The 72089-nt window shown below is 39.9% G+C and overlaps 1 protein-coding gene across 1 annotated transcript; it reads left to right on the forward strand.

Moving 5' to 3' along the window:
- The first annotated feature begins 2872 nt into the window (after window positions 1–2872).
- On the forward strand, window positions 2873–51758 carry SEC23IP (SEC23 interacting protein). Its single transcript, XM_008064255.2, has 19 exons — window positions 2873–3245; window positions 8725–9257; window positions 13077–13287; window positions 14114–14307; window positions 19362–19451; window positions 22722–22842; window positions 25122–25211; window positions 26085–26226; window positions 27441–27649; window positions 28263–28381; window positions 28793–28945; window positions 30377–30472; window positions 35053–35244; window positions 39207–39362; window positions 39758–39860; window positions 41127–41312; window positions 41985–42147; window positions 42650–42751; window positions 50666–51758. Exons 1-18 carry the CDS (start codon window positions 3092–3094, stop codon window positions 42729–42731), a joined length of 2994 nt encoding a protein of 997 aa, XP_008062446.1. The 5' UTR covers window positions 2873–3091; the 3' UTR covers window positions 42732–42751; window positions 50666–51758.
- Window positions 51759–72089: the final 20331 nt, after the last annotated feature.

A 72089-nucleotide genomic window follows, 5' to 3' on the forward strand; every position in this document is an offset into this window, starting at 1 on the left:
CTGGGGTTGGGGGAGAGATTGTCTTATTATTCAGTATGTACATATTTGCTTAATCTTTAGCTTTACCTTCTGCAGAGGAGGAAAAGAACAGTCTTTTTCTTTGAAGGGGGGTGGCTAGTAGTCCTGTTACTCAGAGTGTGGGAGGAGACTTAACTCCTTCAACAGTTTCAACCAATTTATTTCATTACGGGACCGCTCTGTCTTTTCACTGCCACTTCCAGAGGTGTCTGAGGCCATTAAGTCACAAACTTTTGGTGATTCTGTGATGTCAATATATGACTTTGGTTATTCCCTGCTACTGGTTTGCCAAATCAGACTGCTTGTCTTTTTTTCTGCTTCTAAAATCTTGTTGCTGTCAAATCCTCTACACATCCTTACGAGTTTATTCTTAAAAATAAAGACAACTAGCCGGGGTTGGTGGCTCAGCCTGTAATCCCGCGCCTTTGGGAGGCTGAGGTGAGTGGATTGCCTGAGCCCGCGGGTTCGAGACCCGCCTGGGCAGCGAGACCTCATCTCTACAATAAATAAAAAAAAATCAGCTGGGTGTGGTAGCGCATGCCTGTAATTCCGGCTACTCGGAAGGCTGAGGCGGAAGGATCACCGGAGCCCAGCAGGTCGAGGCTGTGGTGGCCGGGAGCAGCCACTGCACTCCAGTCTGGGCGACAGAGTGAGACTCCAACTCAAAAAATAAATAAATAAAAATAAAAAAATAAAGACAACTTGTGCTTTCAACAAAGTTTCTGGAGGAAGCAAATGAAGATGCTTCAGCTTGATATCTCCCTCCAGAAATTCCTGCCATTTCTGTGCATTGCTACCACAATCACCATAATCAGAGCCACCTTCTTTGCTCACCTGGTATACTGTAGTAGCCTGCCAACTACTCTTCCTACCTCTAGGCTTTGACGCCAAAGTCAGAATGAACTTTCCACAGAGCAAATGTTATGATTTATCTACCCTCTTTTAAATCTTTCTTTGCTCTTAGTCTGTAAGACCTTCCACCAACTGGCCTCTTTTTGTTTTTCCTCCTTATCTCCCAAATTTCTCCCAGTTGCTTCCTGGGCTCCAGCGGTACAGTAAACTTTGTTTCTCTAGACACTTCAGTGTGGCACCTCAGGGTTTCCAACATACTGTTCCTTTATGTGAAATTGTTTCTTACTGCTTCTTCCCATCCCAACCTTCCCCAGCCTTTTCCAGTTAACTCATTGTCTTTCAGGTCTCAACTTTAATTTTTATTCTTTAGGGAAGGAAGTCTTTCATGTCACTCCAGACAGGTAGGTCCTTTGTTGATGGTCTGAAGGTTTGAAATATTTGCTCTCTCTCCCTATGTAAGGTTTATACCTCCCTTCCCTGATGCTCCATGTAACACACTTTGGGAGATTTTACACTGTAACATTAATCACATTTCTGTTTATTGTTGTTCATATTTTGTTTATTCCTGAGCAGGTATATTGTCATTATGCGTTTAGTTGTCTGTCTTCCTGACCAGACTTTAAGTGATAAGAGGAAAAGGTCCCATGTCTATCTTATATACTTCTCGTGTTTAGTACACTGCTCTGTCCTCCCATAATAATGATAAAGACTCTCTTCTTGACCAAACTCTAGCATGGCAGCTAGCAGCTTAAGGCCATGTATCTAGAGTGATCCCAGCCCCCCCTTTAAAATGCCTGCCTGAGTAAGCTCAACACTACCAAGAGAATTTAGTTTGTTCCAGCCAAAACCTGGTGATAGACCCCCGAAATCCTTCTTAGAGCAGTTACTTTAGAAAGCTTCCAATTGTAAATCCTTCCTCTGTCTCTTTGAGATGTAAGGGAAATTTCTGCCCACTGAGAACTGTCTTCTCAAGGATAGGAGAGATGTCTCATTGAGATGCAAACACTCAAAGAGATAGTTGTCGTTTACTCTGAGTCCCGTGGTTCCCTTGCTCTAACTTACACCAACCACTGTCTGTCATGAAGATGGGAGAATTATGTGTCTCCTCCAGATAAGCACCAGTTAACAAAACTAGACGGCCCAGAGGACTAACCTCTCTTTACATTCCTCGATGCCTTTCCTTAGCACATTACAGTCTTGAAAAAACCTCCAAACTTTTATTTAAGCAAACTTCAATTCATGCTGGGCCCTTTTCCCTATTGCAATAGTTACTATATAAAATCTATCTTACTGTTTAACAAGTGTCAGGCTTTATAAAAATCTTTTACAGTAAGCACATTAGATAGTTATACAATTAACTAGTAAACTTAGGCTCTATATATGTGTAAAAAGCAGGAAGTAAGTTTCATTATTTCGAGGCTTATTTTGGAGTCTCATCTCCCTCTCCCATCCCCCAAGACGCTCAAAGATTGCCCGTGTTATTTTTTTCTTTTATAATCTCTATGAAAGATGACAATTATGTCCAAGGTATCCACAGGGCATTCTGAGTTGAACTAGTCAGATTACTGAGGGGGAACTATAGAAAGCTATTTAAAAAGTCACGTCCCTACATTTCAATCCTCTGGTAAGCAACTTTTTTTCTCCCGATGGCTTAAAACGGAAAGAGTGTTACCATTTCTATTTCTGGGCCAAGGAGAAGAGTTCAGTTCAGTCCAGAAAGACTCGTGGGTGGCAGAGCGGGTGAGTTTGGCTGCGGACTGCCCACACAACCTCCTCCCTCACTCCCTCCTTCTGGCAGGGTCCATTTCCTGCTCCTGTGGGCTTCCGCCATTCCGCCAAAATCTTTGCGGGTAAAACTACCCTGTCTGTACTTTTAAGAAGTCCAGAACTCCTCTCACAAACACTGACTTTCGGCTCAATCGGTACACAGATCTAGAGCCAGCAGGGCCACACCCCCACCGGGTCTCCGCCCTCAGCCTCCGGCTGTGCCTGCGCAGCTGCGGAGGGTGTCACGTGCTAGGCTCGGGCGTGAAACCTGCGTGGCCATGTTGATTTTTGGCGGCGCTGACTAGGGGAAGGGAGACGGCCCTAGACTAGCTGCTTGGAGTTCCGGCTTCTAGGCGCAAGTGCGGAAGTGCGCTGGCCCCGAGAGTGACTGGTTTCCGGCCAGTGGTGCGGCGCCGGCTGTCCGGAGACGTGTAACGGACAGTGAGCTGCAGTCATGGCCGAAAGGAAGTCTAACGGCGGCACCTCCACCTCCTCGTCTAGCACTAACTTACTTTTCTCCTCCTCGGCCACGGAGTTCAGCTTCAACGTGCCCTTCATCCCAGTCACCCAAGCGGCCGCTTCCCCGGCCTCCCTGCTCTTGCCCGGAGGTAGTAAGGGGAGGGCGGTCCCGTGTGCGACGAGGCGGGCGGGGGTCAGAAGGTGACGAGGGTTAGGGGAGAGTCTTTCCTTCTGCCTCAATTAAATCTCTGGGTGACTTGGCAGGACATTCAGAGACTTAAGTGGGCCAGGGGCTTTGAGATTTGGGGGGGTTGGGGGGAGAGCCGATAATGAGGCTTGCTCTTCGTCACAGGAACCTCTTTTCCGAGTTGTCCAGAGTGCTGGACACTAGTGCACTAGCATTCCGCGAATCTTTGTTGAACACCTATTGGTGTCCGCTGGCAGTGAATGCGGATAAATTAGACAGTGGCCCTCCTAGAATACAGTAGACTGTGTCCTGCTAGGAGACTCCTAGGTTACAATATAGCTTATCTCCTAGATTACAGCAAGCTATTTCCTAAGATGAACGAACAGTGGTGGTCCTCTCCTAGGATACACTAGGCTGTCTCCTACTAGGATGCTGCTGGAATACAGTAGAATATCTCCTAGGATATCTCCTAGAATAGACAGTGTTCCTCTTCTAGGATAGATACAATATTTGTGAAGTAGAGGTATAGAATGCATTTCTCATTTTAAAAGACAGTCCATCACTTCTTCTAAGAAGCTTCTTTCTTGTTCTCTTAGGCCCCCATTCCTATGTGCACCCTAACTTTTTTCCTATTTGTATTATTGTCTAGGGAGATTGCTTTTTCATGACTACGTGATACAGCATGGTGTTTAGGTGCACTGACTGACTGTGCTTCAGTCCTGGCCCTGCAAGTAACTTACTGTGGGACCATAGGCATGTTACTTACCTCTCTGTGCTTCAGCTTCTTCTCTATATGTAGAGCCTTGTAGAATGCAATAAGGGCATTCATTTTTGTAAAGCACTAATTATAGTGCTTTACTGGCACATAGTGTGATATAGTGTTTGTGAAACAAATATGTCTACTTCTCTATTTGGACTGTGGGCTTCTTGAAGTTTGTAGCTGCAACTTAATTATCTATTTATTTCCAGGATCTTGTTTGGTGCCTAGTACATAGATCCTCATTAGATGCTGAATTTTTTTTTCCGGGGAGTAACTTATTGTTGCTTGGAGGACTAAGGAAAGCTCATGGACAGGTGAAGAGAGGCATATTCGAAGCAGCTGTACAGGAATGTTCTTCTTCCCTTGTTATGTTTCTTCTTGGTGCTTTATTACTGCCTGACGTGTACACATATTTGCTTATTCTGCCCCACAAGCATTAGGCTCATGAAAGCAAGAACCTAGTTTTATTCACTGTTATATCCCCACTGCCTAGTACTGTGCCTGATATGAAGTAGACCAATTATTCAGTAGATACGTGTTGAATGAATGAAAGAACAGGTATCTGGAACACATATGTCTCATTTTGACAATGCAGTTTAGGCATTGCTGTCTTTGGTTAAGAACCAGCGTGGCTGGAACAGAACACTGTGGAAGGATGCAGGAATAAATAAGGTCATACTGGGGCTTTCATATCATTCCCTGCTTCATTAATGTTGTTTGGTTCATGTTCATTTTCCTTGTTATATAGTATTTGGTTTGTGTGTGTCACTATCAATTAATGCTAAACATTTTCATTGATAAGTACAGGATTACTATACCTTCTTTAGAACTTTTGTTTCTTGGACAGAGAGCTTACCTTTTTGTGAGAATAGTAATAGTTTTTAGAGCTAAAATTGTTTAGCAAGTATTTTTTCACCTCTCTAAAATATTTAGTAGTTTGAGACCCATTCAGAGAATTTCTAGAGACAAAAGAACCCATCTTCTGGAAGCAACAGTCAATCATATCAGTGAAAGAGACACATAGGAAGCAATTTCATACATTCAGCAAAAATGGATTGAGCAGCTTCTGTTTGTGAGGCCTGTTCCAGATGTTAGGAAGACACAGAAGAGCAGATAGCTCTGCCCTCAATGACCGTACGTTGTTTATATGTATATGAGTACCCATCTGTGTAAACAATCAGGATACAGGTTTAGAACAGTTAGAAAGAGGGATTGGCTGCTGTGAACTCTTTGGGTCTCAGCTGGCTGAGTGCGAAGCGGATGTTCCTTAGGCCTTCTGGGCCTCATAGAGGACTTACTCATTGAGATGAGAGTTGAAGGGTACATGGAAATGAGGGAGTCTGGAGAGATAGGCATATGTATAAGGTCTGGAGGTGTGAGAAAATTAGCAGATTTGGCACGAGTTGGTGGTGGGTGGAATGGGACAAGGATGAACCTCTCCCTTCTCCCTGGTCCCTTCTTTTCCTTTTCTCCTCGCTCCTCACTCCCCGCCCCAGTAGATCTCTGTGACTAGAGTCTGCCCAGGGGAGTGGCTCCTGTGGTCTGTGGACCTCATACACCATACTCAAGAGTTTGTAGTTTGTCCTGTGGGGTATGAGGGAGCCTCTGAAGGATTTTAAACAAGGCAGCAAAATTAGAGGTGTGTTTCATAAAGACTGGAGTTTCCTCTTGTTGCACTGGGTAAAGACTGACTGCAGCAAGAGTGGTTATCCTGGAGGCCATGGTAAGAGGCAGGCAGGAGCAGAGGGCAGTCTAGTCCAGGTCAGCCACATTGAGTATGAAGAGCAGGAGCAAATGCAACAGATTTTTAGACTGTACAGTTGTATGGACTTAGAGACTCCACAGAAGGCCAGACCATCAGCTCTGCAGCACAGAGGTCCATTCTTGTGCAGTTTTAGCTCCAAGACTGAGCTCTGTGCCTGGCACATAGTGGATCCTGTATAAGTATATCCTGAATTAATATTTGAATGATTAAGAGTATCAGAGGGAGAAAAGAGTCTGAGAGACTTGAGATTTCTGGTTTGAATGTCTGGTTGCGTGCTGGCAAACATCTATTGAGATAGTAAGATATATACAAAGGAGCACGGGGTACTTAAGATAATAAATTCAGTTTTAGGCTTATTGAGTTTGAGGTATATATATGGTTGAGTTTGCCAAAAGTATTGAGGAAGTAACTGGAAAATAGATTCCAGAACAGTTGAGAACAGTCTGGGTTTGAGACAGAGTTGGGAGTGTCACAAGTATACAAGTACCCATTAAAGTTATGGCTCTAGATGTTGTATGTATCCATAGGAAATTATAAAGTGGTCTTGAGGTGAGGGTGGCAGTATGTGGACATCAGCATTTCATTTATAATTGATGCTAATCAGAAAAAAGTTTCTTGGACCAGGTCGATTTCAAGTTTTCTTTTTTTCTTTCTTTTTGAGTCAGAATCTAATTCTGTCACCCAGGCTGGAGTGCAGTGGCTTGCTCATGGCCACTGCAGCCTCTACCTACTGGGCTCAGGTGATCCTTCTGCCTCTGCCTTCCAAGTAGCTGGAATTACAGGCGCACACCACCACGCCCATCTAATTTTTTGATTTATTGTAGAGAGGAGGTCTTGCCAAATCGCCCAGGCTGGTCTCGAACCAGTGGGCTGAGGCAATCCTTTTGCCTCAGCCTCCCAAAGTGCTGGGATTATAGACTTGAGCCACTGCGCCTAGCCTTCAGATTTTCTTAAAAGATGAAAGATACCATTGAGGTTTGTTTTTGTTTTTTTTTTTCTCCTTTTCATGCTTTTAATCATTGAGAATTGAACTAAGAAATAAAGATCTGTCCAGGTGAGGATCAGGGACCTGAAAAGAGGGGTGGGAACTGGAGATATAGCAGAGAACTGGAATGATCCAAGCAGACAAAGGGCCTTGTGTAGGAAGTGATATTTCATTTTTAGTTACAAAGACACAAGTGAGAGGAGTATTTTGAACTGTGGAGCATCTTAAATTGATGGGTGTGAATTGTAGTGGGAGCAACCTAGAAGCTCAAGCCAGAATCTCTGTGAGCCCCATGGCTTCCTTCAGCAGAGATCAAGAAGGAGCCCAGAGTTTGGAACTCTTTGGCAGGTCTCCAAGGCCAGGACCAAAGTGTGCCTGTGTACTAAGAGTGGCTCCACCCCTCTCCTTGCAAGAAGATAAGAGGGAATGAGACAGGAACAGGAAAGATGAGGAGCAGGAAGATGAAGAAAAGCTTACACGTTAAGGACTCATAAAAGTTTAGTAAACAGGAATGAGATGGACTTTTGAGGTGATGTAGAGGAAAAGTACTTTTCTTTTTTATGTTTATTTATTTATTTATTTTTTTGAGTTGTTCTCACTCTGTCACTCAGGCTGGAGTGCAGTGGCATAATCACAGCTCAAGGCAGCCTCAAACTCCTGGGCTTAAGCGATCCTCCAGCCTCCTGAGTATCTGGGGCTACACGTGTGTGCCACTGTGCCTGGCTAATATTTTTATTTTTATTTTTTATATACATGAATTCTCATTATGTTGCCTAGGCTGGTCTCGAACTCCTGGGCTTAAGCAATCCTTCTGTCTCGGCCTCTCAAAGTAGTGGGATTACAGACATGACCATTGCATCTGGACTGAAAGTGCTTTTATTTTACAGCTTGGTAGTAGAAGAGAAAATTTAAAAAAAAATTTTTATTTTAAAGATGTGGGGTTCAGTTCAGGGTTAGGTATACAAATGTTCATTATGCAGGTAACCTTGTTGATGAGGTGTGCCCTCCCTCCCCTGGCAGATTCCCACCACTGCCAATCCCTTTCTTATAGTATTATGATAGTTGTTCAAGGTCCGCTTATGAGTGAGAACATGTGGTACTGAGTTCTTTGTTTCTGTGATAGATCACTCAGTATTATAGCCTCTAAGTCCATCTAAGTTGCTGTGACAGAAGAGAAATTATTTGGAGTTATTAACATACATAGTGAAGATCAAGTTTGACAAAGAGAAGTGAAGAGAACTTCCCTTGGTTAGAAAGTTACTTTTCTAGCATTTTGATGTTCTGTAATGATATGAGACCATGATACTGCGTGATGTTAGGGATAGCAATTCATGGTTGACCTACTTTGCCTTGGAACTACAAATACCACGTGTTCATTTGTACAATAAGTGCTTTGTAGGTAAGAGCACTGACACACCCCTTCTTGTCAACAGAGTTAATAGCTGCACTTTAGTTTTTTGTCATCACTGTAGAAATAAAATGATATGTATTTGGGTAGTGGAATAACATTTGAATTATTTCTTACCAAAAAAATTACAAATAATATATACAGATAGTATAGATTTTTTCCAAATATAAGTGTATGTTTATGAAATAAATAATAAATAAGTCTTATACTAATTTAAAGAGTATGGAAGGGTAAATACCAAAGTGTTAAGAATGTGAACAGTGATAGTCTCTGGGAGGTGGGCTTATGAATGAATTATAATTTTTCCCTCCTTTGTTTTTTCTTACTCGTATTTTCTAGTTTTTCATTTCAAAGAAACTAAGTTTTCAAAGAAAAAAAGAAAAAAGTTTTTTTTTTCTGTACTATAGAAAAAAATGTTTGAGTAGCAAATTAAGAGTTCCAATTTCTACCTCTTTCTTATAGAATAATATCTACAGAATGATAGAATGCCCTTTAAAACATTTGCCCTCTGGTTCTGTTTCAGAGGATTCCACCGATGTTGGTGAGGAGGACAGCTTCCTTGGTCAGACTTCTATTCACACTTCTACCCCACAGACATTTAGTTACTTCTCTCAGGTATCAAACAGTAGTGATCCTTTTGGGAATATTGGACAGTCACCATTAACAACTGCAGCAACGTCGGTTGGACAGTCAGCATTCTCCAAGCCCACAACTGCTCTCCCTTTTACAACTGGATCCCAAGATGTGTCGAATCCATTTTCATCATCCATTTCAATGGCTCAGCACGGTGCTCCACCTTCCTCAATGATGGGAATAAATACTTACCTACCTTCTCAGCCTAGTAGTCTCCCTCCTTTAAATTTTGGGAGTCCACCTCAAGCAGCCCCTCAACCAGGGTATAATCCGTATCGCCATACCCCTGGCAGCAGCAGAGCTAATCCTTACATTGCACCACCCCAGCTGCAGCAGTGCCAGATACCAGGACCTCCTGCTCACCCTCTACCTCCTGGACCCCCTGTTAAAATGTACCAGATTCCTCCAGGATCTTTGCCTCCGGTATGGTTTTTATGTCCTACTTATTCACTCTAATTTTTTTTCTCTCGTTCTCACTTTAGCCTGTGTTTTAAAAGCATTGCATGGGGCAACCCCTTTGGGTCCCCTCCCACTGAGGGAGCTTCTCTGTTCTCTCAATAAATAAATAAAAAACAAAAATAAAAAAACATTGCACATTTTATAATTGATATGACGACAAGTTATTTTCAGAGGGTATCCTTTGTAAGCTACATGAGTAAACATTCTTTTAAAGGTAGCTCAATGGATGACTCATATTTTACAATATATTACTGATTTTTTGAAGTGGTAATTGATTTTAATGAGTTAGCTACATACCAGTACTTTCAGATTTTAGTGTATGAAACCAGTAATAAGTATCATCTAGAGACATGAGAATTGACACAATTATTGTCTTAACAGAGTGCCAGTTTATCATCTTTTAATTACACTGATCATCCAAAACACTCCGGGGACTAAAATGGATTACTCTGGTAATTTTTTTATTTTTATGGAGTTTGAATCTATATAGTCAAATTCTATCTTAAGGGGAGATAATGGAATAACATTTGCACGATGTAAATTTTATGAAATACCCTTATGTTTTTCCCCAACTAATTGTTCAATTGTCTTCCAAAGAGAAATCAACTGAATAAAAAAAGCTGGGGGAACTGGGCAGGGCACGGTGGCTCACATCTATAATCCCAGCCCTTTGGGAGGCTGAAGCAAGAGGACTGCTTGAGCCCAAGAGTTTGAGACCAGCCTGGGCAACAGAGTGAGACCTCTTGTCAGCAAAAAATAAAAAAGCCAGACTTGGTGGCATGTGCTTCTAGTCCCAGCTACTTAGGAGGCTGAGGTGCAAGGATCACCTGAGCCCAGGAGATTGAGTCTGCAGTGAGCCGTGATTGTGCCCCCTGCACTCCATCCAGGGCAACAGAGCGAGATGTCTCAAAATTAAACAAATTTTTTTTTAAATAGGGAAATGAGCTGGGTGTGGTGGCATGTGTCTGTAGTTCCAGCTGCTTGGAAAACTGAGGTGGAAGGATTGCCTAAGCCCAGTAGGTCGAGGCTGCAGTAGCCGTGGGCGTGCTACTACACTCCAGTTTTGGTGACAAGAGTGAGACTCTAACTCAGAAATAAATAAAAATAGGGAATCTCTCATTGTGTCAGAGATAGCAATGTTGTGATCAGAGTGTAACCTAACTTCCCTCTTGGAGATAGAGAATGGACTCTGTTTTGTCATTTAATTTAAACCATACCTATATACAAACTTTTGACAATGTTAGATTTCAGCATATTAGAAAGTAACCAGAGTGACCTGCCTGGGCAGCGAGACCTCATCTCTGCAATAAATAAAAAAATCAGCCGGACGTAGTAGCGTGCGCCTGTAATTCCGGCTACTTGGAAGGCTGGGGGGTAAGGATCGCCGGAGCCCAGCAGGACGAGGCTGCGGTGGCCGGGAGTGGCCATTGCACTCCAGTCTGGGCGACAGTGTGAGACTCCAACTCAAAAAAAAAAAAAAAGAAAGTAACCAGATTCATAATATGTATAATAGGTTAGTATTTTTGCTAACTGTAGAAAACTAATTCTAGTTTGCTGATCAAAATTTTTTTTTGAATCAGCGTCTTACTTTGTCGCCCAGGCTGGAGTGCAGTGGCATGCTCATGGCCACCGCAGCCTCGAGCTGCTGGGCTCAGGCAATCCTTCTGCCTCAACCTTCCAAGTAGCTGGAACTACAGGTGTTTACCACCACACCCGACTATTTTTTTTTTTTAATTTTAAATTACAAATTTTAAGAAATGAATCGGGCACAGTGGTTTACATCTGTAATCCCAGAACTTTGGGAGACTGAGGCAGGAGGATATCTTGAGACCAGGAGTTTGAGATAAGCCTGGGCAATATAGAGAGACCCTGTCTCTACAAAAAATTTAAAAATACTGGACATGGTAGTGTGTCTGCAGTACTAGTGACTTGGGAGGTTGAGGTGGGAAGATCCCTTGAGCTTAGAAGTTTGAAGTTATAGTGAGTTAAGATTGTCCCACTGCACTCCAGTTTGGATAACAGCAGGACCCTATCTCCAAACAAACAAACAAAAAAACAAAAATAAAAATTTCAAATTTAAAGAAAAGTTGCAAAAATAAAAATAGCTCAAAGAACACTCCTGTATCTTTTACCCAGGTTTACCTGTCATTAACATTTTTTCCCATTTGTTTTTTAATTTGTGCATGTGCACATGCTCGTATGTTTGAGCCCTCCTCTCTCCCTTCCTTTCCTCTTCTCCCCTCCCCCTCTCCTCCATCCCACTCTCTTCCTCTTCTACTGTCTCCTCTTCTTTCCTTCTTGTCTCTATGTATGCAGTTTTGGGGAAATATTTGAAGATCAGTTAAATACTTTGTGTGATTCTTTACTCTTGAATACTTTAGTGTGTATTTCCTAAGGAAAAAAATATTGTTTTACAGAGCCACAATATATCTGTCAACTTCAGTAAATCCCATGTTGATATAACACTTTAAAGTGACTTAACTAAAATATTTTAAAATAATTGTATTCTAATTTAATTTTTTTGAGTCAGGGTCTAACTCACTCACTGCATCCTTGACCTCCTGGGCTCTGGGATCCTTATGCTCCAGCCTCCCCAGTAGCTGGGACTATAGGTATACACCACCACACTTGGCTAATTTTTTTGATTTTTTTTTTTTTGTATAGATAGAATCTTGCTATGCTGCCTAGGCTGGTCTCAAACTTCTAGGCCCAAGCAATTCTTCTGCCTTGGCCTTCCAAAGTACTGGGTTTACAGGCATGAAATGCTGTGCTGGCGTGATATTAAAAGAATTTTTACTGTAGAAAACTTGAGAAGTGCAGAGTTACCAAATTAATAAAAATTTTCTGTAGATAACTACTATTTTCAATTTGTTGTATGTCTTCATTATCTTTTTTCTAGGCAAGCATCATATAGTACATGTGGTTTTTATAATCTGTCTTGTGAACATATTTTAGATGTTGATTTTTTTCTAAAACATTTTAATGGTTTTAGAGAATCTAGCACTTGAATGAAATATAATTTATTTAGTCAGGATTCTTTTAGGTATTAAGATTATTTCTAGTGGTTTTCTATTATAAATAACCCTTTGGGCCAAGTGCAGTGGTTCATGCCTGTAGTCCCAGTACTTTGGGAGACTGAGATGGGAGGATTGCTTCAGCCCAGGAGTTCAAGACAAGCCTGGGCAACATAGAGAGACTTTGTCTCTACAAAAAAGATAAAAATTAGCTGGACATGGTAGTGCATGCCCGTAGTCCCAGCTACTTGTGAGGCTGAAGTGGAAGGATCACCTGAGCCCAGGAGATCAAGGCTGTGGTGAGCCTGGTCGTGCCACTGTACTCTGTCTACCCTGGGTGACAGAGTGAGACTACAACTTCAAAAAATAAAAATAAAATAAATAACTTTTTGGTGTACATCTTTGTGGTTTTTACTTGCTTTTGTAATTACATCTTTAGGATAAATTCTTAGAGATAGGATGGTGAGTCAAGGAATATGCACATTTTGAAGATTACATAAATCATGGGAGATTTATTGCTAGACTGATTTTTGTAAAGGTGTTAGTTTACTTTCCCATTGGTGTGAGAAAGTTTAGTTTACTTTGCAGCTGATTTTGGGTTTTATTAGATTAAGACATTTTTTAACTGCTTTGGGGCCTAGTTATTACACTAAATAATTGTCCAGAAATGTGTGTAGGATGATTATCACTAATCAGTTTGGGTCTGAAGCATATACAAAGTTGTTCTTCTAGACAAGTATGATAGTCTTAACTTTGCTGTCTCTTTCAGAATCCTCCTTCAATGCAGCCACCAACACATCAGCAGGTACTTGCTAGACCTGGGGTTCCACCTGTGCAGGTGCCACCTCCTTTTTTACTTCAAAACCAATATGAACCTGTTCAGCCCCACTGGTTTTACTGCAAAGAGGTAGAATATAAACAACTATGGATGCCTTTCAGTGTGTTTGATTCTTTGAATCTTGAAGAAATCTATAATTCAGGTAAGTACTGGTCATACATCATTCATACCTGATTTTAGGATGAGAAGAAATTGAGTATTTGTCCATGGTCTCCTTTTTTGTGAATGTCAAATTTCTTAATCCTTTTAGACCCCACCAGACTCTGTACCTTAGGGTGGTAATAGTAATATAGGTCCTGAGTTACTGAGCAAGGTATTAGAAGAAATGTTTTAATAATTTCCTTCTTTGTTTATAGATGTTTTAAATTAGAGAAGTTGAGTAGTTTATATAATCCAGGTTTCAATTTTTCTATTTCCCTTATTCATCTGTAGTTATGGGGACATTTTCTGGAGATACTCTGTAGTTATAAAGCATTTACTGGAGATGCTCTGAAAAAAGGGTTCTATGGTCCAATGAGTTTTGGAAATGATGCTTACTACCTCTGCCTCTTGGGAAAGATGGTGCACAGGACTGTTATAAGGCTCTGAGAGGTTCAGCAGTGTAGAAATGTTTCTTTGTTTATCTCGATGTTATATGATCTTGGGACTTAAAGAACACCTATTAATGTCCTTTAGAAACATGCTCCATGGAGTAGTGCTGCACATAGACATTATTGCTTTGATTTAGAAAAATGTACCTGTTATTTGCATTATTTTATGTTCATGTTTTTACAGTTGCCTTGGCTATTTCTTATGACTTAAGAAGAGTCATAATTTTGAGTATCAGCGATTAATCCTAAAGTTCTATTTTTAAGTAAAAATGAGCTTAGTTATTTGTCTGTAAGAATTGACTGATCACCATATTTATTATTCATTATTTTAAAATATGTCTTGTTACAGTTGGGTAAAGTGTTGATTTTGTTCTCTAGTCCAGCCAGACCCTGAAAGTGTGGTTCTAGGCACAGACGGGGGGCGCTATGATGTTTATCTTTATGACCGAATGAGGAAAGCCGTGTATTGGGAGGAGGAGCCAGCTGAAGTGAGACGCTGTACTTGGTTTTACAAGGGGGACACAGATAGCAGATTTATTCCCTATACAGAGGAGTTCAGTGAAAAACTAGAGGTATGAGTGCTTTATTTCTTTATGCTTTTCTTTAAAAACTGTAGGCCCTGTAAACATTGGAGCCTCATGTAACACCACTCACAGCAGAACTGACTTTATTTACAAGATGTCTTGATGTTGTTTGCAAAAAAGATTGCTTTTTAAGTGGTGCCATCATTCATGAGGTACTAATCATGTCATTCGTATCTAAAGATAGAATATGTTTTTCAGAGGCACATCACATATCTAATAAGGTGCTTGTATTAAACCTTCGGTAAAACTTAGGCTGCTGGGATTTGTTGTTGACATGCTGAGCAGCATATGGACATTTTCAAATTGATAGTAAAAGGCAAGCCTTTAATTCATGAAACTAACCTCTAATTTGTGAAAATAAACAGAATTGGAAGAAGTGTCATGAAACTTATTAACTGGCTTCAAGAAATTATAGATTTCTTCAAGAAATTAGGTGGTTAATGTTGTTTTATATAATTGTGTTAATTTGTTGTGATAATTTTACTCAAGAGTTGAGTGTTAGGTATTTGAAATACATTAAATGAATTGTTACATATATGGGAAATGAGATTTAGAACACCTCAGTTAACTTTTCAAATGCTAGTGTTGTTTAATCAACACTAACATTAATATAAAAAGGGTCTCTAAAATGTAATTCATCCCTAGATTCTTTTTCTTTTCTTTTTTTGTTTTTAGTCAGGATCTTACTCAGTCACCCAGGCTGGATTGTTGTGGCATGATCACAGGTCATAGCAGCCTCAACCTCATGGGCTTAAGTGATCCTTTAGCACAAGTAGCTGGGACTGACTACACATGCACACCATCATGCCTAGCTATTTTAAAACATCTTTTTATAGAGATGAGGTCTTGCTATGTTGCCTAGCTTGGTCTTGAACTACTGGGCTTAAGCAATCCTTATGCCTTGGTCTCCCAAAGTGCTGGCATTACAGGCATGAGCCTCCATGCCCGACCCTAGATTCATGTTGTGAATAACTTCAATAAGAACTATATGTTTTGTTCTTAGGAACTGACAATTCAAGTGTAACTATTATTAAATTTTTTTTCTTGAGGAACATATCATTAATAGAAGTAAAAATTTAATCATGATCTTTTCTTTCAAATCAAACTCTACACTAATTATAAGAGAAGACATCAAATTAATTTTGTCTTTGGAAATACCAAATATCAGGAGGCACAAATCTCTTTTTAAAAATTTTTTAATTTTAAAGATGTGGGGTACAATTCAGGATTAGGTATACAAGTGGTCATCGTATAAGTAAAGTTTGGGCCTCCCTTTGGTCCCCACTTTGCCTGACCAACCTCTTAAAAGATAATTTTAGTTATTTGAATAAGGACTAAAATGTGTAAAAGAATGTGATATCTATAGCTTAATTTTAAACCTAAATAAATAATAAACAAAGATATACTATGATTTGGGGTACCTTTGGCCTCAAAGCCATAATGTCCCAAGGTTAAATGGTTAGTCTTATTATTTTGAAACTGAAATATACATTTTCAAGTCTAAGCAGTATCCGAAAATATACCCTTTACCTTAACTGTATTTGATTATATATGGGTGACATAGACTTTGAGGGTAGAAGAGCTATCTATGTACTGACCTTCTGAACAGCACATGACTGTCTTAACCTAGGGACACCTTAGCTTTTTTTCAGACTCTTCCAGGAAACACACCAGATCAGAGAGGAGACAGAGGAGGTTAGGAAGTGAGAAAGCCAATGACAGAGAACCAGATGGTACATATTGCTTAGCATTGTATAGGTGGGCCTGTCCTGTCAGAGCACTAAGACAAAACAACAGAAGTATTGGAAACAAAACACTTTTAATATGATGAAGGTGTGATTGTGTATATGGACAATCAATAAACCCCTAGAACTAACATAAGCACTACTACAAGAGTTTAGCAAGTCTGTGGATTTAAAATCAACATATATGAGTTAGTCATATTCCCATATAATAGAAATAATTGATTAGAAACTATAGTAGAAAAAGGAGATAGAGATACTATTTATAGCACTGACAAAACTGTAGGCTATATAGGCAAAAAGCGTAAGAAAAGGTACATATGGAGAAAACCACAAAACAAAATTGAAGAACATAAAAGATGACTTCAAGAAATGGAACTAAATATTATGTTCATGCATATAGAACCTCAATGTCATAAAGATGTCAGTTATCCCAAATTATTTGATAAATTTTAGGTAATCCCAATCAAAATCTCATCAACATTTTTTTTTAGGTAAAATTTGCAAACTGCTCCAAAATTGTATATGGAAGATAAAAATGTGAAGGATAACCAAGACCATTTTGACAGATGACATATGAAATCCTTACCAAATCAGACTTATTATAAGGATAAAGATTGGCAGGGCTTGGTGGCTCAGCCTGTAATCCCAGCACTTTGGGAGGCCGAGGCAAGAGGATTGCCTGAGCCCGCGGGTTCGAGACCTGCCCGGAGACCTTGGCGAGACCCCGTCTCTAAAATAATAAAAAATTAGCTGGGCGTGGTAGTGCGTGCCTGTAGTTCCAGCTGCTTGGAAGGCTGAGGAGGGAGGATCTCCGGAGCCCAGCAGGTCGAGGCTGCGGTGGCCGGGAGTGTGCCACTGCCCTCCAGCCTGGGTGACAGAGTGAACTCCAACTCAAAAAAAAAAAAAAAAAGAAGGATAAAGATTGAAAAGGAATATTAAAAAGTGAAAATTCTGAAGATGGTGAAGCTTTATCTTTAACTATTTTTGTTTGTGGCCTAACTTTAGAAATGATAAACAAATATGTTTAAATTTTTTATTTTTTATTTTTATTTTTTGAGTTGGAGTCTCACTCTGTCACCCAGACTGGAGTGCAGTGGCCGTTCCCGACCACCGCAGCCTCGACCTGCTGGGCTCTGGAGATCCTTCTGCCTCAGCCTTCCGAGTAGCCGGAATTACAGGCGCGCGCTACCACGCCCAGCTGATTTTTTAATTTATTGTAGAGATGAGGTCTCGCCAAATTGCCCAGGCGGGTCTCGAACCCGCAGGCTCAGGCAATCCACTTACCTCAGCCTCCCAAGGTGCGGGATTACAGGCTGAGCCACCGAGCCCGGCTAAATTTTTTATTTTTTAAAGTAAAGAAGAGGCTCAAAAGTAAAGAAGGGCTGATGAAGATTTTGTTTTTGAGTCAGGGCCTCATTCTGTTGCCCAGGCTGGAGTGCAGTGGCACGCTCATAGCTCATTGTAACCTCAATCTCCTAGGCTTAGGTGATCCTTCCATCTCAACCTCCTGAGTAGCTGGGACTATAGACATGTGCCACCATGCCCTTCTAATTTTTTTTTTTTTTTTAAAGTCAAAGTCTCTATGTCCCAGCCTAGAGTGCAGTGGCACAATCATAGCCTCAAACTCCTAGTCTCAGGTGGTCCTTCTGTCTCAGGCTCCCAAGTGGCATGTGCTACCATACCCAGCTAAGTTTTTTCTAGATTTTTTTGTACAGACAAGGCCTTTCTTTGTTGCCCAGGCTGGTCTCAAACTCCTGACCTCAAAAGAGCCTCTCATCTTGGCCTCCCAAAGTGTTGGGATTACAGGTGGGAGCCACTGCACCAGCGTTTTTTTTTTTTGTAGAGACCAAGTCTTGCTATGTTGCCTAGGCTGGTCTGGAACTCTTGAGCTCAAGTAGTCCTCCCACCTCAGCCTCCTACAGTGCTGGGATTACAGGTGTGAGCCATCACATCCAGCCCAAGACTTCTATTTCAACATGATTGTCAAATAATTGCTGTATTATTGATTAAAAAAAGACTTTTTAACAGTGTTTACTTGTCAATTAAAAAATAAATGAGGAAAAAAATGCTTTGCACAATGGGTGTGCCAGTGGCTCCCTCTTACCTTGTGCTGAATTTCTCCCCAAAAGGCCATTTACTTTGTAGACATTTACTTTGTAGAAACCAGAAGAGTACAGTCAGCCCTCTGTATTCACAGGTTCTGCATCTACAGACTCAAGTGAACATTCTGAAAAAAATAACAATACAACAATAAATAGTACAAATAAAAATATTGCATAACAAATATTCACATAGTACTTATATTAGGTATTATGAGTAAGCTAGAGATAATTTAATGTATACAGGGAATGTATTAGGTTTTATGCAAAAACCGTGCTATTTTATATAAGGGACTTGAATGTCTGGGTATTTTTGTATTTGTGAAGAGTCCTGGAACCAATCCCCTGTGGATACCAATGAAAGACTATCTGGAGAAAGAGTAAGAAGATATTGAACAATTAAGATTTTGGAGTCAAAAAATGCTAGTTGGGAGTGAACCACGGCTATGCCATTGCTACTCCTCAGTAGTGTAATTTGTGCAACTGTGTACAGTACTTGAAAAATCTATTATGGATTGTATTGTCCCCCTCAATCCCCCAAATATGTCGAAGTACTAATCCCCAGTACCTCAGAATGCAACTTTGGAAATAGGGTCATTGCAGGTGTAATTAGTTAAAATGAAGTCATACTAGAAAGGGGGGGGCAAAGCCATTATGATTGGTGTCCTTATAAGAAGATAGCCGTATGAGGACAAACACACAGAGACAATATCATGTGACAATTGAAGGCAGCAGTTGGAGTTATGCTGCAAGCCAAGGAATGCCAGAGGTTACTGGCAACCACCAGAAGCTAGGAAAAGGCATGGGGGATCTCCTTACAGATTTGAGAGGAGCCATGGCCCTGCTTACACCCTGATTTTGGACTTAGAGCTCCAGAAGTATGGGGCAATGCATTTCTGTTTTAAGCCAGTCAGTTTGTAGTACATGTTATGGCAGCCCCAGTAGACTGTCTTAACCTTGATTTTCTATTCTGTATAATGGGGCTTATATTATTTAGGAGTGATTGAGAGTAATTACTTAAATGAGGTAATATTTGTAAGGTGATTTTTTTAAAAGTATGGTAACCAATCAGTAAGTGAGAGCTACTATAGTATTATTTTTATCACCATTATACAGTGGTTATTGTTTTCCTTCACGGTTTCTCTCAATATGATATAGATTTATCATGGTGGATTATATGTTGTTTCAATTATTGTAGGTTGAATATAAAAAAGCTGTAACTACGAATCAGTGGCACCGCAGATTAGAGTTTCCAAGTGGAGAGACTATTGTTATGCACAACCCAAAGGTAATGATGCTACTTAAGATATTAAAGTGTTAGGTTCATTTTAATAATGATTTTGCTGTGTGTGTTTGATAAACACACACATTTTTAGTAACTTCTACAGTGGGGACAAATGCACTGCTTTTAAAATAGTTTACTGTAGTTCACATTGCTCATGGAAACGAAAACAGTTTAAATTTAAATTTTTCTGATGTTTCTGTTTATTGTAACATGTTAACCAAAGTTTAATGTACACTATAGAAGCTGCTTGATAAATTTTTTCACTTGATCAGAGGTTAGCCAGCTTTTTCTTTTTTTTTTGAGTTGGAGTCTCACTCTGTCGCCCAGACTGGAGTGCAGTGGCCGCTCCCAGCCACCGCAGCCTCGACCTGCTGGGCTCCGGCGATCCTTCCGCCTCAGCCTTCCAAGTAGCTGGAACTACAGGTGCGCACAACCACGCCCGGCTAATTTTTGATTTATTGTAGAGATGAGGTCTCGCCAAGTTGCCCGGACGGGTCTTGAACCCGCGGATTCAGGCAATCCACTCACCTTGGCCTCCCAAAGCGCTGGGATTACAGGCTGAGCCACCTAGCCCGGCTAGCTTTTTCTATAATGGGCCAGAGAGTAAATATTTAAGGCTTTGCAGGCCGTGTGAACTCTGTTGCAGCTACCAACTTGGCAGCTAGTTGAAAGCAGCCAGAGGCAATATATAAACCAGTGAGTTTGATATTTATAATAAAACTTTATCTATAAAAAGAAATGATGGGGCATAGTTTACCTGGCCTTGATGATGGCTGCTTTAACCTTTCAGGCAAAAGTGTGTCCTTTTTATTTATATTGTCTCTATGAACTTTTATTGTTTTTTTTTTAAATACTGTTGTGTGAGGTGGCTTATGCCTGTAATCTTAACTCCCTGGGAGTCTGAGGTGGGAGGGTCACTTGAGGACAGGAGTTTGAGGCTGCAGTAAGTTATTATTGCACCATTGCACTCCAACCTAGGCAACAGAGAGAGACCGTTAATTAATGGTGTTCTAATTATTTTATTTACCATCCTTAATTGCTCTGAGTTCCGGATTTCTCACCTACAATATTTACCTCTGAGGGTCATGCACAGTCATGTTTTAGATGAAATGAGGTAATTTTTGCAAAAGTAGCTAGCATAGGGCTTGGCACACAGTACTTTATTTTATTTTATTTGCAATGGGGTCTCACTATATTACCCAGGCTGGTTTCAAACTCCTGCCATGAGCCACCACAACTGGCCAGCACACAGTACTTTGTAAGTGCGTTTTTTATTTATTTTCTGAATAGATTTTTTATTTTTACATAAAAATATAAAAGATAACAAAAATAACTCATAATCTTATCACTTCTATGGTTCTTTTTTTTTTTTCTTTTGAGTTGGAGTCTCACTCTTGTTGCCCAAACTGGAGTGCAGTGGCATGCTCACGTCCACCAAAGCCTCAACCTGCTGGGCTCAGGTGATCCTTCCACCTCAGCCTTCCAAGTAGCTGGAACTACACACGCATGCCACCATGCCTGGCTAGTTTTTATGATATATTGTAGAGACGAAGTCTCACCAAGTTGCCTGGACTGGTCTCGAACCCCTGGGCTCAGGCAATCCTCTCACCTCAGCCTCTGAAAGTACTGGGATCACAGGCTGAGCCACCACGTCTGACCTATAGTTCTTATTGATATTGAAATAAATAAAATTTAAAACATTCATATGCCAATAATATTTAAACAGTTTTATAAGGTGTTAAATGAAAACTAAAAAAGCCTCCTACCTCTGCCCTCCTTGTTTCTCCACTCAGCGGTAACCACTCTTAACCCTTTGCTTTGTTATACAAACAAATATTTTGCATACCATCAAGTATATATTCATTATTTTTATTTTTTAATTTTTTTGAGTTGGGGTCTCAGCCCATAGCCCAGGCTGGAGTATAGTGGCATGATCACAACTCACTGCAGCATTGACTTCCTGGGCTCAGGTGATCCTTCTGCCTCAACCTCTCAAGTAGCTGGTACTATAGGTACTCACCACCATGCCCTGGCTAACTTTCTGATTTTTTTTTTTTTGAGTTGGAGTCTTACTCTGTTGCCAGGCTGGAGTGTAGTGGCACGCTCATGGCCACTGCAGCCTCAACTTTCTGGGGCTCAGGTGATCCTTCCACCTCAACTTTCCAAGTAGCTGAAACTACAGGTGTGTGACATCGTGCCTGGCTGAGTTTTTGATTTATTGTGAAATGAGGTCCCACCAAGTTGCCCAAGCTGGTTTTGAACCCCTAGGCTCAGGCAATCCTATTGCCTCCGTCTCCCAAAGTGCTGAGATTACAGGTGTGAGCCACCGCACCTGACACTTTTTGACTTTTTGTAGAGACGAAGTCTTACTATTTTGCTAAAGACGGTCTTGAACTCCTGGACTCAAGTGATCCTCCTGCCTCAGCCTCCCAAGGTGCTTAGATTACAGAGGCATCCGACCTCATAGTTTTGTTTTGAGTTGGAGTCTCACTCTGTCGCTCAAACTGGAGTGCGGTGGCATGATCACAGCCACCTCAACCTGCTGGGCTCATATGTTCTTATTATTCTGACTCCACCTTTCAAGTAACTGGAACTACTGGCACACCCCACCACCACCCAGCTAAATTTTGGGTTTATTGTAGAGATGAGATCTCACCAAGTTGCCCATGCTGGTTTTGAGCCCATGGGCTCAGGCAATCCTCTCACCTCGGCCTCCCAAAGTGCTAGGATTATAGGTGTGAGCCACTGTGCCCAGCCCTCATTTTTTTTTTTTTAAGAAAAATGTTTGTATGGCATAAGGCTGAATTTAATAGTTGATTGAACTGAATAGATTTCCTAAAAAAGGATGAATTTTTTTGTCATTGGGCTTGAATTTATAAAAAATTGGAAATTTTGCCATTTAGAGGATTTTGTCTTACACGTTTTTATATGACAAAGACTTCCCAATTGCCGGTAGCTTGTCCTTGATATCCTATGTGTAAACCTGGAGTTTTATGTTACATTTTAAAATCAAGGTATACTACTTCTGGTTTAGTTGTGTGATTTTTCCAACATAAGTACTGGAAATAATGGTATTGATTTGCTTAATTTTGATGGTTAATGAACACTAGCAGGGCTTTTACATAATTGGTTTTGGGGGAACAATATTAATTTTGATTTATAAACTATCCATACTATGGAGTATAGTTTATTATGTATTAAAATAAATTACTTAGCCTGTAGTGAAAAAGAATTTGGTAATGAGCTTTGTTATAATCCCATTGTGTCTTGAAGGTTATTGTTCAGTTCCAGCCATCCTCAGTGCCAGATGAATGGGGGACCACACAAGATGGACAGACAAGGCCCAGGGTTGTAAAACGTGGTATCGATGATAGCCTTGATGAAATTCCTGATGGTGTGTATAGTTTGTTTAGGACTGAGGTCTTTTCAGTTCTTTGTCTATTTTAGCATAATTCTTTAGAATGATGTAAAAAGAAACACAGCTGTTAGGATCACCTGCCATAGCATGCAGAAATAAGCCAGTTTGACACATGTCTTTTTTATTACTTTTATATCTTTATTTTTATTGATATATATTGATTGTATATATTTATGGGGTACTGTGATATTTTAATACATGCATACAAGGTGTAAGATTGTATCAGGGTAATTAGGATATCTTTAAAATATTTATCATTTCTCTTGGGAACATTTCAAATCTTCTAGATATTTTGAAATATACAGTAAAATATTGTTAACGATAGTCATCCTACTGTGCTGTTAGACACAAGAACTTATTCCTTCTATTCCTTCTGTGTACCTATATTTTTGCATCCATTAACCAGCGGCTCTTTGTCCCCACCTCCTCCCAGCCCTTTCCAGCCTCTGGTAATCATCATTCTGCTCTCTACCTCCATGAAATCAACTTTTTTAGATTCTACGTATGATGGCTTTATTTTTAAATTTGGAATTCTATTGAAGATACACAAACTTCATAATGTAGATTCTAAAATATGTTTTATTGTGGAGAAGCACTTTGCTGTTTGGAACTAAGCTTTTGGCAACGATTTTGGCAACACTTTGGGCTTGTGTTTTCGTGCCTCACTGTTACTTGTGTTACTCTAGTGAGGGAGGTTGGCAGACTTTTTCCATAAAGGGCCAAATAGCAAGTATTTTAGGGTTTTCAGGGCATATGGACTCTGTTGCAATTACTCAGCTTTGCCATTGTAGTGTGAAAGCAGCTGTAGACTGTATGTAAGCAAATGGGTATAGCTGTGGTCCACTTAAAATTTGTAAAGTCAGCCGGGTTCGGTGGCTCAGCCTGTAACCCCGCGCCTTTGGGAGGCTGAGGTGAGTGGATTGCCTGAGCCTGTGGGTTCGAGACCCGCCTGGGCAGCGAGACCTCATCTCTACAATAAATCAAAAAATCAGCCGGGCGTGGTAGTGCATGCCTGTAATTCCAGCTCCTTGGAAGGCTGAGGCGAAAGGATCGCCGGAGCCCAGCAGGTCGAGGCTGCGGTGGCCGGGAGTGGCCACTGCACTCCAGTCTGGGCGACAGAGTGAGACTCCAACTCAAAAAAAAAAAAAAATTTGTAAAGTCAAGTAGTGGGTAGGATTTGGCCTGTGGACCATAGTTTGCCAACCCCTGCTCTAGTGTATGTGCTTTGGTTTCTCCTGTTATAGCATTTAAAAATGGATTTTATTTTGACAATTACATTTACTTCATGTTTGTTTCTCTGTCTTATAAAATTATGAAATAGGGCCAGTAGAGTGATTCATGCCTGTAATCCCAGCAATTTGGGAGATTGAAGCAGGAGGATTGCTTGAGAGCAGGAGTTCGAAACCAGCCTGGAAAACATAGTGAGACCTCGTCTCTACAAAAAAATCTAAAAATTAGCCCGTGTGATGGCATATGCCTGTAGTCCCAGCTACTTAGGAGGCTGTGGGCAGAAGAATGCTTGAGCACAGGAGTTCAAGGCTACTGTGAGCCATGATTGTGCTACTGCATTCCAGCCTGGATGACAGAGTGAGACCCCAACTCAAAAATAAAATTATAAAATAGGTACTCATATTATGAAATCTGAAGTAATTAGAATAGAAAAAAATAGATTTAACTTGAAGATGTTCCTGTAGTATTTATAAATTTAACAGATCAAAGGAAAGGGTTTTGGGAAAATATTTTAAAGTTTTTTGTTAGCAAACTGCTTCTTCATGTAGGACTTAGTGCCCTGGGGAATTTTGAAGCAATCCCAAGGGTCCAGAGCCTCATAAATGCACAAATGTTGGTCACATGCTGATAGCCTCTGGGAACAGAGAGCCTGCTTCCTCCACTATTGTTCTAGTTTGCTGTTTGCCAAGATGGACAAAGTGTTCTTCTAATCTGGTAGAGGATAATGAAGATTATTTGCTTGGAAATTCTGAGTTTCTTTCATACATTTGTGATGACCAAAGGGATATCTAGAATATTGCTGTTTAAGGCTGGGTGGCTTACACCTGTAATCACAGCACTTGAGGATCCCTTGAGGCCAAGAGTTCGAAACCAGCCTGGGCAACATAGTGAGACCCCCATCTCTACCCCAAAAAAAGCGTGTGTGTGTGTGTGTGTGTGTGTGTGTGTGTGTGTGTGTGTTGCCATTTAATTAAGAAAACCCAAATCAATTCTCATCTTTTGTGTATGTATGTATTTTTGTTTAGGGGAAATGCCTCAGGTTGACCATTTGGTGTTCATGGTGCATGGCATTGGACCTGTATGTGACTTGCGCTTTAGAAGCATTAATGAATGTGGTAAGTATTTTCTCATATTTTATTTCATGGGATGATCTGAGAGCTTACAGAAGAGCTTTTAAGTATTCATTTTTAGGATGGGTTCCAGCTGTATACTACTTGCTGAGGTGTGTAAGGGGTAATTTAAATGATCAATGGGAAGCATTAATTTGTACTTGATTTGATCTTATGACATACATAACTCATAAATTCCTAGACTGAAGAATTAAAAGGCGTCTTAATAATTTAGCCTTTCTGTCAGACAACTTCTGCCTGAGCACTTCCAGCAACTAGGAGCACCTGTGCATTGAGCTGATTTGTAGTGAGTTGAGCTGTGACACATTGTTTAATGGAACCATGAATCTGCCTGATTGATGTAAATTTTTGAAGTTTTATTTTTATGTCTGTATAATAACAGTACATATTTACTGAATACTTGGTATGTGCCGAGTATCTTGCATGTGTCATTTAACCCTCCCAGATAGGCCTTTGGGGCATAGGTGCTATCACTGTTATCCTCACTATTAGGTGAGGACCTGAGGCTCAGGGCGAGTGACGCTCTCCCTTATCACAGTCAGTAGGTCTGGGAGCCCAGAGCCTATAGCAGATAGTTTGATTCCAGAGTTTTTACCCATGGTACCCTGCTGCTTCCCAGTAGTGGGAGTTAGATTAATGTTTCCCAGGCATTTATACATTTGTCTAAAATAATGGAAAGTTAAAAACAGCTTCCTAAAGGTTGATTAGTCTTTTTTTTTTTTTTACTGATTTTTTTTCTTTTAAAAAATGTATCTTTATGTTATAAAAAATGCTGACATATTTGAGACAATTGTAACTAACTGTCAAGCTAGGACAATTAATTTAATTTATCTTCCCTGATTTTTTTTTTTTTTGAAGTGGATGATTTTAGGGTGGTTTCTCTCAAATTGCTGCAGACACATTTTAAGAAATCTTTAGATGATGGGAAGATAAGCAGAGTGGAGTTCCTTCCAGTCCACTGGCATAGTTCCTTGGGTGGGGATGCCACAGGTGTTGACAGGTTTGTGGATTTCGATGACTTTTCAAATTAGTCAAATTTAAAGTCAAAATTTAAACCATAATATGAAATAGTGTATTGTGACTTCAACACATATGTTTTAAAAAATTATATACTTGCTCTGCATGTGATTAAATACTGACTGTAAAGTTTGCATGCTACTTTTCTGTGTTTGTGTGTATGTATGTGTGTTTATGTATTTCTATTGTAAATATTTATGAGGATCTAAGACATTTTAGCTGGTTTTAAGATGCTATTTTAATCTAGAGTGGTTTAGATGAGGGCTGTCTCATATACTGTAGGGTGGTTAGTAGGATGCTTAATGGCCTCTCCACCCACTACATAATAGTAGAATCCCCCTTCCCCATCATGCGATAACCAGAAATGACTCCAGAAATTGCCAGATGGCCTCTGGAGGGTAAAATCACCTCTGGCTAAGAACCATAGATTTGGAATATTGTTTCTCAGTAAGGATGCTCTTGGTAAGATAGTTCTTTGCTATGCAAGACTGTTGCATTGCAGACTGCTTAACATCCTTAGGCTAAAGGCCACCAAATACTAGTAATGCTCACCAGGCATGGCAGCAGCTAAAAATAACCCACTCAATTTTGAATACTCCCAACTGAGAGTCACAAATGCAGGTAGTATTTATGCTAGCACACAGGGCTAATAACATGTCTGGATTTTAGTGAACACTATAATGTTTCAGGGCACATGTTTAATAAAACAGACAGCATCTTGTGTTAAGCCCTGTTTGAGGGTGTTCTCTTTCTCTGTGGATATTCATGAACTTCATTTTGGTCATTCTCAAGTTAGGAAAGGTTTTCATTCCATGTAGCACCCTTTTTTCTCTGTGCAGCTTTTTCTGTTGTCCTTCTCATCCAACATTTTTGTCAGGTGTTCAGATTTCCACTTAATGGAAGAAAAATGGAAGAGTAAACATCCCTCTTTAAAAATAAAATTAAAATCTTTGCATCTGACTTATTACATATAGCAACTCTTCAGAGAATCTCACAATTCACAGTACAGTTATAGGCATAGATAACTTTTTTTCTTTATCTTGATTTATTTATAGTAACTGTCTATAGAATCAACTCATATTTTGTCTGTGGGGTTTTTTTACTCAGTCTATTTTCAGAAGTCAAAAATCTAAACTTTTAAAAATCGGTAGATTTAAGGTGGATACTTACTGAATAAGCTTTTTTCTTTTTAAACAGGAATATTAAGAAAATCACTTTACCAAGTATTGGTCGGTTTCGTCATTTTACCAATGAAACTTTGCTAGATATTTTATTTTATAATAGCCCCACCTACTGTCAGACAATTGTGGAAAAAGTAGGAATGGAGATAAACCGTCTACACGCACTCTTCATGGGTCGGAACCCAGACTTCAAGGGAGGGATCTCTGTTGCTGGTCACAGTTTAGGTAAAACTGTCAATTATACACATTTTAAATATAATTTTTGTTGAGTCGTCTGCTTTCAGTATGGGTGACATTGTTAATCCAAAATTAAGAATTATAGATCTTGTCGTGAGTGGTGGCTCATGCCTATAATCCCAATACTTTGAGAGACCAAGGTGAGAGGATTGCCTGAGCCCACGGGTTTGAGACCAGTCTGGGCAACTTGGCAAGACCTTATCTCTACAAGAAATCAAAAACTTAGCTGGGCATGGTGATGTGTGCCAGTGGTTCCAGCTACTTGGAAGACTGAGGCGGAAGGATCGCCTGAGCCCAGCAGGTCAAGGCCGTGGTGGCTGTGAGTGTGCCACTGCACTCCAGCCTGGTTAGCAGAGTGAGACTCCGACAAAAAATAAAAAAAGAATTACAGATTTAAGTTTTTAAAGAGTAGAAATGAATGCTTTGAGTTTAGATTATACCTTTATTATTTATCTCTAGTATTATTAATTAGGAATGCCATGTATTAATATTGATAATCAGGTCTTGATTAAAATCTAACTTCTGTGTGACTTTTGCCTATCAATTCTGAAAAAAAGAATATTGTTTAGTGTTATAAAAGCAAAGTGCTTCTTTTTCTTAGGTTCTTTGATATTGTTTGACATCCTGTCTAATCAAAAAGATTTGAATTTATCAAAATCTCCTGCACCTCTTGCTATTGCTAATGGAGTTGTGAAGCAGCCACATTTTCAGGAAAAGCAGGTATGTCTGCACATAGCCCAGTCAACTTTTAGATTTAGAGTTAGAGCTGAACAGTTTTCCCAAATCTGAACTGATTCTTGAAACTGTTTTTATGTATCAAAATACATTGAAACTTAGAAGTGTAATGGAATCATATACTTCAGTGTTTGAGTTTTTCACTCTTCTGGCTTATACATTTAAATGTGAAAATTTATGATTTTAAAAAATGTAAAGTAAATTATAGGAAGTAGGGGCATGAATGATTTATTATATTTACATACTTTTCAGAATATTCGTACTTTGGAAAAGTACTATACCAAAAATTATGATTTATCTATAGAATAAAAGTTTTAAAGATTTTCCATAGAGCAGGAGACATTTTATGGGTGTTTTTTCTGAGTTTTGTAATGTTTCTCCTACTTTTTTTAAAAGATGCCTGAAGAACCAAAGCTGAATTTGGATGAGTCATGTGACCTTGATGTTGAAAATGAAGAAGTCCTAACTTTGCGAGAAATTCTGGAAGCACTTAGCCTCTCTGAATATGTTAGCACTTTTGAAAAGGAAAAATTTGATATGGAATCTCTGGTATTGATGATAGTTTGATTCATTTTTGTTTAAAATTGTTATTCCTGTGTATAAGATTTAAAATTAAAATGATTTAAACACTTTTATATCAAAATACATATCAGAGAAAGCAAATACTGAATATTTAAAAAATTGAAAAACAGTAGAATATTTTTTATAATCTGGGAAGGCTTTTCTTTTCTTTTTTTTTTTTAGTCAGAGTCTCACTCTGTTGCCCAGGCTGGAGTGCAGTGGCATGCTCACAGCCACTGCAGCCTTGACCTGCTGGGCTCAGGCGATCCTTCCACCTCAGCCTTCCAAGTAGTTGGAACCACAGGCACACTTCACCTTGCCCGGCTAAGTTTTTGGTTTATTGCAGAGATGAGGTCTCGCCATATGCCCAGTTTGGTCTTGAACCCCTGGGCTCAGGCAGTCCTCTCGCCTCCACCTCCCAAAGTGCTTGGATCACAGGTGTGAGCCACCGCACCCAGCTATTATCTTTTAAAATATAAAAATTACATACCTTTTGCCCCCAGCAGTTTCACTGCCAGGAATATTTCCTTTATATCTACAGGGATACTCATTGCAGTGCTTTTTGTGAGACAGCAAAACCTTTGAAATACCTTCAGTAGCCGGGCTCAGTGGCTCAGCCTGTAATCTCGCACCTTTGGGAGGCTGAGGTGAGTGGATTGCCTAAGCCCGGGGGTTCGAGACCCGCCTGGGCAGCGAGACCTCATCTCTACAATAAGTCAAAAATTCAGCCGGGCGTTGTAGTGCATGCCTGTAATTCTGGCTACTTGGAAGGCTGAGACGGAAGGATTGCTGGAGCCCAGCAGGTCGAGGCTGCAGTGGCCGGGAGCAGCCATTGCACTCCAGTCTGGGCGACAGAGTGAGACTCCAACTCAAAAAAAACAGACAAACAAACAAAAAAAGAAATACCTTCAGTGTTGAGTAGGTTACTGGTGAAATCACTTACAGTGCATTCACATAATGGAGTACCCTGCAGCTATTGATCAGTGTCAGCGATACTGATCTCTAAGATATATTACATGAAAAGAGAAAAGTTTAGTGCTATGTCCATAGTAGACTATACACATACAGAGAAAAACATGTAGATGCTGTAAGATACCCTAGGGGAGCAAATTACCAATAGTTGCTGCTGAGAGGAGAATTGGATGTTGGGACAGTAATGGCAGGAGGACACTTCATTGTATGCTTTGGAATTTTGTACAACATGCATATATTTTCTGTTAAAAAATTAATATATTTAATTATTTAGGTGTGGAGGCCTAAGATTTTATAGCCTAAACTAATTCATAATTTAAAGACAAAAAAATGGCTCTTAGATTGTTTTAGATGATGTGGTTTCTTTTTTAATATTTTTATGTTCCAATTTCAGTTCCTCAGTCACTAGATTGATTAATTAATGTGTTTATTTGTTTCCTTTTAAAGCTTATGTGTACAGTTGATGACCTGAAGGAAATGGGGATACCACTTGGACCCAGAAAGAAGATAGCCAACTTTGTAAAACATAAAGCAGCTATGCTGGTAAAGTTCATCTCTGCCCTCTAAAAAACCTAAAACTCATGGTGTGATTGGCTCACTTATATTTTAGAAAATTTTAACACTACTATGGTTAGGTAGGCCAGTTGGCTTCCTGTCTGGGGCGCAACAATGAAGCTGATGAAAGCCCAGACTTAGAAGTCAGTCAGAGTTGGGTTCAAATCCAAATTAGGCTAACTGACGATCTTGGTTTTCCTGGGATGGAGTGAGTTCCCAGGACAAAGGACTGTTAGTTTTAAAACTGATATGTGAGAATTTCCTGATGCAAAAACTGGTTAGGTTTTGGGCAAAAGGTGAGTTGGTCACCCTCAATCACCGCTCATTAACTACATATTCATGAGCAATTTTCTTTTTCTTTTCTTTTTTTTATGAATTAGTTTATTTATTTTGAGATAGGGTCTCGCTGTGTTGCCCAGGCAGGTCTTAAACTCCTGGACTCAGTCAATCCTCTTGCCTCAGCTTCCTGAGCATGAACAATTTTCTTAGTTTTTCTTATCCTTGGTTTTCTTCATTTCTAAAGTGGGAATAATAATACTTTCCTCATAGGGTTGGAGTGAGCATGAAATAGTGCATGTAAAGCTTTGCCACCGAGTAATAGCTCACTTTCTCTCTTCCCAGTCCTTCTCATCATTTTAAGAGATGAGGAAGTTCACATATGCACTAAAATCTCATTAAGTAATCATCAAACAAAAATTTTTAACAATACAAAACAAAGCAATAACTGAAAAGCACTTACGAATAAAACAACTGGGAAGAATGTATTTAATTTAATTTTAATTTATTGATCAAATTAATTTACAGAGGTTTTCTGATTAGAAAAATTAGATACACTTAGGGTGGTTATTTTATTTTTATTGTTATTTACATGGTCTTTGAGTCTTTCATCTTTTGAATTTCTGTGGTTCTGTTACTTGTGCTACTTATTTGAAACTTAACATCTCACTTCTTTGTACGGAAAATGACTGTCAAGTCTTAGGACTGTTTTGTTTTTTTTTTAATGGCTAGCTTAAAGAATTATTTAACATTTTATTGAATATGCCTTTTAGGTCAGGAATGGCTTTCAATTCTTGCAATTTAGAGATGAACCAAGAGTATGGAGTCTAGTAGGGGAAGAGAGCTGACCTCAAATGATAGCACATCAGTTCCATAATAATATGTTGTCTGTGCTGTCCAGAGTCAGACTGGAGTGGCAGTTCTGGCCTGTTGAGAAGGGTCTGGGGTTGGTGAGAGAAGACTTCCTAAAGGTGTTGGTGCTCAGGCTTGAAGGAGGGGTAGGATCAGGGGAAATGACCTTCCAGGAGCTGGATGTCTTTTTCCTGAAGCTGAAATGTTAGGGGAGCTAGAAACAGGACAGGGCAGAGTGTTCCAAAGGCTCAAATGGCAGATATGGAAGTTTGGATTTTCTCTTGTAAGGGAGGGATTCTCAAGTATGTTCTTATGGCCATGAACGTCGTGATGCTTTTATACAAACATTACAAAATGCTGATCTGCTTATTCTGTCACAAGTTATGATTTAGCACCAAACTATCTAATGAGCCTAAATTTTAGTTTTTTGTGTTTTAAAGAGTGCTTGGTTATAGTGTACAGATAAAGGTGGAAGGAAATGAAGCTTGAGGCAGTTGGAAATCTCTTAGAGTGGCAATTGTAATTGTGCAGTGACTGAGATGATAGGGTCATAAACTAGGACATGGAATGGAAAGCAGCACCTCAAAAGATATTTTAGACATAGGACAAGCATTGTTTAGTTAAGTGTTTAGAAAGGTTATTAGCTTTGGCAGTTAAGCAATCATCAAACAGCAAAAATTTTTGCCTTTCATCTCATTTTTCTTGTATGCTAAGTCATTCTATAATTCCAGTTTACAAAGAGCTCTTCATCTCACTGGAGCCTCACAACAACCCTATGAGCAGATCCCCAGGTATCTATCTCTGCTGAGCACAGTGGTCAGACTAAGACTAGGACACAAGTGTGTTAGTGTTCTTGTATATCAAGCTAGGATGTTTCATGCATTGAAAACATTTGTTTCGGTGTACACATTAGTGAAGCAAAAACCTGTAAAAAAGACTAAAACAAGAAAAGAGCAGCTTTGTTTTAAAGTCCTACATCATGTCCTTAATTTTATTCTGTAGCAAAAGGAAAAAAGTAGAAAGGTGTTCTATGGTTCTTGAAATATCGAGAAGGAGCCTGGTTTATAGACTGCAGTTGATCGGCTGTACAAGTTAGGGCATTATAAGAATGTTTTGAAATGAATAAAAAATTTATAGAATGATCTTATTTTTTTATTTCAAAAGTAATTGTCTTTTGATGAAGTACAAAACTTTTTCAGTCGAGTTGCCATTGATTGCCCTACATTTCTCATAGATAACAAGGTGCTGCCAGATCAATAAAGAGATAATACAGTATGTCTTGTTGATTTATAAGTTCAGCTTCTAACAGAAATAATGGGACCAAAATTAGCCAATTATTTTATAATAAGGAGATCAAGTATTTGTAGATTGTGTGCTTTTATACACACACACACACACACACACACACACACACACACACACACCATCTTAGTGATTTTCATTTGAAAAGTAATAGTTTTTAGTTTTGGAAATATTGGTGGTCAAGTATGTATAAGTTGGCTCACTTAGTTTTAAAATTATTGCACATAATTTTAGAGGAACAAAACAACTCTTGGGAGTAGGACAGTTTATGATCTCTTTAGACAGTACTCTTAGCAATTTAGAGTGTCCTATGAATATAATGGGAGGTATTTCTGAGTAAGAAAGCAAATTTGAGCTGAGAAGCACTGAAAATGTTCTTTATTTGGGATTTTAGGTTTAATCTTGTGCTGCTGCCAAAGGGTAGAAACAACCAAGTCTTCTATAACACTAGAAGGAATCAGTTTCAAGCTGGCTGTGACCAAGAGTTTTCTTTTTTTTTTTTCTGTATTACCTTTTCAATTAACTAGTTGGACTTCTTTCCTGATTTCCTGGTATTTGAAATTAATAGATAAACTCAGTTTGGCTAGTGGTTTTGTTTAGGTCTGTTGGTAGCTGCTTAGAGACTAGCACTTAGTCATTCACAGACTAGGAAACATGTATGTGGGAAGTAGACAAGTTCTTCTCCTCCCCTCCCCCGCAGCAACTGTTTATTTCATTACAGAGATAAGACCTTTTATATAGATGCCCCCAAAGGTTTTGTTTATTTATTTCTGGAAAGGCATAGCTCTGTTCAGTATAATAAGTTTTCACAGGACCTGTGTAATCACTACCTGAAAACAAGAAGTTGAACATATCTGTCCTTCAGGTAGTTCATGCTTCTTTCTAGTTAATTCCTCTTACTACAAAACTATAATTTTTATTTCTTTTATTAATTTACTTTTTAACTATTATTGTTACTATTTGTAGAGATGGAGTCTCACTGTGTTGCTTAAGCTGGTCCACTCCTGGATGCAAGTGATCCTCCTGCCTCAGCTTTCCAAAGTGCTGGAATAACAAGTGTTGTCCAGCCTAAAATTCTGACTTCCTGTTTTTTTACCTAAAAAATTTTTTAAGGTTTTTGAGACAATATTACTCTGTTGCCCAGGTTGAAATACAGTGGTGCAATCTCAGCTCACTGCAGCCTCGAACTCCTGGGCTTAAGTGAGCTGCTCACCTTAGCCTCTGAGGTAGCTGGGACTATAGGCACATGGCATCACATCCGGCAAATTTTTTATTTTTATTTTTGTAGAGACAAGGTCTCACTGTATTGCCCAGGCTGGCATCAAACTCCTGGACTCAAGTGATCCTCTTGCCTTGGCCTCCTGAAGTGCTGGGATTACAGATGTGAGCCACCACAGCCAACCACAATTCTGATTTTTATCATTTATAGAATAGTTTGCCTATCGTAGCAATTTATACAAGTAGAATGAACAGTAAGTACATTCTCTTTTGTACCTGGCTTCTTTCACTCAAAATAATATATATATATATATATTTTGTAGTCAGAGTCTTACTCTGTTGCCCAGGCTAGAGTAAAGTGGCACACTTACAGTCACCGCAGCCTCGAGCTGCTGGGCTCAGGCGATCCTTCCGCCTCAGCCTTCCAAGTAGCTGGAACTACAGGTGCGTGCTACCTTTGCCCAGCGTATTTATTTATTTACTTTTATTTATTGTAGAGACAAAGTCTCACTAAGTTTCCCAGGCTGGTCTCAAACCCCTGAGCTCAGGCAGTCCTCTTGCCTCTGCCTCCCAAAGTACTGAGATTATAGGCTTGAGCCACTGTGCCCGGCCAAAATAATATTCTTGAGATTCATCTAATGATAGTCAATATTTATATTTAATTGTAGCTGTTTTGCCATATTTTTCTTTGCTTCTTAATCTTTTTTCTTAAGAACATTATAAGTTATAGACAATGTGGTATTTCTTTTCTAAATATTTAGTATATGCCTCTTAAAAAGAATATTTTTCTAATAATAACAGTGTTATTATACCTAAGAAATTACTAATCATTCCATGATATTGAGAGAGCATATTTCATAGTGGTAGGTGAGAACTGAACTCTCCTCAAAATTATGTTATGAAATTTTGGTGTTTTACAGAGCAAAGTAGCATCAGAAAAGAAGGCAGTAATGACCTCTTATACAAAAGGACAAGAGGAAAATGCTCAGAAAAGTAAAGAAATGACTTCTCTTCCTTCAGAATCTAATGAGTCAAAGAGGAAACTTGCAGTTGGTCCTTATGTTTCCTCTGTGCGTGTTGATTATGAATCTTTTGAAGTTGGCACAGGACAGGTAAGTTTATATATTGACTAGGGCTACTTATTTTATGTTGGAGTCATGTATCTTTATCATTTGGGTTGGCTTTAAATTTTTTAAGTATTCATTTAATATTTATTTGGGGTGTGGAGAAAACTGATTTTCTTTTTTTTTTGAATTGGAGTTTCACTCTGTCGCCCAGACTGAAGTGCAGTGGCCGCTCCGGGACGCTGCAGCGTCGACCCACTGGGCTCCGGCGATCCTTCTGCCTCAGCCTTCCAAGTAGCTGGAATTACAGGCATGCGCTGCCATGACCGGCTGATTTTTTGGTTTTTTTATTGTAGAAATGAGGTCTTGCCAAGTTGCCCAGGCGGGTCTCGAACCCGCGGGCTCAGGCAGTCCACTCACCTCAGCCTCCCAAAGCGCAGGATTACAGGCTGAGCCACCGAGCCCAGCTAAAACTGATTTTCGTATAGAAATTTTATGCTTCTTTAATAATGCTCAAAATAAGAGCTTGAACATGTACAGAATTTATCATCTAACTTTAGAAATTATATTATGCTGGGCTCAGCCTGTAATCCCAGCACTTTGGGAGGCCGAGGCAAGTCTGTTGCCTGAACCTGCAGGTTTGAGACCAACTAGGCGAGACCTTGTCCCTACAATAAATCAAAAATTAGCACGGGCCTGTAGTTCCAGCTACTTGAAAGGTTGAGGTGGAAGGATCTCCAGAGCCCAGCAGGTCGAGGCTGCAGTGGCTGTGAGCATGGCACTGCACTCTAGCCTGGGCGATGGAGTGAGACTCCAACTCAAAAAAAAAAGAAAAAGAAAAAAATTATATTTCAGTTTTTCCACTACTCATAATTTTATAGCATTATGGAAACAGTCTCTCATAGCCACTAACAAGTAGCTATTTTAAAAAAGTTATGTTCGGAATATACTTAAATTTCTGTGAGAGAAACTTGCTGTATTCACTCAGCTTATGTTTTCTAGTATTCACAGTTCTTCCCTTGGGAAAAATTCTTCTATAAATTGACCAAGTAGTTGATAATGCTGCATTTAATAGTATACTTATATCTAAGTTGCTTTTAGAAAATGTTGTTTTCAGGACTTCTTTTCTTTTGGAGACAGGGTCTTGTTCCGTCACTCAGGCTGGAGTGCAATGACATGATCATGGCTCACTGTAACCTTGGACTACTGGTTTCAAGCAATCCTTCTATCTCAACTTCCTGAGCAGCTGAGACTGTAGGCATGCGTCATCACACCTGACCAATTTTTAAAAATTAGTTGTAGATATGGAGTCTCACTCTGTTGCCCAGGCTAGTTTCAAACTCCTGGGCTCAAATGATCCTCCCAAAGTGCTGGGATTACAGGCATGAGCCACTGTATCTGACTGACTTTCAGGATATTTACAGTTGTATGTATAAGAATCTATTTCCATAAGTGAGTTCATGAAGGCACAAAATGGAACTGGATGTTTGATATATATATTATATATATATATTTTTTTTGAGTTGGAGTCTCACTCTGCCACCCAGACTGGAGTGCAGTGGCTGCTTCCGGCCACCACAGCCTCAACCCGCTGGGCTCTGGTGATCCTTCCGCCCCAGCCTTCCAAGTAGCTGGAATTACAGGCGTGCGCTACCATGCCTGGCTAATTTTTTGATTTATTGTAGAGATGAGGTCTCACCAAGTTGCCCAGGCGGGTCTTGAACCCGCAGGCTCAGGCAATCCACTTACCTCAGCCTCCCAAGGCACGGAATTACTGGCTGAGCCACTGAGCCCAGCTCGTTTGATATATATTAAAATGAAATTGTAGAGGAATATAGTCCCATGTAAGTAAATATTCTTTATAACTTCATTTTTAATGATTGCTGTGCTTCATTGTTTGGAAAAATAATGATTTATTATTTCCTTATTATTGAATGTATTAGTTTTCCAAGGTTGCCATAATAAACTACCACAGCCTGGGTGGCTTTGAACAATGAAATGTATTGCCTCACAGTTCTGGAGGCCAAAACTCTGAGATGAAGGTGGTAGCAGGGTCCTTCCTTGTTTCTTCCTAGCTTCTGGCGGTTTGCTGGCCATCTTTCATAGACCTTGGTTTATAGATGCATCACTCCAGTCTTCCGTTTTCATGTTGTATTCTCCCTGTCTCTTCACATCATCTTCCCTCTGTGAGTGCCTGTATTTGTGCCCAAATTTCCCCTTTCTATAATAATACAATCACATTGATTAGAGCCCACCCTAGAGATTTTATGTATCTTGATCAACTCTCTAACAACCCTGTTTCCAAATAAACTCACATTGTGAGGTATTGGAGGTTAGGAATTCAACATCTTTTTTATGAAGACATAATTTGACCCATAATGTTGAACATTTAGGCAGTTTCCTTTTTTATGCTCTTTAAGTAATCCAGTGATGAACATTTTAAAACCAATTTTCTGTGTACTTTCTTTATTATTTCTTTCAGTTAAGTTGGTAAAAGTAGGATAGTCAGGCCAAAGGATGTACAACATGAAAATTTAGATAGTTACTGCTACTTACCTTTGGAAAGGTACCAATTTGCACCCCCACTGGGAGTTTATAAGGTTGCATTCTTACCTGTCTCTTGCCTGTATTGTATTATCATTCTCCTTTAAAAATATGAAGTAGTCTCACTTTTGTAATTATTTTAAAGAATTAATTTCTTTGTATGAAAGTTGATTTTTACTTTGTTTATCTAAGTGTTTTCACATTTATCATTTGTGTTTTTGATAGGGAAAAATGGTATTGCATTATATTTTTTTGAGCCCTAGAGAGGTTAGATCTTTTCTCATATTGTTGTTAGACATTCTTTATGAAGTGCAGGTTTTACCTGTTTTTCTTTTGGATTTACTTTTTTCTTTACTGATATTTAAGAAATCTTTATACATTAAGGCTCTTAGCCCCTTGTCATATATGTTGTAAATTTTTCTTCCAGTTTGTAATTTTTCTTTTAACTTTATTTTTTCTTCTTCTTCTTTTTATCTAACTGGAACAAAATTACTGAATTTGCAAATAAAAGGGCAAGTCTAGGAATTTGAAGTCTAGATTTTGTTCGAAGGGGCAGCCTAGTGTAGGGAAAGATAACTGGATTTGGAATTAGAAGTTCTGGATCTAAGTCCTCATTCTGCCACTCACTGACTGTGTGTTCTTGGGTAAGTCTTGTCGTGTATCTGAGCTTTATCGTGGGCAAGGTGATTCTTGACTTTACCTCTCTCTTTCTGTGAACCTCTGTCCAGCATTTGGGTTATGCTATCCATTGTTCTTCACGCTCAAGATACTAAAATGGAAAGACACATTTCCTGTCACTGAGAAACAAATGAAAAAGTTTTATAAACTATAGAGTGCTATACAGATGTCATTGCTTTGTTGAGAGAGGCTACATAGAAGCAACCCAAAACAGGGGTATCATTTTTGTGATGGAAAGAAACTTGCCTTAACTGGAGAGGATGGTAGTTATAATAGAAGTAACACTTACTGAGTCCTTAAGGCACACCAAGCTCTGTGCTAAGCACTTTATGTGGATTAGGTTATTTATTTTTCAACCACACTCTGAATTTGGCATTGCTATGTTTCCCGTTTTATAGATGAGGAAATTGAGGTGGAAACAAGAGGTTAAGAAACTTGCCCAAGGTCACACAGTGAGTAAGGAATGGAACCATGATTTAGACCCAGGCAGTTTGATTCTAGAGTCTGCAGTTATAACCAATTTATAGCCATATTAAATATAAAAATTCTTATATGCTGTATATATGATGTTAGACAATAAATAAAAGTATAATGAGAGGATGTAATAATCTATAAAGATTTTAAAGATACATTTTTCAGTCCTTTTAAGCCAGCAACAGCTGTCTATGAGGGGCATCATCTGTGTTAGGATGCTTTTAAGTAAGTGCGGTTCTAAGAACTTTTGAAAATTCAGAATTTTATATTATGGGACATTGGAATGATCTTTATTGTTATTTAATTCTTTCTAGGTTTCTGTTGTTTACAACTCATTAGATTTTGAACCAGAGATTTTCTTTGCCTTGGGATCTCCAATTGGTATGTTTCTCACTATTCGAGGAGTTGATAGGATAGATGAGAATTACAGGCTTCCTACCTGTAAAGGATTCTTCAATATTTATCATCCGGTGAGTGAACTGAATTTGCTTTCTTTTTTGAAGAAGATGAGTCTGTCCTTTTTATCTTAATAGATTCTCTTTCTTATTTCTTGGGAATTACTACTGATCTTGATTTTGTAAGGCTCAGATCTCTATCCTAAGAAATACAGTTCACTACTTTCCAGTAAACTTTTCTATTCAAAGCCTTTGTTCAAGGAGGTAATTCTATTGCTTTGCTTGCAAAATAACTTTACCCACAAACTTGAAAATCTTTATAATTGCCAGTATTTGAATAAGGTGTGGAAAAAAAATCAGTCTCTGATTTGCCAGTTTGTTTTCTTACCCAACTGAGGCATATAACTCAAAACAGCTTTACATAAATTTCCTTTATTCACTTATTTATTCATAAATTCTTTTATTTATAGCTTGATCCAGTGGCATATAGATTAGAACCCATGATTGTTCCAGATTTGGACCTAAAAGCAGTTCTCATTCCACATCACAAAGGCAGAAAAAGACTTCACTTAGGTAAAAAACAAATACTATAAAAGCTTGTTTCCTTCCTGACATTTTGTAATCTATAACGAATTATGAAAATTTTAACACTAAATTACCTCTGACAGAATTAACGTTAAGTGCCTGCTGTGTTCAGAACTTTCTTTTACTAAGTATTTGGAGGAGCTGTACAGAAGTAATGAATGAATGAATACCTTCTCAGTGATGGCACTCTAATTGTTGAGCTAATCAGGAAAGGGAAAAGTTGGTAATAAGGTGATACAATGTGTAATTAAATTTTGATAGTGTTTGCTTATAATTTTTAGAAGTGGGAAGAAACGTAACATTTAAACTAATGACCAGACCATCAAGAAATAAATTTGATACTGTATAAGTCAAGTTATTTTCTTGCTGTCTAAACAGACTTTTCCTATTTAAAAAAATTAGGCAGCTGGGCATGTTGGTTCATGCCTGTAATCCCAGCACTTTGGGAGGTGAGAGGATTGCTTGGGTTCAGGGGTTTGAGACCAGCCTGGGCAACTTGATGAGACCTCATATCTACAATAAATCAAAAAATTATCGTGGCATGGTGGTGCGCATCTGTGGTTCCAGCTACTTGGGAAACTGAGGTGGAAGGATCACCTGAGCCTAGCAATTTGAGGCTGCAGTGACTGTGAGTGTGCCACTGCACTCCATCCTGGACTATAGAGTGAAACTCCTACTCAAAAAATAAAAAAAGAATTAGGCTTGGTGCAGTGGCTCATGTCTGTAATCCCAGCACTTTGGGAGGTGAGAGGTGTGCCTGAGCCCAGGAGTTTGAGACTAGCTTGGGCAACATGGTGAGACCTCGTTTCTACAATAAATCAAAAAATTAGCGAGGCATGGTGGTGCACATCTGTGGTTCCAGCTACTCGGGAAACTGAGATGGAAGGATCACCTGAGCCCAGCAGGTCAAGGCTACAGTGGCACTTGTGCCACTGCTCTCCAGCCTGGGCAGCAGTTTGAGACTCTGACTCAAAAAAAAAAATTAAACTAATTAAACATACCAGATTGACAACTTAATTTTATTTGGAGATAAGAAACTTAGAGGTTTTGTTTGGATCAAGTTTAGTTGTTTAAAAAAAATGACACTTTACATGTAGAAGGTTTTTGTCTGAGGCACTTCATATATTTGATATTTTTTAAGAGGGGAAGAAGTGGTCTTATCCTGTCCTGAGAAGAATGTCAACTTTTAATTTTTGTGATGCAGAATTTTACCTAGTATTAATTAATTTGGTTATGTCATCTTAATCTTTTTAGAGTTGAAAGAAAGTCTCTCTCGTATGGGATCTGATTTGAAGCAGGGTTTTATTAGCTCTCTGAAAAGTGCTTGGCAGACATTAAATGAGTTTGCCCGTGCTCATACCTCTTCAACTCAGTTACAAGAAGAATTGGAAAAGGTAGCCAATCAAATCAAAGAAGAAGAAGAAAAGCAAGTAGTTGAAGGTAAATCTGACATTTGAGCCTTTTTCCAATACAGATGTATTTGTGAACATAATACTTATAAATTAGAGTGATGTTTTCTTTTCTAGTCTTTTTTGTTAAATTGTAGAAGTTCTTTCTATAAAGGAAAATCTGCTGTGATAAACTGTACAATTGGATTACTTTAAAACCCATGTCTTTTTTTTTTTACTAGGTTTTTTACCAGATAGTTACTGAACTTTTTCCTCTGCAATTAAAAAATTTTATTGAGATTCTTAAGGCCAGAGTGGAACATTAGAGAATTAAATTTGTATTTAAGCGTTTTAAAGACTCACTCTGAGAAGTTATCTTCCTGGTACTGTTGTTTGTGTCATTACAGACTTCTCATGCAATGTCAGGTCATTGTGCCATGATGTTTTTTACTTTTTCAGATTCTAATTCTATTTCCTTTCTTTCTACAATGGTCTCTCACCCCTTATCTTCACAACTTCTGTCAGCTCGTTGGCTTTTTCTCCTCTCTCTCGGGTAGCCAAACCCTCTTCCCCTGGCTCTATGGAGGAATGGGGAGTGAGCCCAGTAGCTTCCCAGGTTGCTATGTGTGTCAAGCAATATTCTCATTGAGCCCAGAAAGTCAGCTAAAGTCAAAGGATAATGATTAAGTGATTGACTTTGATATTGAAATGATTTAAATTCTAGCAGAAAAGATTGTTGAAAGTCCAGATTTTTCCAAGGATGAGGACTACTTAGGAAAGGTTGGAATGTTAAATGGAGGCCGCCGAATTGACTACGTTCTTCAAGAAAAACCGATAGAGAGTTTTAATGAGTATCTTTTCGCTCTTCAGAGTCACTTATGCTATTGGTAAGTATTCTTAATTTGATGACATTCAGGTGGGCTTTAGGTGCTGGCACATGCAGCAATTTTAGTTTTAGTGAGTTTTTTTCTACTGATAAATCATGCATCATGGAGTATTCGTTTGAACTCCTATCTATTCAAATTATTATTTTTCCCCTTTAGTTATCCACAAGGTGGCAGTATGTCACCTGCCTTTGACCAAAGACCCTTGGTACTTGCACACTGCTTTTTGTAGGAATGCCTTCTGCAATGGGAATGGCAGGGACTTTGAAAAGCCATTCTTTTCCATATCCCTGTCACCTGGAGAATTGCAGCATGACTATTTTGGAGCTGATTGGTATCCATTCGGTTTTTAAGGACTGCTTTGAGATGACACTGAGATTACACTGCCACCATTTCCCCTTTGTAGACGGAACTGAATAGAACAAAAGCTGCATTTTCCACCTCTGTTCATAGAGATTAATAGCTACTAATTGTTTCTTAAGTAAATGTGCTTATTTTTTGGTAGGGAATCTGAAGATACTGCCCTGTTACTACTTAAAGAAATTTACCGAACAATGAACATTAATCCAGAACAGCCCCAGCACTGATCAGACTTCAGTTTTACTGTGTGAGTTTATCCTTATTGTATGTATACATTCTGAATATTTGCATTCTGAAGTCTGTTGTATGGAATTGATGTTGACTGATTTTCTCTTTGCTCTTTTTTTTGGTGGTGGTTGGTCAGAATACAGACATTAAGGAAGGGAATTGGTTTGTATTTCTCGCTTCTAGTCTTCTTTCTAAATTTGCATAGAATTTGAATTCTTTTATTTTTAATTTCTTATGCAAATGGGTTACCCATAATAACAAGAATTTTTTTGGTCACAGAACTCAATTCATAACACCTTAAACAAATAGAAGTTTAATTTTCTTCTGTAACAGGAAGGGCTCCTCTGTAGAGTGATGCTACCACATCCCAGGCTTCTTACGTCTTTCTACATGAATGTCAGCTTTTGCTGTCTCAGAGTTATAAGATGCTTCCATAGTTCCAGCCATCATATCTGCACTCATGGCATGAATAAAGTGGGAAGGGTGGTATCATCATAGCTATCCCTTTTAATTAGGAAAGCAGAAGCTTGTCCAGAAATTCACTAATACTTATTGACGAGGCCTGTGTCCGGTGTTCTGTGTCTCATGTCAGTCTGAAAGATTGTAAAAGTGAAGTTTTAAGTGTTTTCAGTCTTTTCAGAAAAAGATTAGAAAAGAGATTTATTCTTTAATGGGTGAGCCATCCTGCAAGTCTGCTATACTCTGTATTCCTAACTGTCCTCCTAAGATACTAGATACCTACTTTTCTTCACTAGATTGTGTATCACTTTAAAAAGTAGGTAATGTGTGTGTGTGTTTTTTTTAAGTTAGAAATTCTAAAGCCTTTGAAAGAGTGAAATATGAAATGCTGAGCTCTAAATTACTGAAGTAAAAGTAGTTCATAGCACTTTTTGGTTTTGTAGTAGTAAATAATATGTAAAAAATTTCTTCAGCTTCCACGTTTCCACTTTAGAGAGGTAACCACTATTTTTAGGGTTTTCTTAGATAAATTTTCTTTGCATATCCAAGCAAATCTGCATGCATTTTAAAACAAAGGGATCTCATTCAATATATTTTTTTGCAACTTGATGTTTCTAGTCAGTCAGACAGCTTTCACAGCTTTCCATATTAGTGTGTGCAGGTCTTTTTCATTCTCTTTAATGATTGTGTAAAATCCATTGTATGACTGTTTCCCATCTTATTTAGCTAGTTTCCTGTTAATGAACATTTATATTGTTTTCAGTGTTTTTTATGCTGTATATTAGGAAGTCTTAGTCAGCAGAGCAGATGAAAGGTCTAAAAAAGCATTTCATAGCTGGACGTGGTAGCTCACATCTGTAATCCTAGCACTCTCGCAGAGGCGAGAGTGTTACCTGAGACTAGGAGTTCAAGACAAGCCTGGGCAACTTGGCAAGACCTCATCTCTACAATAAATAAAAAAACTAGCCGGGCGTGGTGGTGCATGCCTGTAGTTCCAGCTACTTGGAAGGCTGAGGCAGAAGGATTGTCTGGGCCCAGCGGGTGGAGTCTGTGGTGGCTGCAAGCATGCTACTGCTCTCCAGCCTGGGCGACAGAGTGAGACTCCTACTCAAAAACAAAAACAAAACCCAAAACAACCACTTTATAGTCATACTCTATCATTTGATCAGTTCTCACCATTTCTGATATTATATTCATGTTATAAAATAACATGAATATAATGTGAAAAGTTATCACAATCCAGATTTTCAATGATAAAACAGTCATTCAATTGGTCACCAAATGTTTATTTATCTACAGTGTGCCAGGTACCAGTTTTCATGCTGGTTAACTGGTAAACAAGATTGCATTGTTACCTTCAAGGAATTTACCTTCTTCTGGGAGGAGATCAACAGTAAACCTGTAGTCTAATACATAAGTAAATTTCAAATTTTTGTAGGTTCTGTGGAGAAGAGAAAATAGGAAGATATGACAGAGAATGACTGGGAGTTACTTCTAGGAAAGACTTTGCTGAGTTGATGACATCCGAATTGAAATTTGAATGGTGAAAAGGAAGTAGACATAAAAGGGTATGGGAAAAGAACAATACTTCAAGAAGTAAAAGCAGCTGCAAAGGTGTTGAGATGGGAACAGACATGTCATGTTTGAGGGACAGAAAATTGGCCAGGATAGCTGAAAAGGAATAAATGAAGGGGAGAATGGAGCGAGATCAGTCAGAGATAGGTGGGTCTGAGTGTGAGGCCCTAAGTGTGGTGAAGACATTCGAGGCTTTTAAGAAGAGGAGTGACAGCATTTGGCTTCTATCTTAGAAAGGTGCTTGGGGTCCAGGCTGATAGAGGGGCAAGAATGGAGACCAGGAAAGCAGTTAAGAAGCTGGTGGTAACTTTAACTAGGGCTGTAGTGGTAGGGATGTGAGAAGTGGCTGAATGCAGATCTATTTTGGAGATAGAGTTGTGAGAGAAAGAAGAGTGAAGTATGACTCAGGATTTTGATGTGGGCAACTGGGTGAATGGGAAGGATTGTGGAGGCATCAGTTTTTATGGGGGGTCTGATGGAGGGGGAATTGGTTGTCTTGTTTTATTAAGTCAGTAGTTGATGATGTTGATCTAATGCTTAGAGATAACCTTAGAATCATCAGCATATCTTGCCATTTGAAGCCCCAGTCTGGAGATCACTTAGAAGGAGTGTGCAGGTGGAGAAGAAAAGAGGTGTTTGGAGGAGGAGCCAATGAAATGAAAGAAAATCCAGGGACTTGTGATCTCAGGGAAGCTGAGGGAAGATTGCTTAAAGGACAGTGTTTAGCCATGTCAGATGCTGCTGAAAAGTAAACTAAAAGGAGCACCAAGAATTGGCCACTGGATTCAGGAAGATGGAAGACATCATTTGTGACCCTGACCAAAGCTGCTTTCATGTTATGGCAAGGGCCAGAGTGGTTGAAAAGTGGCAGGGTATCAGAGGAAAGGTCTTTCTCTAAAGAGCAACAGAAATAAGGCAGAGGGAGGCCTTTTGTGGTTTTAAGTTGTTTTTGTTTGCCAGTGAGAATGGTCCACTGTGGAGGGAGAACTTGATAATACAAGGGTGAAAAGGGATAATTGGAGGAAACTTGTGAGAAGTTACCCTGGGACAAGGGCCAGGGAAAGGTGGAGGAGAGCTTTGCCTTAAGGGAGGAGCAGGGACGTGTCCTTCATTGTTCTAGAGGATGGGTGGTAGAGTCGGTGATGGAAAGGGGAAGGGTTCTCTCTAAAGAGTGCAGGCCTTACTTTTTTCAGTTGTGTTCTGATAATTGGGTGAGTTCAGGGTAAGCAGATATTTGGGTTTACGAGGGTTTTGCCAGGTAAGTGAGACAGGAAAAGAAAGACAAGAGAGTTAAGGAAAGCGATTGATAGTGAAAAAAGCAAGAGGCAGCAGTACGATGAGGTTGGATAGTTACAGGAGTGGGAGAACCCTAATCAGTGATGCCAAGATAAGGATGGGAGGCTTTACTCGGAGAATGGAGTGTTTGAGTGGGGATTGCTGAAGCTGTGCAGGCCATTGCTGTGTGATAGGATGCTGTGGCTGCTCTTACATTGTGAAACAAATGTTCTGTGTCCTTAAAAGCAATTTAAAAAAACAGTTATAAGTAAGAGGGCCTCATATAGAAACCCCCCAAAATTCAGAAAAGAACAAGAGGCAGCAGTGATTACCTATATAGGTGATTGCCTGTATCATCACCGTATAGATGACTGTCTATATCATCACCATATAGGTGACTGCCTGTAATCATGCCAATCAAAAATGTTAGAAGCTCTAAGCTTTTTTCTAAGCCTGTATGTTTTATATTGTTTGCTACTGTGTAGTCTTTTTTTCCCCATTTGATAATATATTGTATAATTTTCCTACATCAGCGTATGACGTGTGAGGGGGTGTGTATTTACAATTTTTGCTTGTTTTTTGAATGGGTTATACATACACTTGGTTCAGCTTTTAAAAATGGCAGAAGTAAGCTGGGCTCGGTGGCTCAGCCTGTAATCCCGCGCTTTTGGGAGGCTGAGGTGAATGGATTGCCTGAGCCCGCGGGTTCGAAACCCGCCTGGGCAACTTGGCGAGACCTCATCTCTACAATAAAGCAAAAATCAGCCAGGCGTGGTAGCACGCGCCTTTAATTCCGGCTACTCGGAAGGCTGAGGCCGAAGGATCGCTGGAGCCCGACAGGTCGAGGTTGCGGTGGCCGGGGGTGGCTACTGCACTCCAGTCTGGGCGACAGTGAGACTCCAACTCAAAAAAAAAAAAAAAAAAAGGCAGAAGTGAAGGATCGCCCTCCTGTACCTCTTCCCCAGTTTCCCTGCCCAGAGGCAACCAGTGTCAAGTTTTGTGTATCCTTCAGACATTTGTTAACAAATACACATATACGTGCAATTTATTTTCTTTTTAAAAGACAAATGATAGCCATATTAACACACTGTTTTTACTTTTGTATCTTTAAGATTGTTCATATCCATCCATCCATCCAGCATTTGTTGAGTACCTTACTTAAGTACCAGGTACTATTTTAGGCAGTGGACCAAACAGAGTCTCTGCCTTCAAGGATCTTACTTCTTCTGAGGGAAGACAGACAGCACATTAACAATTGAAGTGTGCCAGATGGTAAACACAGAGCAACGAGATAGGGAGGTGAGGAGTGTACTTGGGATGGGAGCAAGCTGCTATTGTATATAAGATGACAGGGGACACCCCGCTAGTGTCATTTGAGCAGGTGAGCCAGGTGGATATCTAAGGGGAAGATTATTTCAGGTTGAGAGAAGACTATAAGAATATGAGAGCAGCCTCATTCTTTTTAATGTGTTTTATTGACTACTGCACTGTAATAGGTTTTAACAATCCCTTACTGATGGTTGGTCATTTAGGTTATTCTAATCTTATTAGCATAAACAGTACTTCAGTGATACATGATATTTTAATAGTTGCATGTATTCTGTTTTATAGCTGGTATTTATTAAGATAATTTATTCTCTTGTTGTATATTAGGTGATTTTTCAAATTTTCACCATTGTAAATAAATTTGATATATAGTTTTTTATACGTTTCGCCCATCTCTGACTGTTTGGAATAAAGTCTTAGAAGCAGCATTTTAGATGTAAGAATATCGCACATTTTGAAAGGCCTTTTGATCCCTACCTTTTGCTAAATTGCATTCCAGAAAGGTTGCTCAATTTTCATATCTACCATCTAGTATTCTTGCACCCTTGCCAACACTGGTATTAACATTTAAAAACATTTTACCAGTTAGGTAGCTAGAAATTGTTATGTCATCATTTTTATTTACATTTCTGTTGCTAGTGAAATTAAGCACTTTGGGTGTTGTTTTAACTGGCTGATTATATTTCTTCTTTTGTCACTTGCCTATTTTTGACTTTTGTGCATTTTTCTGGAGGTGTGGGTTAGGGTACATTTATTTCTACTGATTTATAATTATGCTATTTAAGGATATTAGTTTTTTGTCATTGTAGATAATTTTTCCCAGTTTGATATTAGCCTTTTATTTTTGTTTATGCTTTGAATTTTTTTTTTAGAGGGGGATTGGGGGGACCATGTTTTAAGAAGTATGTAGGCAAGGCTCTTTTTTTTTTTTTTTTTTTTTTTTTTGGGAATGCTCACAGCCACCACAACCTCAACCTGCTGGGCTCAGGTGATCCTTCTGCCTCAGCCTTCCATGTAACTGGAACCATGGCATGTGCCACCACACCCAGCTAATTTTCTGATTTATTGTAGAGACAAGGTCCCCCCAAGTTGCTCAGGCTGGTCTCAAATCCCTGAACTCAGACAATGCTCTTGCTTCCGCCTCCCAAAGTGCTGGGATTACAGGCGTGAGCCACAGTGCCCGACCAAAAGTATGTAGGCAAGTCTTTTAAGATGAATTATTTTTTAGATATTTACATTTATTTTCTTTAGGTCTTACATGTTTTTTATTTGGCTTTATAGTTTAGAGGAATTTGATATATAGAGAGTTAACTTTTTTCTTACATAGTTAATCATTTCTGCTGTGCCACATATCGAATAATGTACCCTTTTGTCATCGGTTTGATATTTTTATCATATACCAAATATTTTACTATTGCTTGATATTTTTGTCATATGCCCCCTATTTGTTTTCTAGTGTTTCTCTTCTGTTGATTTATTAATCTATCATATTTCATTGATTTCACGTCATATTTTCTACATTTTGGTATCTTAAAATTTGGGATGCGACTTAAAATCAACTGTTGCCTGAATAGAATTTGAGTTTTTTTGAAGCGGACATGCAGTTTCTTTTACCAGTCACTGGGATTGCGGGCTGCTACCAACCTGGGTCTGCTAATTTTTCTGCTTGAGAGTTTCTTGGACTATGCTGGTAGTGTGAATTCAGACTTCAGAATTTGAGTGTGGGGCATACCAGTTCAAATATCAAGGAATTTTTTTCCCCCCTCTTCCTGTTGTCAAGGAAGAGGTGAGTAGGCTTCTTTGTGTCTCTTCTGCATGGAGGATTGTTTTCTTTTACTCCTCATTGAGGCTGTAGCCATTAGTGTCTGCACTTTTTGTGACGGTCTCTGTCTCCTTTGAGACTCCCTTTCCAGACATTTTTTTTCATGGTACGTAAAACAATGATGTATCTGTTTTTTTTGTTTTTTTTTTTTAGTTGGAGTCTCACTCGGTCGCCCAGACTGGAGTGCAGTGGCCGCTCCCGGCCACCGCAGCCTCACCTACTGGGGTCCGGCGATCCTTCCGCCTCAGCCTTCCGAGTAGCCGGAATTACAGGCACGCGCTACCACGCCCGGCTGATTTTTTGATTTATTGTAGAGATGAGGTCTCGCTGCCCAGGCGGGTCTCAAACCCGCGGGCTCAGGCAATCCACTCACCTCAATGATGTATCTTAAAATTTATGGTGTATTAGATTTAGAGAAATATGGTGTTTCAATAATTGTAACTTTGTTGTTTTTTTAAAAAAAAATAATTGTAGCTTTGTACTTTTAATATCTGCCAGTACAAGTTCTTAGTCATAGTCTTGGCTATTACCCCAAATGAAGTTTGAAATGATTTAAGTTCCCCTGACACTCTTCTTCCCTCACAAAACAAAACAAACAAAACCAAAACAATAGTAATTCTAGGATTTCCTATCATCTAATATGAAAAACTCCATAAGAACCTTTTATTTCTCATATGATTTGTTTACTGTAATTGTCTTATTTCTTCTTTTACTTGACTAAAATTTAGGCAAGAATTTAAGTTCCTAATATTATACTAATACCATAAAATAATTCATTTAAAATAGTAGCAATCCTATATGTGGTCCAGTGAAGCATAGATCAGTTTGTTGAATAGTTTTATGTATATATCCTTTTAGTTCGTTTAATTATTGTTCTTTAAAAAGCTTCAAGTTAACCTGACAGATAAGTAACTTTTAGTAGCATCTTTTACTTTCTTTCTTTTTTTTTTTTTTTTTGAATTGGAGTCTCACTCTGTCGCCCAGACTGGAGTGTAGTGGCCGCTCCCAGCCACCGCAGCCTCGACCCGCTGGGCTCCGGTGATCCTTCCGCCTCAGCCTTCCAAGTAGCTGGAACTAGGAGCGTGCTACCACGCCCGGCTAATTTTTTTATTTATTATAGAGATGAGGTATCGCCAAGTTGCCCAGGCGGTTCTCAAACCCGCAGGTTCAATCAGTTCACTCACCTCAGCCTCCCAAAGGCGCGAGATTACAGGCTGAGCCACCGAGCATCTTTTACTTTCTAAACTCTCTTTATTATGAAGATTATCATGCTAGTTAATCTTACTGAGTGTTTCCTGTGCGCACTTTGTTCCTTTCCAAGGCCTATCTGGGGACATCTTTGGAGGCAGCTTCCAGTGTTTGTTTACTAACATTGAGCACTTGACTGTATGTTTACTTCAGAAGGGACAATAATGCATTATTATATTGTGACTATGAATTTGTAAAGTTCACTGAGGATTCTTTTTTCTTTTTAAGACTTTCTTGTAGCCCCTGTATAACTTACGTTGCCGAGAAAATCCTTAGAGGATTCCAGTTTGCTCCTGTGATGGGTGACAGAAAAGCGATTCATCGACAACTGCGCAGCTACAATTCTCGGATTTAGGGATTCAATAAAAAGCAACACACAGAACAAAAAGACAGTGAAAAAAATTTACCACATTTGGACAGTATAGTTGAGAAAATATAATTATAAAAATGAGGTAATGAAAAATTCCTCAGATCAGTTTAGTCATAGTAGTCAAAGTTATGTGTGATACAGTGAAGAAATATAGCATGTAAATGGTTATTTCTATTTCTTAAAAAACTATTGTTAGTGGGCTATTAAACTGCATTTTTCTTTTTATTAATGCATTATATTCTTTTTATTCAAGTATGAACTTCTTGAGAAACTAGTCTGATTTCTAAGAAATTTATGTTCTACTTTGAATATGAATTGTACTTCTCAGCTGCCTTAATGCAGGGTCATTTGTATTTGTTAAGAGGAAGTAACCAAGATGCAAGCTGAATCTGTGGGTCCATAAAGCCTTTCCTCTTGCTGAGAACCTTGTTGTGGAAGGCAGCGAAATGCACCTTATTTTACAGAAGTCTGATGAAGAGCTCTCCCAGTGTGTCCAGCGGGAGAGGAGAGCAAATGAGAGGTTTTCTATTTTGTCATCCAAGGTAGCCGTGCAGTTGCCTTGTTGCTGAAGTTCCAGTTAATGTGAAAACCAAAGTAGAGTTTTTTCTTTTTCTTCTTTTTTTTTCTTTGTATTAATTTCACTTATACCAAAGTGATTGAAAATATGAAATGTATTGCTTCTGAGCTGTAAGGATACTTCATGAAATGACTACTCTGTAGTATTTCACTTTGTTTTACTATAAATTCAAATTATCTAAATATTTTCCTAATAGTACATGGGAATGCTGATTTTCTTCTTTTGTTATGTAGTAGAAACATTTTACATTGTTTACATAGTTCTCATGGAACATGGAATTTTTTGAAAGTGATATACGATACACATTTTTTGTGTATATATTCTCACTAGTGTGAATAAAGCAGTAACATTAATGCATTTTTTAAAGCAGCAAACTTCTGTATTTCTCTTGTCTTTCTTAAAAGTATTCCTACGAGTATACTGTGTATTCCCTTTTCATTATGAGTACCTGCTATCTAGTTAATACATAACCTCAGCATTTGCTCCTAATACTAGAATTAGAAAGGCAAAATTTTAGAGCTGTAATTGACCCCCCCAGACAAGATGTGTTTCAACCACAGCATCTATAGCTGAGGACAGGACACTAAATTCCATCCCAGACTGGGATGGAATATGGTTTCCATGATTCCTTTTCAACCTTCATTTCTCTATACCAGGACTGCTACTTTTTACTTTTCACTTAAATGACCGATACTGATGAAATAAAATTGAAAGTTATTTATATATATTTTAATAAAATCCAGTTTGATTTTTCAACTTACAACTGGTTTTGTTTGTGTCATTCAGCCTGTGTCTTCTGAGTAATGGGCAGTGGAGAAGGACCAATGTTTATAGAAGAAACGTGGTAGCTGAATGTCAGGAATCTTGCCCTTTCATTTTAATACTTGAAGAAACAGAAAATAGAATTTTTTGGTGACTCTGCCTGTAGACACATATCTGTATTACTGTTCATTCTCTTAAAAAAGTATATACCCTCTAAACGTAGGTCCTTGAGGGCAGAGTCTGTATTTAGTAACATGTTGTTCACTGTTGTAACCAGCATGCCTTATAGAGTCTTTCCACGTAGTAAGGCACTTTCTGATATTTGTTGAATAAGTGTTTTTTTTTTCTTTTGAGTTGGGGCTCACTCTGTTGCCCAGGCTGGAGTACAGTGGCACTCTCATGGCCACCGCAGCCTCAACCTGCTGCTAGAAATACAGTCTTCTGCCTCAGCCTTCTGAGTAGCTGGAACTACAGGTGCATGCCACCACACCTGGCTAATTTTTTGATTTACAGAGACGAAGTCTTGCCAAGTTTCCCAGACTGTCTTGAATCCCTAAGTTCAGGCTATCCTCTCGCCTCTGCCTCCCAAAGTGCTGGGTTTACATACATGAGTCACTGCACCCAACTCCCCCTGTAATTTAATAAGCTGGCATTCCAGCTCAATATAAATCAGTTTCTCAGGGTTAGGTCCTCTAAAGGCAGTGGATAGAAATCAGGTCCTCTTTGAACTGAGATACTGGCATTGTGTTTCTGCTGTTGACTGTCTTCTGCAGTGTATAGGATGGGTTGTCAGCTGATTTGTCTCCTTGATATTTCTGTGATACTTTCAACATTATCAGTCTTGTCCTGGCATTTCATCTCTAAATTGAGCTTACGAAAAACTTAATAGCATAGTAAAGAGATCTAGTTTCCATCTGCCTTTATTTGTGTCTGAGCTGTACCTCTTAGCTATGTATCCTTGTGTGAGATTGTATTTTTTACCCTAATCTCTCAGCAGAGTGTTTCTGTTTTGTTTTTATTCAGTTTCCTCTATCATGAAATTTCTCAACCCTATAGAGGGGTTGTGAGAATAAAAAATATGAAAAAAATGCACATATGGTGCTCAGCACACATAAGGAATTCAAAATGTTAGCTAATTACTCTGTTCTTTTACCATGAGCGCTCAGGTCCAAGGAAGACCCATGCCTTCATTTCCTGTTCTCCCTGGATAGTATTCTGGCCTGGGTTCTTGTGCTTGAGCACTGTCAGAGAGAAGAGCTTGGAGTCTAACCATAGAGACCTCTGAGAGGTCTGCAGAGGGGTGGGATGGCCAAACCTGGAGGAGGTACGGGCATTGGAGAGGAAGGTGAGGAGCTGTGGAACAATCTGGCTTGGTGGAGGTGTGGGCCAGTAATGCTTGTTTGCTTGTCTTCATGCAAGTCAGGGGGGTCTTATATAGCACCTTGGGATAACTTCTCCCTGCCCTGATTCTGTACTTTAAACTCATTTGGGGATAAGGATCCAGAAAACAATTTTTCCTTCTTAAATCCTGCTCTCTTTTCTCCCTGATGTTTTTTTCTTGCTTGAAACATCAACTGTATTGCAGACTTTCCCAAATGTATTGGCCCCATAGAACACTTTGAAAATAACTTTATGTGGTTGTTAACATGAGTGGGAGCTTGTGAAACAAGGCTGGTTCTTCATAGTACTTCTTTCAGCTTTAGATCAAATGAAATGAGTTTGGATAGTATACGTGTCTAATATTATAGTTAATATTAAGCTGTCACAATATATGTTCAATATTTGAAGTTGTATGATGACATGTGCAACCAACCAGAGGTTATCAGGGACACATCCGTGAGGTAGTAGTCAAATGCTGCATATCAGTTAGTGGGCATGCTGCATGCAGTTCATGTTCATGGACGGGTGGATTTGATATACTTAGGTTGACTCACTGTGTCTTTCTTTCATTTCTTTTATTAAAGAGTGATTTTTAAGGTCTAAGCATAGTGGCTTATGCCTGTAATCCCAGTGTTTTGGGAGGCGAAGACAGGAGGATTGTTGAGTGCCAGGAGTTCGGACCGGTCTGGGCAACATAGTGAGACTCCATCTCTGCCAAAAAAGTAAATAAACAAAAAATTAGCAGGCATGGTGGTGCACACCTGTAGTCCTAGCTATTCAGGAGCCTTATTTAAGTGGGAAGATGACTTGAGCCCAGGAGTTTGAGGCTGCAATGAACCATAATTGTGCCACTACACTCTAGCCTGGGTGACAGAATGAGACCCTGTCTCAAAAAAAAATAAAAAGGCCATAAAAAATACTTTATTATGGAATTTTCATATATATGCCAGAGTATGGAGAACGGTATAATGAATCCCCAGGTGCCCTTCTTCGAACTTCAGTGGTAGTGTCAAAGACCCAAAAGGTAAGAAGGGTTGGCCAGGTAAAAAGGGAGGAAAGACAGTGCATTCTGGACCTGTGAAAAGGCAAGAGGTGGGAAAGAGCATCACACATGTGGGTGACTGAGGAAATTAAGTTGCTAGGCATGAAATGCAAAGAGCTATATGAGTGTGTTGCGTATGATTTTCATTAAAATTTTTTTTTTTTCTTTTTGAGTTGGAGTCTCACTCTGTTGCCCAGACTGGAGTGCAGTGGCCGCTGCCGGCCACCGCAGCCTCGACCTGCTGGTCTCCGGCGATCCTTCTGCCTCAGCCTTCTGAGTAGCCGGAACTACAGGCGCGTGTTACCACGCCCAGATAATTTTGATTTTTTTAAAAAAAACATTTCTAGTGATGCTTTTTATTTTTGTAGCCTTTAGTAGCATTAACTTTTGTTGAGAGGAGCAGGGTTTGGAGTATTGCAAAGTGCCTGCTACCAGCTAAGACATGCCCCTCCTGCGCCCCTCAAAACCTGTGCCCAGCAGTTTCTCTGAGGCCCCTTTGTTTCATTTTCAGCATGATTTATTAGTCAGGAGTCGTAAACTGTTTTGAAGAGCACTTCTGATTCCCGGAGCAACTTCCGGTGAACGAGGCTGTTGTAGTTCTCTGACTGCTACCTCATGGAAATCAGCTGGGGAGGAGAACTTGGGCTTTTTGGGTATTGACTGCGTTTTGGGCACTGTTCAAGCTCTAGCTCTTGTGTGGAGTCATTACAAAAGCCTCCCTGAGGTAGTTGTCATTCTCCCCATTTTATAGATGAGAGAACCAAAGCTCATAGGTGCTAATCATCTTGCCCAAGAGCCATACAATTAGTGGCAGGGCAGAATAAAGTGTGCTTGTCCCTCAAAAATAAAGGGACACCTCTACTCTTGAAAGATGTCTCTTCATGTACTTGCTAATTGCCTGCCTCTTTTTGCAAACACTTAGGCAGTCAAAGCCCATTAATTATTTTTTGCACAAGCAAAAACCCAAAAGATACCTTTGAAAAAAAAGGAGGTTTTAGTATATGTGGATTATATATTGGCTTTGTTGTTTTTGCCTGAAGTCCTTTTTTTATTTTTATCTTTGAGTTGGAGTCTCACTCCTCTGTCGCCCAGACTGGAGTCCAGTGGCACGCTCATAGCCACCCCAGAGTCAACCTACTGGGCTTTGGCTATCCTTCCACCTCAGCCTTCCAGGTAGCCGGAACTACAGGTGCACACTACCATGCCCGGCTAATTAAAAAAAAAAATTTATCGTAGAGACAAGGTGTCGCCAAGTTGCCTGGGCCGGTCTCGAACCTGTGGACTCAGGCAATCCACTTGCCTCGGCATCCCAAAGTGCTGGGATCACAGGCTGAGCCACTGAGCTGGCCCTTTTCTTTTTTTTTTTTGGTAATGTGGGGGTAAAGACCTTGTTCCCTAATATGTTTTAAACAGTATCTAGGCTGGGCACAGTAGCTCACATCTGTAATCCCAGTTTTGGAAGTCTGAGGGGAAAGGATTGTTTGAGCCAGGAGTTTGAGACCAGCTTTGGCAACATAGATATACCCTATCTCTACAAAAAAATAAGAAAAAAAAAAAGATTAGCTGGGCTTGATAAGCACACACCTGTAGACCTAGCTACTTAGGAGGCCAAGGCAGGAGGATCACTTGAGCCCAGGAGTTTGAGGCTACAGTGAGCTATGACGCACCATTGCACTCTAGCTTGGGTGACAGAGTGAGACCTCTTCTCTAAAACAACAACAATAATAATGGTAAAATAAGCAGGATCCAGATGTTTGTAAAGGGTAGTTACCCTTTGAAATGAAAAGGGAGGAATACATGCAAGATGCTCTATTTGTCCTCAAAACGGAGCATAGAAAGTGTACAGTCTGTGTATCTACCTTGAGTTTCATAGTGGTTGCTGCCAGGCTTTGTTTTCTCCTGAGTTGGTCCTTCTCCACTCTCACTTCATCACTCTGGTTTTTCCTCAGCTCAGGTGGCTGTGATGCCCTCGTGAGATCCATGGCTGCCATCCATCTTGAAGCCTCCATCCATCTGGCTCATCCTTCTCCAAGTCTTCCCAGCTTCCTGTGCTATAGGAGGAGGAGATCTGATTTCCTTTGGTTGGAATTTCCTGTCCTCCCTAGTCTTTTTTTCCAGTCTCTCTTCTGGGTTTGGCTTCTGCTTCCTCTGAAGGAATCAAACTGGGTTATTCATTCCAGTCTTTACCCTCAAAGAACATGAAAGGGGAGACAAGCCCAGAACCCCAGAGCAGGCTTGTAAGAATGACTCTCCCTCTGTCATCACTTTTTATTGCTTGGGTTCTGTGGAGTTTTGGTCTCTATATAATGACAACAATTTTGTTAACTGGAAATGATAGTCTTTTAACCTCAGCTGTTGTCGAATATAATGAGTTTTGAATTGATAATTTTGAGACTCAATAAGAAAAATGTAAGTCTCTTCTAGAAGAAACATGTTAAGAGTAAAGTTTCTGAATCCTTGGGCATCTCTGTAGTCCAACATGTGCTTCCTATATGCAAATAAATCCATATATTGGTATATGGTGGCTGGATTTTAGAGTCATAGGGTCATCTCTGTCACTGATTTCTTCGCTGCTGAGAGCAGAACATCAACATTCTACTCCTTGGCATATCTTAAAGTTCTGGAAAGTTTTCTTGAATTGCAAGGGGGATTTTGTACAGTAAACTGGAACTAAATTCCCATTTGTCAGGCCCCAAAGGGAAAAAAATACATTTTTATTTTATAGATGTTTAGGTTTGCATAGTATAAATCCCAGCCAGCTTTAAAGTGGTTACTTCTTTTTCATTAGAGTCTCACTTTGTCGTCCAGGCTGGAGTGCAATGGCATGATCACGACTCACAGCGGACTCCACCTCCTGGGCTCAGGTGGTTCTTCCACATCAGACTCCCGGGTAGCTGGTACCATAGGCATGTGCCACCATGCCAAATTAATTTTTTTTTTTTTTTTTAGAGACGAGGTCTCACTATGTTGTCTCAAACTCCTGGGCTCAAGCAACAATCCTTTCACCTCTGCTCCCAAAGTGCTGGTATTACAGACATGAGCCACTTTGCCCAGCCACTTCACAGATTTTCTTATGGTATACTTTCAGCAACTTAAAGAATACATAAAGGACATAAACATTTCAGTAGGAAAAAAATTACTAAACTTGAAAGAAAATGTTCATGCTTACTACTAGTTTCAAAAGTGCAAATAAAAATATATACACATATGTATATATTAACTGTTCATATTGACAAATTAAAAAAAAAAAGATGGGTGGTCTCTTACATTGCTGGTGGGAGTATCCATTGGTACTTCTTTTCCAGAAAATCATTTGGTGTAATATGTATCAGGGGTCTTAAAATCACCTGTACCTTTTAGTTTGGTAATTAAACTTTTATAAATAGAGACTTTAGAAAAAAACTGACAAAGATTTATATATGCCAAATTACTCATCATGGAAGTTTATAGAGTGGAACCTGGAAACATGTTCATTGTGGTTAAACAAAGTAATATGGTTCAGTTTGGAAATGGAGGGAGGTGACTTGAAATGTCACAGATTTCTAGTCTTGGTCACAAGTGCCTAATCAGACAATAAAAATCCATGGAGAGTTAAGTTCAAACCTATTTATTTCTGTAACTAGAAAAATAACCCAAGTGCATCACTGACATTGGCAGCACCATCTGTATAAAGTCAGCAGGGAGACAGAAGCAGCATTGTAGGGCAGAGCTCCACTGAAATAACAGGTAGTCACTTATATGTTAACAGTTCAGTCTGAAGAAGAGTAGACATGCATAGTTTGAACCCTGGCTGGAGTGCGAGCTCAGGAATCCTCCTGACCCTTGTCAGGTGATCTGTGTGTGTGTGTAGCGGGGAGGGGGGCATGGGGAGGTCGTCACAGTTGTAACTAATGACAAAGAACTAGAGACCCAGTTTCTTGAGTCCAAGTCCATTTGTGTCCACTTTGTGTCCAAAACTGATTAACAGCATCATCTGTCATGTTGATGTTTTGCTTATGGTACAGGAATAGCACAGACATTTTACAGATTAGGATACAGATCAGAAAAGTTGAGTTACTTGTCTAAGATCATACAATGATGGAGTGGTTGAATTGTGGTCAGAATAGAGAAGGCAAAAATTTAAAAAGGAGATGAAGATCCAAAGCTTTATTTTGTCTTTTCTTATGTTTTCCCAACGTTTAGACAAAATCTTGCAGCATGTTGATCAAGATTCTGTTTTTAGGGAGTTTGGAAGGGAGAGAAATATGTGGTCATTTAAAACAGATTATCTTGTCTTTCCTTTGTGGACATCTCCCCCAACATTCTTACTTTGTCTTTTCTGCTGTTGATAACATGCCACTGGGGGCCTGGAATAACTGTTTCTTCAGTGCCATTGTTTTCGTAAACATCTTGTTTTTTCTTTCTTGACTGGTGCTACCTGTGCAGGTCTCTCGTTCACATTTGAGGGAACAGGTGCGTGGTAATAATGACTATTTTATTTAATGTAAAATATAGAACCTTTAACTTTAGAAGTTGGAGTCATAAATCCATGAACACTTTAAGAGCATCCTTAGTAGTTACTGATTATTCCTTTCACTGAATCATGCTTGCATTTTGCAGATAACTTTCATGGACTTTATTTAATCTTTATGCTTTTTAGGGGAGGAAGTCAAGACAGGGACAAAGACCTCTCTTGTTGTTGTTGGAGTTTTACTCTGTTGCCCAGGCTGGAGTGCAGTGGCATGATCATGGCCACGACAGCCTTGACCTGCTGGGCTCAGACAATCCTTCCACCTTAGCCTTCCAAGTAGCTGAGACTACAGGCATGCACCACACACCCAGCTAATTTTTTGATTTATTGTAGAGACAAGGTCTCACCATGTTGCCCAGGCTGGTCTCTAACTCCTGGACCCAGGCAATCCCCTTATCCCTGCCTCCCAAAGTACTGGGATTACAGATATGAACCACCATGCCCAGCCTATTTTCATTTAAAAAAATTTTTTTTTTTTAAGTTGGAGTCTCACTCTGCCGCCCAGACTGGAGTGCAGTGGCCGCTCCCGGCCACCACAGCCTCGACCTTCTGGGCTCCGGTGATCCTTCCACCTCAGCCTTCCGAGTAGCTGGAACTACAGGTGTGCGCTACCACACACGGCTAATTTTTTGATTTATTGTAGAGATGAGGTCTCGCCAAGCTGCCCAGGTGGGTCTCGAACCCGTGGGCTCAGGCAATCCATTCACCTCAGCCTCCCAAAGCGTGGGATTACAAGCTGAGCCACCGAGCCCGGCAGTTTTTTTTAATTAACAAATAAAAGTTGTGTATTTTTATGGTGTACAACTTGATGTTCTGAAAATGTACAGGTTATGAGATGGCCAACTCAAGCTAATTGACATATACATCACCTTACATACTTAGATGATCTCCATCTTCATAAATGGGAGCGCTGAGGTTGTCAGAAGTGATGCAACTTGTCCAGAGTGACTCAGAGGGAACGATAACAGTGGGACTTGCACTCAGGTCTTCCTGCCCTAGGCCCAGTCCTCTTTCTGTGGCACTATTTTGCTTCTCTGTGGGAATATATTGCTTATCAATATATTGTTTACCCATGATAGGTCCTAACGTGTGAATAGGAAATGGCTCTTGGCTCTATGTCAGATTAGAAAGTTTGGAAAATGTGGCCAGGCGTGGTGGCTCACGTCTGTAATCCCAGAACTTTGGGAGGCAGAGGCAAGAGGATTGCCTGAGTCCAGGGGTTCGAGACCAGCCTGGGCAACTTGTCGAGACCTTGTCTCTACAGTAAATCCAAACATTAGTGGGGCGTGGTGGCACGAGCCTGTGGTTCCAGCTATTGGAAGGTTGAGGAGGAAGGATCACCTGAGCCCAGCAGGTCAAGGCTGCAGTGGCCTTGAGCATGCCAGTGCACTCCAGCCTGGGCAACAGAGTGAGGTGCTTACACACAAAAAAAAAAAAAAAAAAAAAAGAAGAAGAAAAAAAAAAGAAAATGTGGAAAATTCAAAAAAGCATAAATGAAAAAAAAAAATCACACATTCTGCCCTCACCATTCTGCATTTTTTCTTACAGAAATTGTTTGGAACTTGCTTTTTTCATTTACTGGAACTTGATTTTTTCTATGTTATTTAAAAAAATCTTCTATACAATCAATTTCTACCTTACCAACCCCCTTTTTTAAAATTTTTGGATTATTTTCAGTTTTCCAATTGTATGTGTATGTGTGTATCTGTGTGTGTATGGATAGAAGAATAGATAGGTTGATTGATAGATTAACTTTTTTTCTTTTGAATCAGTCACTGCAGCCTCAACGGTCTGGGTTCAGGCAATCTTTCCACCTCAGCCTTCCAAGTAGCTAGAACTACAGGTGCCACCACACCCTGGCTAATTTTATTTTTCTTTATTGTAGAGATGCGGTCTCACCAAGTTGCCCAGGCTGGCCTCGAACCCTGGGCTCAGGCAATCCTCTCACCTTGGCCTCCCAAAGTGGGATTACAGGCTTGAGCCACCACGCCTGGCAGATTCACCTTTTGATGAACTTTTCAGAGAATGCTTTGTGAACAGCTGAGTTAGTTTTTAAATTCAATTTATACTGAACTAGTAAGATTTGTCTGAGGCCAAGTGAAATGGGAAGTTGCTAAGGAAATGACACTTTCTTCACTTGATTTTGAGTCTTTGTACACCCTCTTTGAAGGCTCATTACCCCTAAGATTCTGTCCCCAGATTGACAGCGATGGTATCCACAATGTAGATTTAGACCTTACTTAGCTAGATAGGAAAGTGATTTTTATATTTTTCAGCAAAAAATTAATTCTACTAAAGAACCAAACTTGAGGGAAAAAAAATAAAAAAAATAAGACAGTTATGGGAAATGTGAATTCTGTAACGCGTTTTGTTAGAACACAGTGACCATTTAAAACATGTAATGGGACTTTCAAGTCTGATTCAACTAGAATGAGAGAGTTTATCAAAAGGCAATATTTTGTATCTGGCTCAACAAACTGGTTTGACCATATAAATGTGTCTTGCACACATGGTCATGCAAACTTAATGGTCTAGTTTCTGAACCATTTGGAATCTTCTGGAATGGCCTATTTTGGAAAGTTTTGAATTATCTTGTTTATGCTGTATACATGATTTGTATTATAATTCTTTCCATTCAGATGCATATATCTTACTTTAGCATTTGGTCGATTGATGTAGCTACCATTAGCAATATTTTAAATCTCTTTTGCAGTATTTTTTTGCTCTTTTTTAAAAATGAAATTTGCCAGAAAGCATAATTATTGGCTATAGTATCATTGCCCCACAAATCTGTTTAGATTCTCTAATTTATTTTCTAAAAGCTCTTAAACCCAAATTATGCATATGAGAGGAGAAGGGAGAGATCAGAGTAGTCTATCCAGTGTTTCCCCTTACCAAGAAATCTTGTCTTCCAGGAACCTGTTTCCTTGTTGACTCCCCCCCCACCCAATAATTAATGCCCAACTCACCACATTTTTTCACTTGCAATGCTATGAGGAGTTTCTACTTCAGTGTTGGTGGACTAGCTTATTGTACACCAGCCCTCCCACTAAAAACAACTAGAAGATATAATATAGGGGGGAAAATATGTTTGAAGGTAGCAGAGACCTACCAAGGAAGTAGGGACATGAGGGGCCGAGATCTCAGAGAGAAAGGAAGCACAGAAAAGTAAGTCTGGCATTTAGTTCTCCTTTTCCCCTTGCAGTAACAGCCAAAGCAGAAAGTGGCAACTGAGAGGCTAAGAAGGTAAGAGTAGAGCTTCTGGTTCTCTTGCAGACTGAGAAGACAAAAATTTTATTTCAGGTCACATCAAGGAAGAAGGACTCTGGTAGATGCCTCAGAATTTCAGTTTGGACTTCTGATAGTCTATTCCTTCAGATAGGGATGAACCAAAAATAGAGCAACTCTCACAAGACTAAAGCCCAGATTTAGATTAATTTGATGCTTGATCATATCAAGGTGATCTACTATCTGAATTGCCTGTAAGAAGAAGCAAAACACATCTTTTTTGCAAGAAAGGATAATGTCACCCGGATCAATAGTTTTTCATACACAGTGCCCTATCTACATGACTGAAAGTCAAAAGAAAAACACAATAAACAGACCTACAGTAGACCCAGACATTGAAGGTATTAGACACAGACTATAAAGTAGAGGATTAATATCATCAAGAAGTTAGATGACAATTTTGACACTTCTTGTAAAGAACTGGAGACATAAAAAGAGCTGAATGGAAATTTTAGAACTGAAATATGTAACAACAGAATATGAGAATTCAGTAGTGAGTTTCACAACAGATAAGATACAGTTGAAGAGAGGAATAATAGATTAGGAGGTAGCTCAGAAAGAAATAGACTGAAGCACAGAGAGGAAAAGGATAGAAGGGAACACAGGAAGCCGTATGAGAGACATATGGAATATTGTAAAAGGTCTAACACATGTGTAAGTGGAATCCTTGAAGGCAAAGAGGGCAGAGAATAGGCATATCCTTGTCAAATGCTGGTCAGTTTAATTACTACTTAAATCACTACTTGACAGGAGTGTCTTTTACTGAACAGACCTTCCCAGAAACGGGCAAGCACCATTGCTGTGAATTTCCACAATTGCTTTCACAGCTTTGCCTTTAGAATTCTTACCAGTCACATCCCTGGGGAACATTTTCCAAGGATCAGCTTTTGCCCCTAGTAAGGTTTCTGTGTACCCAGAGCTGGTGTTCTCAGTGTACCTTTGTCTATAATTCCAGGGGAAAAACACTCAGTACCAATGCCTCAGCTACCCCAACAGGTCTTCCGCTTGTGTCATGTCACTGAGAAGTTGGATGGAGTGTAGGTTAGTGACTAAGAGCACAGGCCTGAGACTGACTGCCTGTGACTGGTCAAGTTCTCACTCCACCACTTAACTCATCATGTAATCTTGGATTAGCTGCCTCACCTCTCAAAGCTTTTGTGCCCTAAAATGTACATGAAGGATTATAATATTACTTACTTTTTTAGGGTTGTTATGAGATTTAAATGAGCCCATGGATATAAAGTGTGTGACATATGGAAAACAATTAATGGATGGGCTTATTTTTAAATCTCCCTGACCTATTTCTCATCAGCAGCCACACATTTCTCCCTTAATAATAGCCAGGGCTTCTTCAAACTTCTATGCTTGGTTTGCTCCAGTGGGAGCTGAACATGAAAGGAGAGGAGATGGTGTACATTTTATATCAGAGGAGAGAGCTTAAAAATTAATCTCTTTAAGTATGTACAAGAGTTGGTGAACTTCACCCTTCAAAGGAAGAAGTGAACATTAAGTTTGAAAAGTTTCCTAAGAGCTAGAAAAGTCAGACACCGATAGGATCAAATAAATCACCTGAATTGGTTAAGGGATTTTTCTCCTCATAAGAAAAGCTAACTACTCTGACCCAATTTAAGTTTGATTCCTATTTCTGCCTTTTAAAAAATTAATGTATAAAATGCACCATTTTCTCTATCAGAAAATTATTTTATAATGGTTTCCATTAGTGGAATCTTTTATTCCTGATTCAACTGTGTGTTAACCTGTTACTTCTTGGCTAATGGATTTTTTTCGTATACTCATATAAATTTTTTATTCTATGCACATAGGTATTTTACTCCAATTTATCGTACTCATTGTATTCTTTCTTCTCCTTAGGTAAATATATATTTATAAAATTTAAATTGTAATTATAACTACATTGCATAAAATTGGGTAATAAAATATTCATCTAATATCAAAGATTTTATAAATCCAATCACCATTGGCACCAACCTGTCTGATACTTTGTCTTTACCTGGGCTAGCACTGAGTAGCATTCAGGAAAAAAAAGAAACAGCCGAGTCTGCCTTTCATAAAGCATGCACTATGCTCCAGGCCCTGGACAAAGCCATTGCCATGCATGGTCTCATCCAATCCTCATGTCTACCTGGAGAAGCCTTTACTTTGGGCCAAGGACATCATTTCTTTTTTCCATAAGTAGAAACATGGTTTTAACATGTGGGTAAATTTGGACACTAATATTGGTTGCAGTCTTCACCTTATAAGGTAGGCTTCTGCTCTAAGGCAGATGACTCAAAATAGACTTACAGGATAAAAGTTACTGCGAAAGAATTTATAGGCATGGGTATGTACCTAACCCTGAATTGTACCCCACATCTTTAAAATAAAAATAATCGCTGAGATGAGTGGATTGCCTGAGCCCGCGGGTTTGAGACCCGCCTGGGCAGCGAGACCTCATCTCTACAATAAATCAAAAAAATCAGCCAGGCGTGGTAGCGCATGCCTGTAATTCTGGCTACTCAGAAGGCTGAGGCGGAAGGATCGCCGGAGCCCAGCAGGTCGAGGCTGCGGTGGCCGGGAGTGGCCACTGCACTCCAGTCTGGGCAACAGAGTGAGACTCCAACTCAAAAACATAAAAAATAAAAATAAAAATAATTATAATAAAAAAATTTAAAAAAAGAAAGCACTGCTATTGCCCTTTGAGGAGTGTCTAGGATTTTTTGATGCAGGTTTGTATTCATTCATTCATCCATTCTGCAAAGATTTACTGCAAGCCTATTATTAGTCAGGCTCCTTTGTAGGCAGTTGGGTTGTGACAGTGAACAATATGGAGTTCCCTTTTGTGAGCTTACATTCCAGTAGGAAGAAAGGTAGCCAATAAACTTTGCCCGGAAGAAATGACATGTGGAGATTTGTGGTGTGCTAGAGTGTGATCAATGTTATGGAAAAAATAAAGCAGGCTGAGGGAGACTGACAACCGGGAGGGATTTTTTGACCTGAAGAGGGTGGTCATGCTTGGCCTGTGCACAGGTGACATTTGAGCAGAGACCACATAGAGGTGAGGGCATGAGCCATGCGGAGGGCTCTGAGGCAGACAATAAAAAGTGGGAGCACAAGTTCAAAGTTGAGATTATGCCCAGTGAGTCAAAGAGGCTGGGGAGGCAGTGGGGAGGAAGCAAAGGAGAGAGGAGCCATGGGCAGGTTGTTCAGAGCCTTGGAGCCATTATTAGGACTTTGACTTTACCCTGAGAGAAATGAGGAGCCACTGGAGAGATTTCAGCAAGGTGTGACATGATGGCATTTGTAGGGTTTTTTGTTCTTTTTTGTTTGTTTTTGAGTCAGAGTCTTACTCTGTCACCTGAGCTGGAGTGCAGTGGCACAATCATAGCTCACCACAGCCTAGACCTCTTGGGCTAAGGCCATCCTTCTGCCTCAGCCTCCTAAGAAGCTGGTACTTCAGGTGTGTGCCACCATTCCTGGCTAATTTTCAAAAAAATTTTTTTGTAGGGATGAAGGGTCCTGCTATAGAGCCTAGGCTGGTCTTAAACTCGGGCTCAAGCAATGCTACCGCTTTGGCCTCCCAAAGTACTGGGATCACAGGTGTGAGCCATAGTGTCCAGCTGGATTTGTGTTTTAATAGATCTTTCTGGCTGCTTGGGTAAGAAAGGACACCAGGGGGTATCATGGGTTGGATTTCCCTAGAAACAGTCGGAGAGGGAGGAAAGTGTGCAGGGAGTATGTTGGGGTGTGCCCTTGGGATCCACATCTGTAGGGAAGTGAGGAGGCAGAATTAGGCAGTGGCTCAACGAGATGACCTTTCAGAGATGTCCTGAATGGAAGCAAGGGACCTGGACTTGACACCCCTGCATGGAGCACTCATAATATGCGGCTGCTCCCAGAAAGGGGCATGAGCTCCAGCCAGGTAGCTTTCTTCAGAGGGCAATTCCTGAGAGCCACTGGCAGGAGACACTTCTGGCAGCTAGGGAAATTAGTACCTTGGTCTGAAGGGTGGACCAGGGCGGCACATTTCAGCATCTGCTACAGGGCAAGGTTGGGAGCTGTAAGAGCACAGAGGAGGCCCTTTTAGGAGTCCAAGTGAGAGATGATGGTGGCCTGGACCTCCATGGTAGCAGGAAGGAGTGGTTGGATTCTGGACCTAGTAGGAAAGTGGAGGCCAGAAAATTTTCTGTTCCATTGGGTTTGGGGTGGGAGAGAAAGAAAGGAATCAAAGAAGACTCCAAGGTTGGGCAGAGAAAAACCAGAACAGAAAGAGGGGAAGGAAGGCCAAGTCAATATAGCTCATAAAGTGGGGGGCTTCAAGGACTGGGGGTAGAGGAAGTGTCTCAGGAGGAGGGTTCTACTGAGGAGCTTTGGAGAAACTAGGGTGGTAAGAGAAGGGGATGTGAGAAATATTACTGGATGTTATGGATTAAATCCCCTTTAATGTTTTTGGAGAGGCTCATGTTCAAAAAATTTAAAAAGGAATAAAACAAAATTTTGGTTGTTTGGACTGTGTTCTTCCACCCCAAATGTGATGGAATCTCACCTAAGCATCGCCCTTGTCTCTTCCAGTTCAGAGATGATCCTGTGCTATGGAGAAGTGGCAGCTGCCTAGAATGAGGGATGCTTCTGGGTGTGTGGGGTGTTTTCTGACCTTGACCATAATTGTCTCAACAGTAATGAACACTGCTCCTCCCAGTGCTGAGTAAGAAAGTCATGCTTAACTCTCAAAACAGCCACATAAGTAGGCATTGCCATGTTGTTTCACAGGACAAAATCAGGAGTAGGGAAAGTCAGGAGACTTGATTAAGATCACACATCTAGTAAGAGAAATTACACATGCCCTCAGGGCCGGCACAGAGTAGATGCTGAATAAATGGTATCAGTCATTGTAATACAGAGACTTCCCCAGTTTCAGGGATAAGGGTAGGGCCATTTGCCGAGATTTATATGCTTCTGAATTCATTTTTTTAATTTTTAATTTTAAAGATGTGGGATACAATTCAGGGTTAGGTATACAAATGTTCGTTATGCAGGTACCCTTGTTGATGAGGTGTGCCTCCCTGCTCCTGGCAGTTTCCCTCAACTGCCCATCTCACCTTCTCTCCCCTGGCAGTTTCCCACTACTGCCAATCCCTTATAGTATTATGATAATTCAAGGTTCACTTATGAGTGAGACCATATGGTACTCTAATCTTTGTTTCTGTGAGAGATCACTGAGTATGGTAGGCTCTAAATCCATCCAAGTTGCTGCAAAGTCCATATGTTTGTCCTTCTTTATGGTTGCATAATATTCCACTGTTCATATGCACCACATATTTTTAATGCAGTCCAGTTTCAATGGACAGCACGGTTGGTTCCATGTTTTTGCTATTGTGAATAGTGCTACAATAAACATGCGTGTGCAGGTATCTTTTTTGTAGAAAGATTTGAGTTCTGGGTATATTTCCAATAGGGAGATTTCTGGGTCATACGGAAGGTCAATTTCTAATCCTTTTGGAAATCACCACACTGTCTTCCAAAGAGGTTGCACTAGTTTGCATTCCCACCAGCAGTGTGTGAATTCATTTTTTATAACTTTTTCTATTTCCCCTTTCACTGTGCATTGGCATTTGTAATGACTATCACCATGTCGATTGGAGCCACGGTATAACAGGAAGAACTCTGAAGTCTGTAGACCTGGCTTCGAATTCCACCTGCCTTGTTTACTAGCTATGTGACCTTTGGAAAGTTACTTAACATCTCTGAGCATTATTGTCCTCATTTGTAAAATGGGGATACTAATAAACTCAGAGGAAGGTTTCAGGCTTAAATAAAGTGCTTATTAGCACTGGAACACAGCACTCAAGAATGCTAGGTATTGTTTTGTGTTATTGTGTAGATTGCCCATCCAGGAAGATCACATGAAAGGGCCAAATGAAACAAGGAATGCAAGAGTGTTTTACAAATGTTTGTTATTATATTATCAGAGAAACTCAACTGTAGGGAGGAATCTGCTGTATAGAAAATGAATTTATACCAGAGATGTGCTTGCCTGATGGGCAAGAGAAAGAAACAGAGACAAACAGAGACAGAGACAGAGAAAGAAGGGGGATGGAGGGGGAGAAAGAGAGAGACAACAATGTTAGTTTTCTGGGAGTTCTGGGCCATTGTGGATGGCTGTGGGGCCTGTGAAGGGCACAGGATGGGGAGGATACTGGAGTGGAATGAGACCGATTCTCCCAGGGAATGCACTCCCCCAGAAAGGCAGGCGCTGTTTTTTTCTGAGCCTCTCTTAGGAAATTGCCTAGACCCCTCTCTCAAAAAGTGGAAGACTGAAGCTAGGACCCTGGTGTGAGTCCCTGGATCTGGTCCGTCACTGGGAAGGTTCAGAGCTCCAAGGCTCAGTGTGCTAAGGTGAAGCAGAAGTCATGAAGGTGGACAGTATTAATGAAGGGTCGCACGTAGGGGGGAAACTGGGTCCAAGCCAAAGGGCCAGTTCTTGGGGGCTGTGACATGGAACAAGATGCAGGGGAAATGGGACAGGAAATTGAGCCGAGAGCAATAGCTCTTGTCAGGTGGCCCAAGAGGTGCCACTCACATAGAGTACAGCCCCCAACCTTGCCCCAGGTGCCACATAAGTCACCCTAGCTTGGAAAGTTCCTAAATCAGGGAACATTTTCTAATGACATTGTTCACTCTGGAGTCCAAGTACTGCATGCCAGAGTCCCCCAGGAAGTTTGGATTTTGTGTTTTTATTTTGATGAAAATAAATACATTCAAACAAAGCAAAAAACCTGCAAAAGCAGGAAACCCCCAGAATGTCTCCCTGTTGAGGCTAGAATCTAATTGAGCCTTTTCCTTTTGGCTTTGTGATCCAAAAACGTCCTGCTTGTCTGTTTTCTTGGGATAAAACATGGCAGAAGTCAGCAGTCATCCTGGGTAGATTCTAGGAGGGCAAAACACAAAGGAATGGCCTTAGACTGATTTGCTTTCAAATCCTGACTCTGGACAATTTTCTTAACCCCACTTTTATACTGAGTTTTTTTGTTGTTATAAAAATAATTGTTAGAAAAATTCTAGCTCTATGGAAATGTAACAGGTAAAAAGTGTATTTTCTCCCTCTCTTTTGTCCTAATCCCTCTGCTACTTATATTTCTTTTTTTCTCTCTTTAAAGTTTTTTTCTTTATTTCAATAGGCTTAAGGGGTACAAATAGTTTTACAGCTGGGCTTTAAGAGTACCTACCATCCCCACCTGTGCACATTGCACTTAATAAGTGATTTTTTTGTCCCTCCATCCCTTCTCCCCTTCCCCTTCTGTCTCTGGTGTCCATTCTGCTATTCTCTATGACTTTGCAGATCCTTAGTTTAGCTCTCACTTATAAGTGAGACATGCTGTGTTTGGTTTTCTGTTTCTGAGTTAGTTCACTTAGGATGATGTTCTCCAATTCCATTCAAGACAAGACATTATTTCATTCTTTTTGGTAGCTGAATAGTATTCCACAGTGTATATATACCACATTTTCATTATTCACTGATCAGTTAATGGGCATTTAGGTTGCGTCCACGTCTTTGCAATTGTGAATTGTGCTGCAGTGAACACACAGGTGCAGGTGTCTTTTTTGTATACAACCTCTGTTCCTTTGGGAAGATCCCAGTAGTAGGGATTGCTGGATCAAATGGTAGATCTGCTTTTAGTTCTTTTTAAAAAAAATTTTTTATTTTAAAGATGTGGGGTACAATTCAGGGTTTGGTATACAAATGGTCATAGTACAGGTAAGGTTTGGGCCTCATTTTGGTCCCCATGTCACCTGGTTTGAGACCAGGTACCCTTATTGATTAAGTGTGCCCCCCCCATATTTCTTCCATAGATTTTTGCAGTCCTTTCCCAGTATTTTGTAATTTTGGTTGTTGTTGTGAGTGGAATTTTTAAAAAACAATTTCCAATTGGCTATTGTTAGTACCTAAGAAAGTATTGATTACTTCTTATTTGTTGCATGTGTGTCTACCTGACCTTTCGCTTATTAGTGCTGATAGTTTTCAGCTGTTTTTCTTGGACTTGCTGAACATGAGTTTTCTCATCTGTAAAATGCAGACAGTGTTGACCTTGCAGAGCTTTAATAAGGATTCAAAGAGGTAAAGTAAGGAGCTTAACTTAGTCCCCTACTCAGTGGGGGCTTGATTAATATGAATGTGCATTTTTACTAATATCATCTTCATGGTGAGCTCTTTTCTATACAACTCTCTTCACTGATTATGAGAAATGAATCTTGGAGAAAAATTATTTGATCAAAAAAGGCTCTGCATACAACTACTTACACAGAAAGACTGACATCAACCAAAGGGCAGCCGATGTTTGTTTATTTTTCACACTGTTAAAACTTTTAAAAAATTGTGGTAAAATACATGTAACATAAAATTTACCATCTTAATAATTTTCTTTTCTTTTCTTTTTTTTTTTTGAGTTGGAGTCTCACTCTGTCGCCCAGACTGGAGTGCAGTGGCCGCCCTGGCCACCGCAGCCTCGACCTGCTGGGCTCCGGCAATCCTTCCGCCTCAGCCTTCCGAGTAGCTGGAACTACAGGTGTGCGCTACCACGCCTGGCTCATTTTTGATTTATTGTAGAGATGAGGTCTCGCCAAGTTGCCCAGGCGGGTCTCGAACCCGCAGGCTCAGGCCATCCACTCACCTCAGCCTCCCAAAGGCGCGGGATTACAGGCTGAGTCATCGAGCCCGGCTAATACTTTTCAACTGTACAATCCAGTGGCTTTAAGTACATGCTGACAGTTGTGTAGCCATCACCATCATCTGTCTCTAGAACTCTTTTCATTTTGCAAAACTGAAACTGCATACCCATTATCCCCTTCTCCCCTTACCCTAGCTCCTGGCAGTCACCATTTTCTTCTGTCTCTGAGTTTGACTATTGTAGTTACCTCATGTAAGTGGGATTTTGCAGCAAGTGTCATTTTGTGACTGACATTTTATTTAGCATAATGTCCTCAAGATAGATTCATGTGGTAGCATGTGTCAGAATTTCCCTTCTTGCTAAGGCTGAAGAATATTCCATTACATGTATACACCAAATTTTGTTTATTCAGCAGTCAATGGACATTTGGGTTGCCTCCACTCCTTGGCTCCTGTGAATAATGCTGTTTTGAACAACAGTGTATAAGTAATTTCATGGAGTCCCTGCTTTCATTTCTTTTGAGTACATACACAAATGGATTTTTTTTTTTTTTGAGTTGGAGTCTCACTCTGTCGCCCAGCCTGGAGTGCAGTGGCTGCTCCCAGCCACCGCAGCCTCGACCTGCTGGGCTCCAGCGATCCTTCCGCCTCAGCCATCCAAGTAGCCAGAACTGCAGGCACGTGCTACCACACCCGGCTAATTTTTGATTTGTTGTAGAGACAAGATCTTGCCAAGTTGACCAGGTGGGTCTCGAACCTGCGGGCTCAGGCAATCCACTCACTTTGGCCTCCCAAAGTGCTGGGATTCAGGCTGAGCCACCGAGTTCGACCTACAAATGGATTTTTGAAGGCTAAAGAACATTGAGGAAAAAATTCTCATGTACTGTGTGTACTTTCAGTAGCTCTGTGAAGAGTGGCCTGACTGGCACACCCCATGCTTCTTAGGCTCCTGTGACAGGAGGGAAGTGTCCGCCTCTGACCGGGTCACTCTGAGTTGAGCTTGCAAAATTCCCATCAGCCTGCTAGCTCTGCACTCGGGGCTGCAGAAGGCGCTGGATGAA

This window comes from Carlito syrichta, unplaced genomic scaffold, assembly GCF_000164805.1.
Source record: "Carlito syrichta isolate Samal-C Ts95f unplaced genomic scaffold, Tarsius_syrichta-2.0.1 Scaffold307245, whole genome shotgun sequence".
In the NCBI taxonomy this organism is placed as follows: Eukaryota; Metazoa; Chordata; class Mammalia; order Primates; family Tarsiidae; genus Carlito; species Carlito syrichta.

Excerpts from the sequence above, each read along its gene's own strand:
- SEC23IP (XM_008064255.2), top strand. The coding sequence starts at position 3,092 with ATGGCCGAAAGGAAGTCTAACGGCGGCACCTCCACCTCCTCGTCTAGC. Across the intron at positions 9,258-13,076 it reads CTCCAGGATCTTTGCCTCCG|AATCCTCCTTCAATGCAGCC; the intron begins GTATGGTTTTTA and ends TGTCTCTTTCAG. Across the intron at positions 26,227-27,440 it reads GATGCCACAGGTGTTGACAG|GAATATTAAGAAAATCACTT; the intron begins GTTTGTGGATTT and ends CTTTTTAAACAG.